General features: G+C 46.2%; 1 protein-coding gene and 1 long non-coding RNA gene across 2 annotated transcripts; one reads left to right on the top strand and one right to left on the bottom strand.

Moving 5' to 3' along the window:
* Positions 1–2294: 2294 nt before the first annotated feature.
* On the top strand, positions 2295–9108 carry LOC130838907 (ADP-ribosylation factor-like protein 13A). Its single transcript, XM_057712627.1, has 7 exons — positions 2295–2353; positions 2729–2799; positions 6257–6506; positions 7390–7495; positions 8017–8204; positions 8819–8909; positions 9004–9108. The coding sequence occupies exons 1-7, from the start codon at positions 2295–2297 to the stop codon at positions 9106–9108; spliced, it is 870 nt and encodes a 289-aa protein (XP_057568610.1).
* A 14647-nt stretch (positions 9109–23755) lies between these two features.
* Positions 23756–56761, bottom strand: LOC130838911 (uncharacterized). Its single transcript, XR_009049743.1, has 4 exons — positions 56230–56761; positions 54846–54963; positions 52112–52251; positions 23756–24817 (listed from the first exon to the last, which is right to left on the bottom strand). It is a non-coding gene; the product is annotated as an uncharacterized LOC130838911 (long non-coding RNA).
* Positions 56762–72089: the final 15328 nt, after the last annotated feature.

Genomic DNA, 72089 nt, shown 5'->3' on the forward strand with positions numbered 1-72089 from the left:
AAGTGCTTAAATGAGTGGTGGCACATAGTAAGTTCTATATAAATACTTTGTAAACTTAAAAAAAAATGATGACTAAAAGTTCATTTAGTGATTAACTGTAATCAGGCAAGGTAGGGAGATGTGGGTTTGCTGCTGGTTACCATGGATATGTCAGAACCTTGACAGCCATTGTGAGGACATCGCCTTACCCGTTAGAAGGGGGCAACTGAGCTCAGTTACTCTGGCAAGAAGGCTAGAGAGCTCAATACACTTTTCTGTTACTCTACCCGTCTTAGGTCTTTCACCCAAAAAGAACCAACTTCTACTCAGATACATAATTAACCACCTCAAGGTAAGCAAAATATATCATTATCTCCATTCTATAGATAAGAAATCTGAAAATGGTAGGTTTAATTTAGGTGATTTCATTCCAGAGTGCCCAGGAGAGGCGCTAGAAATGAAGGACCTGGTAATCCCTAGTCCAGTTATTTTCCTTCTCAGTTATCCCACTTATCCTTCTTTAAGATATGTTCTTAAGCAAGAATTTGTGTGATGCCAGTTTGATCTTTCTTAGTGGTACTAACAAATACAGACTGCCTGAGATCAAGTTAGCAAGCTCTGACAATTATCAGGAAACAGACATGAAGCTGCTACTTCTCATCTCAAAGGGAGGTGGCTATCATGGAACCCAGACAATCAGACTCCAGTGTTTCAGGCTCTAGGTCTTATCAGCTTCATGAGCAAAGCTGGAGCAAGGCTGGTTTGATCACAGGCCACATATAAGGTTTCCCTTTCATCTGGCATAAGCCAGAGCTATCCTCCAGAAGGTCCTTATGGGAATCTGAATGATTTTCTAGGGAATGAACTATGCTCTAAGAAATGCTATGAAATGTGAGTCCCTATTTGGAGATGGCACTTCTCTAAAACAGTGCGTGACTCTGTAGAACCCTGCTAAGTTATCCATTGATAAGTGGGCACATACACCATGCTCATCAGATAGCTAAGCAAAGCCCATCTGAGTATCAGCCTAAGTACTTTGTAAACCCAACCAGAGCTTCCCCCAGCTCTGGACCCCAACATAATTAGTCATTAGGAAAATATGAATCAAAACCACAATTAGATACCACTTCACATCCACTAGTATGGCTATAAAAAAATACAACAACGAGAGTTGGAGAGGATGTGGAGAAATTGGAACCATCCTGCAATTCTGGTAGGAATGTAAAATGTAGAAACAATCTGGCACTTCCTAAAGGTTAAACATAGAATTATCAAATGACCCAGCAGTTACACTCCTAGGTATATACCCAAGAGAACTGAAAACATATGTCCACACAAAACTTATGCACACATGCACATAGCAGGATTATTCATGAGTCAAAAAGTAGAAACAATCCAAATGTCCATCAACTGATGAGTGGATAAACAAAAGGTGGTATATCCATACAATGGAATATTATTCAGCCATAAAAAGGAATGAAATACTAATACAGGCTACAACATGGATTAATCATGAAGTGATTGTCTACATTACCCTTTCTACTTAGGCAGTCACTTCCAAATATGGCTGTACTTTGATATCACCTGGGGAGCTTATGCTACTCCCTGAGAATCCTTGAGAGTAGAGTACCTGGACTGTTGTTCGAAATCAATTAGAGTAGATGATCTCTAAAATCCCTTATAGCACTTGGAATTGTATGAAATCTATGATAGTGGGTCACCAACACCCACATTTTTGAAGCAGAGGCAGTAAGAGAACCAAGCCCAATGAATAGCTGTTACTTAGAACAGATCTTCCAATAGGTCCTTCTTTTTTTTTTATGGAATCTAAAAAAATGGTACTGATGAACCCACTGACAGGGCAAGAATAAAGATGCAGATGTAGAGAACGGACTTGAGGACATGGGGTGGGGGGCGAAGGGGAAGCTGGGACAAAGTGAGAGAGTACCAATAGGTCCTTCTTGAAACCTAAGCTGGTTCTTCTCTAAGACAGCTCTCCACCCCACCCTCACCTCCAAGGTTGCATGAAGATATTCAAAACAGGAATGAACTATGGCTGAAGGGGTGCCATTATGCCTGTGTGGGTTGCTTTAATAAGAAATCACCCCATTTTGCCACTAGAGTTGATGATAACCAGTCCCTCCCTCTATGACAAGGACAAGGTTGGGTAGAATGAAATAATGGACTTCTGACAGTCCCAGGCTTTCTGTTTCTCAGTACCTGTGTACTTAGAAGCTGATTTAAGTTCAGAGCTAATAACGGGGCTGATTTCTTGTTTCCTTGTTTCCCTTAATATTAAAGAACTAAGCTGAATCATGCTCCGGCTACTGACCGGCTGCTGTTCTCGTCTAAAGGCAACTGAAGAGCCGCGAAGGTAATACTATAATTATTTCTCTAGACCTGTTCCACCATTTCCTCCAGTGTACCTGCCCATGGTCCCTCAAAGGACAAATCTTTATGATATATATCATTAGGGGAGGTGACTAAGTAGTATCTACAAGATGAGGGGAAGGGTTGGGGAGAGGATGACCAATTCTACAAAGCAAGTGAACCAGGGAAGAAAAGCATCCTTGGAGGCTTTAGAGAGGGGTTCCCACCCCACCTTCTACCACCCGGCTGTCCCTTTTATGACTGCATTGGGACCACTGCAGGCGGAGCCCCAAACACCAAGGAAGAGTATAATCTTTCTTTAGCCTAAGAAGTAACAGTACTTTTAAAGCTTTGGCTCATTTTCCTTTTCCATTTCTAGGTATGCAACCGTCGCCATAGTGGGACTGGACAGCTCAGGCAAGACTCTTCTTGCGGAGGCATTCCAGAGATGTAAGGAACTGAGAGCATTAGATACTGGTTGAGGTCTCCCATGGGTCCCGGTGACCAATGAAATAATCATTCCTTCCTAGCCTTATTTCATGACCCTCAAGTTTCCTCTTTTGAAGGTAAACACTTCCCAACACAGAGACACACAGACACAGATACAGACACACACACTCCTCTCCTCGGGTATTATCAGCCTGTTTATGTCATGTCTGTCATCTGCTCCCTTTACAAGATATCCTAATTGAAGTTCTTCTCACAGTGTCAGGATGAATGAACTCAGACTATGTAAAGCACTGCAGTTGATTAGGAAGGCTGGCATGTTTGAAAGTGTCTGGTTCAGAGCTCAATTAAAGTGGAATTTGGTCTAGATAAGAGAGACAAGTGTGGGATGATGAAGTTCATTCAATAACTCTTTGTGACAGCTCATATAGAGGGTTGGAGCTTAAGAAACGGTGTCAGTTCAGAGACATGCTAGTTTAATACCAAGTCTCCAGATTACTACCGTGACATTTCAGGAAGCCATTACACAGAATTGCAGGGAGCTACTTTTCCAGTTGCGAAGCCCCAGCTAACGAAGCCAATCAGTCAAAGAGCCCGGCACAGTGGCTGGCATAGGATGCCCTCCACTGATTTTTATTAAATAAAACATGGATTATGATGAGGTGGTTGTTTATATAACCTGGCAGCAATCTACAAAGTAGAGGAAAGGGCCAACGTGACTCCTGTCTCTGGCCGCCTTGAAGCCAGCATCAATGTCTTTGAAATACAGCAAACAGCCTGCTGGCTGATCTTGCCGTCTGTGGTTGTCTCCCCAGTATTCAGTCCACACAGCTGCCCGAAGGACTTAATGCAAACATCGGATCGTGGCCCTTTCCTGCTTGAAACCACTCAGTGCCTCCCAGTTGCTGTCCAAATAAAAGTTAAATTGCTTATCCACACACTATGAAGGCCCTCCATGATGTGGTCCCTGATTTCTCCTCCAGCTTCGTTTTCCATGCTCTCCACATAGGCCCCCTGATGCAGCCAAAACAAATGACTTGCCATTCATCTGCACCACGCCATTCTAGTTCACATGCCCACGCGTTCTGTATATGCTCTCCTGCTACCTAGCATTTCATCCCCTCCATCATCTACCTGCTTCACAAAATGCCTGAAGACACAGCCTAAGCTTGACCTCAGGAAAGTCATCCCTAATGCCCAGTGTCTCCTTCCTCAGCTCCCACTCTATTCTGTGCCTCCCTTGATCATGCACTTATCACAACATCATTGCACAACTGCAAGTCCATCCCCTATACTGTGAGCCCTTGAGGAAAAAGGATGGATCCTTTCAGCTCTGTATCTTCAATCTCTGTACTTTTACTACCTTCAGGTAGGTACTCATTCATTTATGGAATGAATAGTCTCCCCCATTCGATCCTTCTCCTCAGGCTACATGTTGCCTCTTTCCAACTTTTCCCTCTCTCCCCCTCCCCCCACCCTTGGAGTGGCAGCCCCAAGCATATTTTAGCCCGTGGTTCAGCCTGGTATCTCACCTTATAGGCAGCATACTTGACTCTGCCTCTCCTAATTCTCTGAGTGGCAGACATGGTAAAAAGGTAAGCAGCAGCACGAAAATCAAGGAGCCAGGATCAATCACAAGATTACTGATAAAAGTGGGGATAATTTTTAGAACCCAACTCAGCTCCACCCCTAGATTCCCATCCAGTCTGGGTGGGGCCTGGGAATCTATATTTGAAGAACTCCCCAGGCCTTTCTAATGGCTAGGAAGCTTTGGGAAGCACTCATCTGTAATTAGCCCTACGGTATTTTGCCTATGAGAATCGTGTCTGCTTTCCATGCTAATTCCTAGAGGACAGAGCCTGGAGTCTATTTAATTTGTTACTGTATAACTTGCCTTGTGTTTGGTGAGTAACTTGGGGCTGATTCATAAACCAATAGGTTTATGGCTGTGACGTCACAGAGAAGTTTTTAATGGCTAAGAAGCAAAGTGCCACTGATGTCACATTCTGAAGACTATCTCAGGCCACCCCTGCCCATGCAGGACTGCCAGAGTCAATCTAGTAGGTTCCTCTGTACGCAAAATGCAATAGCTTGCCCCTCCCCCCCAACGCCTGCAAATGGTTATGACAGGTAACAGCCTAGGGAGGAAGTTCCAATCTACAAGTAGTAACTTGTGTGAACATTTGAAGACACCAGCTATAAAACATTTTGGGACATAGGCCATTATTATCAACATCATTCACTATAACTGTTTTGTCTGCCATGGTCATTCGGGGCAAGGAACCCAAGCATGAGCACAGGTAAGTGCTGTCAGTTCAAAGAACTGGAATGTGTCTACAGACTGTCATGCTGAACCACAGTTCTCGGGGGGCTACGTGAAGGGTGGAATGCCCTGTGGGATTGTATGGTCTGGTCATAGCCTTGAAAGGGCGAACGTATCTGAGTTTGGCATGGCTGCTCAGAGGAGACATAAGAGGATTTCATACTCTCATCCACAGTAACCGGTATGATCAACATTTACTGAATACCTACTGTGTCTAAGGAGATGCAGAGCCCCTCCCTCACAGAGTTTATATCTTAGCTGGGGAGACAGCACATGCACAGAATGAGGGGAAGGACCAGTTTAACAGATCATGTGCTCAACAAGAGAAAAGGGAGAGCTGGGCCAGTCAGAGAGGCTTCCTAAAGAAAGTGGTGTTTGAGCTGGGCCTTGAAGAAAGGATGTTCATTCATTCATCAGATTCATTCAACACATATTTATTGAGCACCTGTGTACCAGCTTCTGTGCTCAGCATGGTGAATATAACAGTAAATAAAACTGAAGGGGTTCCTATCCTGTCGCAGTTGATAACCCAGATAAATAAATCATAGAATCTATAACACTGTAATATGTGCTGTGATAGTGGTAAGCGCAGGAGAAAGGCACCTTATCTGTACTGGGGGATGGTGGTGTGAGAGAAAACTTTCTAGAAGAAACAAGATCTAAATTGATATTAGAAAAACAAAATAGGTGTTAATCAAGCAGAGGGTAGTGGAAGAGTGTTCTAACCAGCAGGAATAGCATCTTATGAAGGCTCAAGGCAAGAGAGAGCAAGACCTTCATGCGGAGTTGGGGGTGGAGAGGCAAACGAGTCAAGAAGCATAGGAAGAGATTGGGTACGAGGGACCCTGGACACCAGTCAGGGAAGCGATGGATCTGACAGGTTAGGAAGGAAAGGAGTCTGTATTCTATCTTCGGTGCAGTGGGTACTCACAGAAGGTTACTGAGCCAGGAGAGGGTGGCATGAACAAAGTGCCAGTTTAGGAGGATGGATCGGTGAGTGTGAGCAGGATGGCAGGATACCTCCGTAGGATTCCTCAGGGCAGGCTCTAGTCAAGGTTCAGATCATCGTTTAACAAATTCTTTCATCTAACTAGAGTCCCCTGTTTTCTTCTCGCTTCTTTCTTCCCCTATGCATAGTCCTCCCCAGTAGGACAGACAGTTCTGTGAAACCTGAAATGACCACACTCCTGCTGGATAATTATGACGTTTCCATCTACGACCTGAATGGAGACAGGAAGAGCCAAGGAATCTGGCCCAACTACTATGCTCGGGCACATGGGCTGGTTTTTGTTCTGGATTCCAGTAACTTAAGGCGCATTCAGGAAGCGAGGGTCATCTTAACCCGCCTGCTGTCTGATAGAAGAGTTTCCGGGAAACCCATTCTACTGTAAGAGTCTGCTTTTGTGTCCAATTTCCCCTTCCCATCTTATGCCTTTAGAAGAGAAGTAGACAGAGAAAGGGCTAGGTGGTCCCTTTGTCACATCCAGTTAGAGCTCCTCTCCTCTTTGAGTGGCGCAAAGGGGCCCCCCTCTCCTCTGGGGCCTGTTTTTAAGAGCTACTTTCTACCAGGCACTGCCATGGGGGAACCTGTTATCTAACTGTGCAAAGGTAATTTTGAAGGCAAGCATTAAAGGGAAATGGAGAGTAATATCTGGATCTTCCAACACTGCCCACCCCGCCCCCAACCCATCCCTCAACTCTTCCTGAAGACTGCCTTCCTACATTTGCTTCTTTATTCTGGCTTCAGTCTCTGACCCTGAGACGAGGGTAGAAAACCCCTCTTTTGTATATTCAGTGCCATTGGCCTCCTCCCTTGACAGTTGTGTAACTCTTATTCCAGGGTAATAATTCAGGTGGCCTGTCAAGTCTCACCTCTCTCCCACTCCCTTTTAGCCTTTTTTGTTGCTGGTTAGCACCCCCATCTCAAACATGAACAGAGTTCGGGGGAGGATGTAAAAGCTCCAAATCTGTTCCTATCCCAGTTGGCAATTCTAATTAAAGTTTGAATGTGTCGTGTGGAAGTGAGACGTGAGACCTGGGGATTATCTCAGGTTCAAATTACTTGTGCTATTCTCTCCTTCATTGAGAGCTGGCTAGAAAAATGTCTGGCTCACCTCACTGGGGATGGCTTAAAAGCTGGTCCCTGCATATACAGCAGCTGTACCAGAATTGGTTGCCCCCCTCTTTCCCTTCTTTTCTTGCCCTTGGCCTCTATCTTAGTTTCACTCTTCCTCTCTCCTTCCCTCCCTCTCTCCAATGCCTGGCTTTAGCCTGGCCAACAAGCAAGACAAGAAAGACGCCCTGCTACCTTGTGATATTGTTAAATATCTGCTGCTGGAAAAGCTAATGAGCAAGAGCAAGTCCATGTGCCGAGTGGTAAGTGTCCAGCCCTCCCCTCCCTTGTCCTCTCAAACAAGGCTGATGCCTCCCTTGGCCCAGTCCGTGATCAGCCTCCTATGCTGGGTATCAGGCAAGGCCTCTCCCTGCCAGGCAACAGCTACAGTGATGATTTCTGACTCAACAGCGATCATAAACATCACGCTTTTATAACACATTCCCATCTGTTTTCTCATTAGGCCTGCAAAATAGCTCTTTAAAGTTGGAAGTTTCAATAGCCTCATTTTATGGTTAAGAAAGCAAAGGCTCAGAGACTCTTGAGTGACCTGTCCGAGGTCGCACATTCAAGATGTTACCCTTGATTAAAGGATCTTAGCTTTTGTACCTCTCATTTACCTTCTCAGGAGTGAATGCTGAATGTCTCCTAGGAAGTATTAAGAGCTTTGTCAAGCACAGCAGAACTTATGTGTAGCTGAGCTCTTTGGCTGGGGGTGACTGGGACTGTGAACCCCAGGGGTCCCAGCCTCCTGAGCTGAAGCCTACTCTTCTTTTTGTCACAGGAACCCTGTTCAGCCATCAAAAACCTCCAAAGAGGGAACCAACAGCCTATAATTGAAGGCCTGCGCTGGCTGTTATCTGCCATTGGGGATACATATGAAGAGCTGTGTACTCCCCAAGAGCCACCCCCATCGAGAATCCCAGCCTCTAAGGGCACCAGAGGCTTTGGGGAAAGATGCTCATCAGACAGGTACTGGGCTGCCTCTATTAGGTGAACTGATAAGAACATGCAAAAGTCAATCTTCAAAAATAAGCAAGGAGTTCTGGGAGGGGATGGATTCTGTGCAGTGCTGAGTAAGTCTCTCAAGATGAGTTGGCCCAAATGGGGCAAGGGCAGTGACCACAAACATCCCAACATTGTTAGGTACACCCTCCCCTCGGCACAATTGGAGTGGTCACGTCAGTGGGATGAGTTAAGCCATCAGTATCAGAGCATCTCCAAAACAGGGCTTCAACTTCCTGGTTTGTCACATAGAGGAGAAAAGGAGAAAAAGCCCCTTAAGAAGCTTATTGGCAATATTCTATGGATGAATGTCCTGGAGGTACCCCACATTCTCTGCTTCCTGTTCCCCGATGATCCCAATGATAAGGAAAGATGGGAGGGAACAGGAATATGGAAAAGAAGAAGAAAAAGAACAACAGGAGGTGATCAAGATTTTGAGGAATGAAGGGATTAAATGTTCTGTTGTTCTGTTGTCCCTTTAATTTTCCAAAGACATATGGCAGGGATGGAGCGATAGCTGGATTTGATAAAGGAGCTTGCATCTGTTTTCACTATGGCTTTGTCCTTTCTATCTTCCCCAGCGTTGCTACCAGGATGCAAATGTCCAAAGAAAAAGGACAGCATCTAGAACAACAGTCAATGGCACCTAGGCCTCTAAAGTCAATCCTATACGTAAGTGGCTGATTAAATGTTATTGCCCCAGGGACTCATCCGTGAGCTCTCCGGCACCAACTGACTTTTTTTCCTTCATCTTCCTGCTCTACAGAAAGGAGATATAAGAACAAGACCTAAAAAGAACTTATCAGTAACATTTGCTTTAGACGAACCCATGGAGAAGGGTGAATGTTCTCGGGGGCGATGGTGCATGTAACACCACTAAGCTTCGCTACAATCAGAAAGATGACTTTCGGCCCCCAGCTCCATATGCCAAGGGCAATCTTTTTGAAGGTAATCCTGGATCAGTGGTTAGCAGAGAAGAAAAGATATAAAGGCCTTCCCTCACAATTTATGAAACAGTATTCCTATTTGAGTCCAAAACTCTTTTCTCTTACTATGGTTGGTGGTCAGGAGAAAGAAAAGTACATGAAGTGCTTGGGGATCACCATCTGGCAGCCCAGTATGATGCCCCAAGACCTTTATTTGGATGGCTATCAGGTTATCTTTAAGGTTATGATTTCCAGTGGTGGAAGTACACATTGGTACAACCTTTAGGGAGAGTCGTTTAGTTGTCTGTCTCCCTTCTACTCTCCCCTCCTCTCTCTCAATAGATAGATATCGAGAACTTTAAAATTGTGGAAACCCTATGAGCCAGTCATCTCATGTCTTGAACTGAAGCCAAAGATAATTACACAAGTACCCACAAAGGATGCTCATGGTTGTTCAATCATAGCATTATGTATAACAGCTAAAAGTTGGAAACAAGCTTAAATGCCTAACCATGGTGAATGGCTACATTGTGGTGCACCCACCCAATGGAATACTATGCAGACCTTCAAAGGGCTAATGTTGACTTGTATTTACTGACATGGAAAGTTTTCCACAACCTGATGTTCTGTTAGGGAAAACAGCAAGTGAGAGTACAACATGTAGAGCGTGATGTATATACACATCACGTACGGAATATCTGGAGGGGAATCACCAAACACAAGCAGTGGTTTTCTCTAGGGGTAAGATTCTAGGTGATTTTGAGAAGAGCCGAGGTACCTTTCCTTGGACATTTGTGTTATTGGAAAGTTTTTTAATAATAATATATGATTTCTCCCAGTATACTAATGGCACTAAAAAAAAGCTGTGAGGACTTAAAGGACCATTGTTGCTAATGGCTACTCCATCTCAGTATTCCTTAGCCCCAGTCTCCACAATAGTAAACTGTCAATATTATAATGTTACTTCTGCTCTCCAAAGGATCTGGTCCTTCAGGCTACCCCAGAGCCTTGGGTTGTTATCCCTACACAGAGGGCTCTAGACAGGAACACTGAGGAGGAGAGAGGTACTGCTCTGGGAATGGAGAGTTGAGTGGAAGGAATCTGGAAGAAGAGTGGAGGAAGTGTCTTTCTAGATGTCAGAATCTACCCCTACATCTCTGTGCAAAATTGAAATCCATGTTTCATTTCTATAAGCTCAGAACCAAGGGCAAAGAAGAGAATGGACACCTGGGACACAGAGGAGATGTGACTGGAAGATCCCAGGGAAGAAGCCTTTGGATCCTACAGTTAGTATTCCTTAAGTGGAGGGGAGCGAACAAAAGGGAGAGAAAGTATGAGGCCTGGGCAGAGGGTGGGCACCTAGTGGGGGGAGGGGAATCTACACCCCTTGGAAAGTAGCTAACACCCTCCTGACCTGGAAGGACAGGAAGCCCGGTGCTTAGCTTCACTTGCAGTGACTGCCTATTTTCTTTCTCTTTTTAGACTTTTAACAGAGCGCTAAAGAGAAAAAAGGAGGGAAGTCCAAAGAAACATCTCATATCCCTCCTTTAGCAAATGGTTGCATCTACAGAACCATTACAATTATTGTTTTTTAATTTCTGTTTGTGAATACCTCTACAGTCCACCTACAACTCCACCTACTCTAACATAATATCCCTGAGAACTCCCATTGTGCCTGTACATCGACATTCGAGCCATCAAATGAATCTTACCCCCACCAACAGGCTCAAGAACAGTCAGGGGGCATCCGTTTGAGAATGAAGACGACCTTAGCAAAGAAGATCAGAGCCCCGACTCTTTGTACCCAGATGCTCCTGATGAAGTTCGTTAGCAACATGTTGTGGGTGACCAATGGCAACGGAGCCTTAGAAGTACAGGGTCAGTTTAGAATTACATTCCCCGCCCCTCCCCCCCCCCCAAACCATGTTCTTGGGTGGAAGAGGACTGGCAAAAATAAATAGAATTGTTCTGCTGAGAAGTACGCTTTGCTGAATCATTTTCCGTCAGGCCTCCGAAAATAACTCCGTTTTAAATTCCCAGCCACTGTCTGAGAAGCCTGGCAACAATTCTTTTGCTGTCCCTTCAGGAGTAGCCAGTGCTGTCTCTCCTAACACTTAGGTTAGGTATGCAAAAAACTGTATGAGCTTCAACACATTCAACTCTCCATTCCAAGGAGGGCCGTGGTAGTGGTGGTGATCATGAGTCACGATTCCTGTAGCTGTTACTTTCAGTACCACAGCCCCCATTTACCGAGTGCCTTCTGGATGTCAGGCGCAGCACTAAGCTCTTCACATTCATTATCGTATTCTTAAAAACCCTTGGGAGTAGGCTGTAGACCTGCCAGCATTTTACAGAGACGTTACATAACGTATCCAAGGCCCCACAGCCTGTAAGATGCAGAGCAAGGAACCAAATCCACATCGGACTCCAGAGCAACTTTAGGCCAGAAAGATCTGCTTATGCTTTTTTCAAACTCTAACCAGAAGGAGAAAGCTATACCGAGGAAAAATGCTGCAGCTTCACCATGCCCATGTCAGGAGAACGACGTTGACAGCAATAAGCACATCCATGGTCGCGGCAGACACGGGTGCGTGAGCACTTCCATTCTGCCAGACTCGGCTAAGTGGTTTACAAACATTACTGCCTTTCATTTTCACAAGTCTATGAGGTCGGTTCTATGACGAGCATCTTACAGAGGCAGAAACGGATGTTTGGAGAGGTCAAATCATTTGTCCTAGGGCACCCATAAGGAAATGGTAGAACTGGGTTTCAAACAAAGTTCCAACTCCATAACTCATGCTCTTAACTCCTACCCTATATGGTCTCACCAGGCAATATAAACCAACTAGCCCATAATTGTTTCTGAGAGAGAGAAACCTGGCACATAAGGATCAGTCTCACAACCCCATCTGGAGGGCCTGACACGGTCAAAGGCTGCAGAATTTGCTATTATGCATTGCATATGGCCTTATGTCCAAGGGGACCACCTCCAGGCATTTTGTGGGTCTTTGACAGGATTCCGACTAAGGCTCAGCTTATTACTCATGGAGCTGGAAGGAACCCTACAGAACCTCTAGTCCAACCCCAGTTGTTATACAGATTAGGCATTTGATACAGAGAGGTTAAGTGACTTGCCCAAGACTGTACAGCTGACCACTGACAGACATGCTCCTAAAATCCACATCTCCTGCATGCCCAAGCTAGTATGCTGTCTTCCTTCCCTTCCCTGGGTCTTCTCTGGCCACTCTTGACCCACCTACTTTCCTCCAATTTTCCCAATAAATATCACTGGAGAATTCTGCTGACAATCATTCTCACCCAGGGACGCAGCAAATATCTTTACTGAAGAAGAGCTGTATCAGGCAGGAGACTATAATTCAAAAAACCAAGGTTCTTCAGAAAATTGGACCACCCGTATTTCTCTTTATGGCATGTATGTCTATGAGGCAGGCACACTTCCTCAGCCAAGAGGGAAGGGAAAGTATGGCTAAAAGGGGTTGGGAGTGCTATCCTATGGGCAAGGTGGAGAATTTAGGTTGAAACAACCTCTGACAAAACTGAATTTCAGTGTATTGGTATACTTCCCTTTGTACAATATATGTGTTCCTGGGTGTGAACCAAATTTTCCTACATAAAATCTCTCAGTCAAAAATATTTAAAGAATAGCCTCCAAATACAGCCAGCATACTCATTTTTTTCTTTTTTGCTTATTTATTTTTGAGGGAATAATATTGTTGCTGCAGGCTGTTACCATACTTTCCAAACCCTTTATCAAGCTGCGTGACCAGGCAATTTCCCCCAGTGAAGACAGGAATAAGAGTATGTACCTCACGGGCTCGTCGTGAAGACCAAAGGGGACAATCTAGAGCAAAATGCTTAGCAGAGTGCCTGGTACATAATAAGTAGCTCATGAAATGTTAGCTACTATTATTATGATTAGGGGAGGGTCTTAGATCCTTCGATAGCTATACCTCTTCTCTGGGAGAAGTATCCTCTTTTCTGCAGAGAACAACCCAAAGAGAGATGTCTTAGTGCAAAGAGTATAGAGAATCTAGGGTAACTATAACCACTGCCAACCACTGCCTCCCATATCCTTGTCTTTGAGAATCCGGAACCTGCCAAAAACATCTTACAAATCTGTCTCAGCGTGGCACCCCAGGGACCAAGATGAATGAGAGTTTCTTGAGCCTTGAGGGCAAATTTTCTTTCAGGCAAGTGGTTGCCTTGGCCTTCTCGCCTTTCATTGTCAAGGTCTTGGCCTCCCTCCTCCAGGACTTGTAAAGTCTCGTTTCTGTCAGATGCACTTCGCAAATATGACCCTGGCCCATCATTCAACAAGCTCCGGGTACTTGTCCATTTTGTCTTGCAAGACAGACCTGGGCTTTCAGACTAGAGAATTCCATATGTATAGGTAGAGGGGTCCCTCGGCTCTGAATGGTTCTTACTCCTGAAATCTTGTCACCACTCTTCATATACTGTTTCTACCCACGCTGTAGTGTCTCATCAGTAGGCTTAGTATCCAGTATGACCTGCAGAACACGGGTCAGAGAGTCAGTACACCACAAGGGTTAAGGAAGAACTGTGGTGATTTAGGGTTGGAGATGGAAACCAAGAATAGCTAACCTAGTCACGAATCCCCTGAAGGTTTGAGTGTTTGGTGTATGGGCCATCCCAGTTGTGTTTCACATATCACTCTTCCCTCCCAGAATCCTATTAAATATCCCTCATTTTCAAGGCAGTTGCAACCGGCAAGACTTAACCAAATACACTGAACACAACACCACTCAGGAGAATTTTGCCAACTAACATTCTTAACTATAAAACACCACTGGCTATGGGTGAGTAGGGGGCAAGCCTGGACTCACTGCTTTGTCATTCACCCCTGTAAACCCTTTATTGGATGGCCCAGACTTGGATTTCCGACAGGAAGGGGTGTAGAGAACAGAAGCTCTATCGCCCAGCTTTCCAGGACTTGAAACCATCCCCCCATCCCACTCCATGTTCACAGGTGCACCTAAAAACTGCAGCCATGGCACCCCTGACCTGTGCCTTTTTCCTTTCGCTAGAATCATCCATCCTCCCACTCCCCCTTGCCTTTTCTCTCATATTAAGCTCTGTGGGAAACACAGGTGGAGTTGGTACCCAGGTAAGAGAGAGAGCAGCAGGAACGTCCTGCTGTTGGCAGGGAGATAGTATCAGCTGTGGGTCGTAGGACGGGTACTTCCGCTCTGGTGCCCCTGAAGTGCCTGGCTCGGGACCAGAGAGCCCGGGGGGCTCTGCTGTCGGGTGGTGGGCAGAGGGATGTTAACAAAGCGCTCAAACTGTGCTGTGTGATGATGACTCAGGAATCCCACGCACTCCCACGCTCCTGCGAGTCGCCACTTCCAGGAACGAAAATAGACCTCTGGTGCTAAGAGACAGCAGGCCTTTTATGTCTGCTCAGAAAAACAAGTCCAGCCCTAAGAACTATCCTGCTATTCGATACAATGGAATGGTAGACAGCCATGAAAGATGCCAATGACTCACCCTGTGCAGGTGGGAACCAGAATGTGAAATAATGGTACATGAAAACAGCAAAATAGGAACTAGGTACACATGCGGATCAAAACTATGGAAAACACATCGAAGAGTTCATCCCTAACGAAGCAAAGAGACTGAAGAGCACCACAGTCCTTTGAGTTTCCACCCTACCCCCGCCCCCCGCCACAACACCTTTGATTATAATACACTTTTTAAAATTGTCATGCTGCTCATCCTAGGTTACTGAGGCACCTGCCTTTTTAGTGACACAGGAGTTAACTCTGCAGATCATTTGATTCAGGGAATCAAGAATTGAATGCTAAGGGGGCTGGTGCTTTAAAATGACTGCATCCTTCCTCTTCCCATGCCCCTTCTCAAGATCAGGGTACATGACCATTTCAGGTTTAGCACTCCCATGAGAAATTCCTTCAGAACATCTAGCCCACCAAACTCCAAGATGGGAGTTTAAGGAAACATGGATTTGGACCTCTCTTAAGTAGGGCTGCTGTGTTTTGAACGAAGCTAGCTTCTACGGAGAGAAAGGAACTATTTTTTGATAGGCTGCCAGAAATTCCTTCTTGAAAAAGAAATGCTAAATGCTCTCCCCCAGCCCCACCCCGTCACCTTGTGACTGGTGGTGCTTACCGTTAGCCAAACGTCTAGCACATATCTGGGTGTCTGGATGAGCACTATTCTCTTTCTGGGGCCCTGGCCTCAACACCTGCCCAGACTGGGTTTTTCTAGAATGAGCTTCCAATCAGTATTAGTTTTTAAAAGACTATGTGTAGGGTTTTAAAAAAAAAAACTGTATTTTGAAATAATTTTAGATTTAAGGAAGAGTTGTAAATATAGTCAAAGAGTTCCCATATACCCTTCACCCAGCTTCCCCTAACGTTAACACCTCATATAACTCCAGTACATTGATCAAAACTATGACATGAACATCAGCACAATTCTATTTACTAAGGCTTTATTCAGATTTCACCAGTTTTTCCACTAATGTCCTTCTTCTGTGCAGGATCCAACCCAGGATCCCATGCAGCGATTATAGTATATTTAGTTAAAAAAAAACAAACAAAAAAACAAAACACAACACCTCTAGAAACAAGTTTCCTTTTAGGAGGTGGAACAGGTAAGCTAGTAGGTGTCTGGGCAATTTGTGATCCTGAGCTATTCTACCCAGAAGGGAACTCTATCACTTCTGTACCAAAGCCCTTCATTCATAACACCTCATCATGGTTATTTTCAGAAAATATGTCTTACATCAGCACGTCTCACAGCAGTACACAGGGATTTGACAAGTGGGTTATTTTAGCAACCAATATTATGAGGATGACAAAATGAGCGGGAAGGCCTTACCTGTTTCCTATGCGTCATTTTTTTTTCAAACTGTATTTAAACTTTTTACTAGAAGCTGTAATATCTGACTGTAACACAAATGCTGAGAAACACCCACACCAACAGGGAAGGGACTCTTTCCAATATGTGTTTGCTTTTGTTTGCCTGAAATTAAGTATTGCAGTCTTACAGACACCAAATTGATTCTTTTGACTCGTTTATCTCAAGAGAGGAAAGGGAAAGCAGGCTATCACATCCATGTATTCCTTCAACAAATAACTGAATTGTTAGGAATAACTCCCCCCCTTAATCCATGCCAACTATGCGCCAGGCAATGTGCAAAGTGCTTTACAAATATTGTTTCGCTGACTACGTCTCATCAAGGAAGTACTATTATTACCCTTCTTTTACAGCTAGAGGGGCAGGGAACAGAGGATGGAAGAGGTTATGTAACTTGCCCTAGGTCACACAGCAGGGAGTGATGGAGCCAGAATTCAAGGCTAGGTCAGGCTGATTCCAAAGCTGGTTGTCTTGGCCAGTATGCTATATTGCCACTCTGAGCACCTGCTACATTTCAGACACACGGCTGATGCTAGATAGAGATACAATAACGGAACACCCCTTATTCCCTCAAATCTTACAGTCCAGTTGGAGGAGAGTGACCATTAAACAGCTAAGTACCTGCCCTCTCTTCTCCTCCTCAATATTCCTTGTATTGGTTACAAGTAAAGGTGATCCGTAAATGCAAGCAGAGAATCTCAACACCTTTATATATTGAAATTTCTTTTTTAGGTCCTCAGAGAAAACACCTCTCCCCTCTGTGGACCCTGAGGATCCCTAACAGTTAGGAATGGACTTGAGGAATTGACATGCGCCTCCATTTTGTGGCTCTGGGCTAGATGTCACCATTGCCCCCGCCACTCCAACACAGTCTCCTTGGACGAGAAACCACGGGAACTATAATGTGCAAATACACATAATGATGAAATCAAATCAGCTGATGGAAAATTTTAACGTCTGGGACATCGTAATCATATTCCATTTCAACTGTCCTTTCGAACTTGCATGAATTGGTGAGCTCTAAGGGAGCTTCCATTGGTTCATGACTACTTTATGGCATGCCATTTTGAAATATATTTCTTAGAAAAATGGCAATGACCCTGTAAATTATAAACTGGCAACATGATTTTAAAAGTGATGGGCTGGCAGATGTAAACCTCAGCAACTGACAATCATTCTCGTCTCTCTCCCAACCTCCAATCAAATACCGTAACCCTGTGGTTTTCAACACTGGCTGCACATGGGAATCCCTGGGGAAACTTCAAAATTACCAACACCTGTGACCCACCCCAGCGATTGTGATGATTTCATGGACCTGCGGTGTGGCCTGGGTTTTGGAAGGTTTAAAAGATCCCCAGGGGATTTTAATGTGCAGACAAGTTCAGGAACCACAACCTTAATTGGAGGATCATAACCCTGGCTGAATATTAGAATCACCTTTGGAGAATCTTTTAAAAATCCAGATGCTTGGGCCACATCCCAGACCAATTAAATGAGAAGATCTGGGGGTAGTGCCCAAGTCCCAGGAACCAGGATTTTTGGAAGGTCTCCCAGAGGAGTCCAATGTGCAGCCAAGACTGGGAAGCACAGCTGTAGGTGCAACTCCACACCCGCAATAAGGGCAAAGGCAAAATTTGCACTCAGAGGTTCAGCAACTCTAAGATGTGCCTAATGAGAAGCAGCCAGTTCTAGAAGCCAGGTAGAAAGCAGGCTGGGACCAACCCTTAGAACAACTGTCTTAGTTTAATATTAAAATAAGCTCACTTTTCTCTTGCCACGTATGAGGGTCAACTTTAAGGCTTGTCTAGGATCACTAGTACCTGATGGCATCGAAGCCCTACTCCCTACTACACCCACCAAAATCACTGCAGAAAGAATGGGAAAGAAAGTGCTTTAAAGGGATGAAAACCTTTGCAAAGGACTGCAAACCAGTGTTCAGAGACTCTGCATGTATGTAGACAAGGAGGAAGCAGAAAAGCAAGCTATTTGGCCTGTATATTTCCCAACTAGTTAGTTTTTATCTGCAACTTGATGTGCATTTTTACTCATCAAGCCAAACGCTGGGCTTGTAGGAAAAAAAAAACCCTATGCCATGATTCTCATCCTTACCTTACATTAGAGTCATCTGGGGAGCTTTTAAAATAATGATGCTAGGGCCACACCCAAGGAGAATTAAATCAGAATCTCTGAAGGGCTGACGCCCAGGAATCTGTTTTAAAAGGTTCCCAAGTGGAAAGGTGAGGGAGAGGGATAAACTAGGAGGTTGGGATTAACATATACACACTGCTATATATAATCAACAAGGACCTACTGTATAGCACAGGGAACTCTACTCAATATTCTGTAATAACCTAAATGGGAAAAGAATCTGAAAAAGAAGATATATGTAAAACTAACTCACTTTGCTGTACACCTGAAACTAATATAACACTGTGAATCAACTATACTCGAATATAAAATAAAAAGTTTAAAAAATACATACCTTAAATAAAAATACTTTAAAAATAAAAATCGCTTAAAAATGCTAAAAAAAAAAAAAAAGGTCTGCAGGTGATTCTAATGTTGCCAACTGTAAAACAAAGAATGTTGCCTGCCATTCAGTTCTACCTACAGTACACCCTGAAAGGAATTCAGGAAGAAGATCAGGAATGAGGTACTCTGCTCTGGGAAAACAGGCAGAACAGGCCCTCAGATAGTTACATATTTTCAGGAAAACTTTGTATGAACCCAGATTGTTGGATCTTCCCATACTTAGAAAAGCACCAGGGACGTCCCTGGTGGTGCAGTGGTTAAGAATCCACTTGCCAATGCAGGGGACACAGGTTCTATCCCTGGTCTGGGAAGGTCCCACATGCCGCAGAGCAACTAAGCCTGTGCCCCACAACTACTGGGCCTGCACTCTAGAGCCCATGAGCCACAACTACGGGGCCCATATGCCACACCTACTGAAGCCCATGTGCCTAAAGCCTGTGCTCCCAAACAAGAGAAGCCACTGCACTAAGAAGCCTGCGCACTGCAACGAAGAGTAGCCCCTGCTCCCCACAAGCAGAGGAAGCCCGCGTGCAGCCATGAAGACCCAACGCAGCCAAGGAAAGAAGGAAGGAAGGAAGGGAGGGAGGGAGGGAGGAAGGAAAGCACCGAAATCATTAGCTAAGATATTTGTTCCTCGTGACCAGCAGCAACCTTCTACCAAGATGTGTGCTTGGCTTGCATGTATCCCCTTCTCCAAAATAACATACATGCGGACCTCCTCACCTCATCTTTTTGGAGCAGTTCCTCAGAGCTCTCTGACAGGCTGTCTCCCGGGCTTTAGTCCTCACTAAGTCCCCAAAGAAAACTGAACTCACAGCTCTCACACTGCATGTTTTTATTTCAGTTGACACAACCAAGGCTGAGAATTGTCACTCTAAACCAGTGGTTCTCAAACTTGAGTGTGCATCAGAATCACCTGGAAAGCACATGAAATAAAACACAGATAGCTGGGCCTCACCCTCAGAGGGTCTCATCCAATTAGGGTGGAACCTGAAAGTCTGCATTTCTAACAAGCTCCTAAGTGATGACAATTCTGTTGGTCCAGGGACCACACCGTGAAACGTAGAGCCCCAAGTGGACCACTGGTTCTCAGCCTTGGCTGCACGTGAGAATCACTGGGAGGCATTTGAAACATACTGATGCCTGAGCCCCTCCCTAAACCAATTACATTGGAATGTCTGAGGCCCAGGGATCAGGATTTTAAAGGTGATACTAATGTGCACTGAAGTTTGTGATCCACTGCCCTAGACCTAGATATTTTACAGCTGGAAGAGATCATTTAGTATAAACCCTTAAATTGCCTGAGCATTTAGAGCTACTTTAGCTACTATTGGTCCACATGTCCCAATCCCAATTTCCACTATTCTTCCGTAATCATTACCACGTATTGACAATGTGAATTGTAAATCAACTGTACTTCAATGAAATTTAAAAAATGATAATAAAAGACAATATGGCCAATTTAAGGTGACCAACTTGTCCTGGTTTGTTTAGGACACTCCTGGTTTTAGCACTGAAAGTTACAGTTTCCGAGTAAATCAGGACAGTTGTCACCGTAGTAATGTTTTACAGCTCACAGACTGGAATACAGGACTACTAGATTTTGCTTCTAACATCCAGCATCCAGATCTTGGTCTCTAAATACCATTCCCCACTTGGAACCAGGGCTCCTTGAAAATGGCTGATTCCAGGACTAGCGCAGAAAAATGTATGGGTGAGCCTAGGACTCTTCTGTCAGAATCTAAGGAAGCGCTCAAAGACTCATGGAAGCATGTCAAAAGGACTCAAGGGACTCCCACTGCTCAAACCGGAGAAAATTTGAGCATTACAAAGAAAATGACGGAACTGAATGTAAAACACTGAATTTACATTAAGAAAAACATTGAATTAAGTGAATTTCAAAAAAAAAACAAAACTACTTCTCTACTATTGGAAGTAACTATTACATGAAAATTGGTATTTGAGGGGAAAGAATTAGGTCTTTACCTGGCCTTTTTGGTTCATATCCTCTCGATGAGAGAAAGCTCACCTTTGCAGAAGAATGCCAGAGCCAGGAAGCATAGACTGGATGGCAGAATTAGGAAATCACCATTTTGCAACCCCCAATTAAATCACAAAGTCAGGAAATACATTTTAAAAATTAGAACAACAAATTACCGAGTCAGGAAACAGTGACTGATGGATGCTGAAATTTTTAGATGAGAGGTTACTGGGGAACAGGACAGTCACATGGTATCAAAGTAACACCGTAGTTTTCTTGTTAATTAGGAAGAGAAATTTAAAAGTACATGGAGACTTCTGAGGGCCACCACCTTAACCATCACCTTTACTAAGAGTGGACAACTGGAACTTCCTAGGTGGCGCAGTGGTAAAGAATCTGCCTGCCAATGCAGGGGACACGGGTTCGAGCCCTGCCCTAGGAAGATTCCACATGCCACGGAGCAACTAAGCCCATGCGCCACAACTATTGAGCCTGTGCTCTAGAGCCCGTGAGCCACAACTACTGAGCCCATGTGCTGCAACTACTGAAGCCCACGCGCCTAGGGCCTGTGCTCCACAACAAGAGAAGCCACTACAATGAGGAGCCTGCGCACTACAATGAAGAGTAGCCCCCGCTCGCAGCAACTAGAGAAAGCCTGTGTGCAGCAACGAAGACCCAATGCAGCCAATAAATAAATCAAATAAATAAATTTATAAAAAAAAAAGTGGACAACTGCCATTATGTACCACCGGATGGGATATTACATGAAGTATGCAGCATTATTTATGAAGCATTCTTATCAAAACTGAATCTATTCACGCCTCTAGATCCAACAACTTCCAGTTTACAGGAAATCCGGGGGCTGGAAGGGAAAGCTAAACACCATCATAAGAAAACAAACCATCCTGGTTTGCCCAGGACTGAGGACTGTCCCGGATGCAGGATCAGCATTAAACAGGAGACTCCCAGGAAAACCAGGATGGTTGGGCACACACACAACAATCAGATTCGTAAGTGAGGCAGACCTGGTCTCTAAAAGTCAGTGCCATTCACAAAAAGTGGGGGGTTTCCTAGGTGGCGCAGTGGTTAAGAATCCACCTGCCAATGCAGGGGACATGGGTTCGATCCCTGCTCCAGGAAGATCCCACATGCCGCACAGCAACTAAGCCCATGCGCCACAACTATGGAGCCTGCGCTTTAGAGCCCGTGAGCCACAACTATTGAGACCATGTGCTGCAACTACTGAAGCCCATGCGCCTAGAGCCCATGCTCCACAACAAGAGAAGCCACGGCAATGAGGAGCCCACGCACCACAATGAAGAGGAGCTCCCATTTCACCGCAACTAAAAGAAAGCCCGCGCACAGCTAAAAAAAAAAAAAAAAAAGACCCAACACAGCCAATTAAATAAATACATAAATAAATTTATAGAAAAAAAAAGTGGGGAGACTGTTCTAGATGAAAAGAGACCTCACTCAAATACAACATGTGAACTGGCCATAAAAGACATTGAGGGGACAGGTGGGGGAACCTGAATATAGAGCAGTCCTACTCAGCCAGCCCACACATGTAAATGAACCAGGTCACTAAGCACACAATTTAGTCCAGCTGATATATTTTTGGTAGTGAAACTTCCTAAATGAAGGATGTGGCACACTGATACACACTCTGGCACAAGCTCCTTATCTCCCTATGAACCATCAAAGCAGTTTGCAGACCACACTTTGGGAAGCACTGGACTAGATACTGGATAACATACGTAAAGATCAGTGAGGTACTGGAATTTCTTTTTTAGCTGGGCTTACAGTATTATGGTTATGGAGAAAAATGTCCTTATACTTAGAAGATGTATGCTGAGATGTTTAAAGGTGAAGTGTCATGGTGTCTACCACTTACTTTCAAATGGTTTATCAAAGAACAGACACACACACAGATGAAGCAAATATGGCAAAATGTTAACTTTTGTTGAGTCTTGGCAGTGGATATACTCGTGTTCATTGTACTATTCTTTCAACTTTCTTGTATGTTTAAAGTTTTCATTATAAAAAGGACGAAAACATGATTCTAAAATCATCTTACTTACAACATGTAACACTAACAGAATCACCAGGAAGCTGATTATCTACAGCTAATCTTATATTTATTCATTAGATATTCCTTAGGGGATAGCTAAGTTAAAAACAGAAAAATGAGCTGTTAGCCAAAACAAAAAAAAGCACATTCCAAGCTGAGGAAACAGAATGTAGAAAGGACCAGAATGGAAGAAATTTGTCTTTTTCAAGGAAAGAAACTCAATGTGTATAGAAAAATGACGCTACCCAGATTATGAAGGGTCTTTGAGGCTACATGAAGAATCGGGGACTTAATTTTAAAAGAAGTCCATGACAGATTTCAAGCACTGGAGAAACACAATGAGATTGGCATTTCAGAAAACTCACTCTGGCTCTAGAGACTGGAATGGATGGGGGCAACAGCGAATACAGCAGCACAAGTTGGGAAGATGGCCCTTTCAGGAAGAATTTGGTGAGAGAGGATGGTAACCTGCAGGGATGGAAACTTGGTGATACACTGCATGTGGGCAGAGGGTATAGGAGAAGAAGGACTCATTCCCAGGCTTCTGGCTTGAGTGACCAAGGAGATTGGTATATTCATCAAAATTGGAAATATGGTTTGGGGGAAAGATGAGGAGCATGCAACATTAGATATGAGTTCAGAGTACCTAGGAGATTCCCAGGTGGAATCCACCTTGCAGGCAGTTGGCTATGAGAATGAGAAAGATAACTCTGGCTTCCAGTTTACATAAATAATAGATGGGATTGCCATTTACAAATATGGGGAACAAAGGAGGAGAAAATAAAAGTCACTTTACACTTCTGCTTTACATTAAGATTTTTCAGTTATAAAAATAATATTTATATAAAATAAAAAATAGGGAAATGGAAATATACAATGTATATGATATATAAATATATAATAATATTTACATAAAATGGAATAGGGAAATTGAAATAAAATTTATCTGACTACCATTAATCAACACTTTTTATCATTTTAGATTATTTCCTTCTAATATTTTTTATATAGATATTTATATAGTAGCTTTAAGAGCCTTATTTTTCTGAGAAAGAGGCTTCTCTAGAGATATTTAGGATTGAGAATTAAAAACACTAGCTGACCTGATATCAGTTTGTAAATCAGACAGTGCTGAGTTACAAGTCCTTAGGCTATTACGATTCAAAACATAATTTAATTGTTGGGCACGTATCCCATAACAACTCCAGAGTTGAAGAAATCATGACGAGAGAATGTCAGTTTCAATATCCAGTTTATTATAGTATATATATACTGGATCATTAGGGGATTCTGGAGCTTTCTGCCTCCATACTACAAAGCACAATTACAGGTATTCAGTGTCTTCTTTGATGGTCTCCCTTCCCATAGGGTCTCTACTACAACCACTTCTCCCTCCATAGGTGAGAGCTAATTGGCGGTATTGCTCTTCAGTGTAACCACATTTTTAAAGGCTGTTCTGGAAGCCTCAAAGCCCAGAAAACCCAAAGGAATGAATCTCTACTGAGATCACGCAGTCACTCTGTAATCGCTTCAAAGCTTACTCTGCTTTTTAAAAAAGCTAGACTTGTTTCTAGTTCTAATCTTTGTCTCCTTCATGAATGCAGAACACATCTAGTAAAATTTCTGGGCAGATATAGTAACCCAGGTCAATGTGACATTATGACCAGATACAGAGAAAAGCTCAGCTGTCACCCCACCTCAGGCAGAGCCAGACAGAGGAGACAGACTATATAGACTAGGATCAAGGGAGCCATAACAGGCTGACAGCAAAAGGAAGGAACAGTCCAGATCCAGGGCCAAGGAGTGGTCACAACCAGGCAAACATGCAAGAGAGCCAGCAAACCTGAAAACTAAGGTTAGAAATGAGCCTCAGGTAGGAGACCCACTGTATTCTTCCTGCTCAGGATCCAAACATTGGTTTCCCTGGTAATGCTCTCAGGGTCTGCGAGGTAGCAATATGCCGAACCTGGAAGTTACCTGACACTTCAGCCTTAACAAAGAACCTGCAGGCTTGTAGGAGGCTGCTTATCGAGTGAAGAGAAGCACGAGTTCGAAGTGCGGGGTGTGAGGGAACAGATCCACGGGCACAGCTTGTCTTAGGACGAAAGGCTCGCCGAGGAGCTTCTTAGCAGAGTTTGGAGGACAGCACAACCTGTAGAAACAGATCATAATATCAGTTTAAGAAACCAAGGAGAAACTACAGGGACACAATTCCTTAAAATTTAAGTCCTTCCTCTGGGTTCCCACAGCCCTCTGTGTTTCCACAGCCCTCTGTGTTTCTCCCTGTAACAGCATTTCTCATATTTAATGTAACTACCTGGGTTTTTTTAACCATCTTCCTCATGGGAGTATATAATCTTTTGGAGGGTAGAAACGAGGCAAAAACTGCTTATTTTTCATCTCTGTGTTCTCAGTGTGTGACACAGAGTAAGGGTTCAATGGTGAATGGAGCAAGGGGCCTGAGTCATACACTTTTCTGTATGATTTGTACATGTGTAATATACATTACTGAATTATTCGATTGAAATTTTTCAAAGCAAATTATTTTTTCCCTGATTTCACGGAAGTCAGGTAAAAATGAGAACAAAAATTCACCTATAAACTCACCATTCAGAGAAGAACACCGCTGCTAAGTTTTCAGGATATATCTTTCCAAATATGTACATTTAAATTGGTTTCTTAAAGTGGAGTCACACTGTAGGTATTACACATACTGCTTTACAACAGTTTCTTCACATAATAATGCATCATGAGCATCTCTCCACTATATTATATGTAGTTACCTCACTTTTATTAGCTATATGGTATTTCAGTAAATAAATGTAATGTTGTTTATTTATCTATTCTTTGCTATTGGAAATGTAAGCTGTTTCTAACCTTTTGCTATTTCAAAAAGTCCCTTCATGAATATTCTTATGGTTATATCTTCACACACATTTTTAGTTATTTAGTGGAACTGCTGAGTTGAAGGGCCTATATGTTTTTAAGACCCGAAGATATGTACGACTAAATAGCTGTTTAAAAAGGTTGTACTAATTTACACTCTAACCAACAAAGCAGAAGAGTTCTTGTTTCCCTCGCTAACACTCAGTAGTTTCAATAGCACTGTCCTATTAAAACAAGGAACAAGACAAGATATTCACTAGCATTCCTACACTGGAACATCTTCTTATCCAATGTAACAACAACAAAAAAAAGTATTGTAAGGAGAGAGACAAAACTGTTTTTATATGGTGATCATATGGCCAGCTACCAATAAAATGCAAGAGAATCAACTGGAAAACATATTAAACAGATAAAAGAATAGGTAGCTTGACACAAAATCAGCAATAACCAGTTAGAAATATCATGAAAAAGGTCCCTTTCATAGTAGCGATAGAAACTTTACAGTATCTCGTATTAATCTGAAGAAAAAAGACCTATATTGGGAAAAGATATGACTGTATTTTTAGAGAATGACATAAGCCTAGAGTAAATGAAGAGACAGGTCACATACCTGGACAGAAAAAAATACTGTAAAGCTTTCAATTCTCTGTAAATTAATTAATAAACTGGAATCAATAAATTCCAATCACAAGCCCAAAAGAGTATTTTTGATAGGTTGATTCTAGAGTTCTGTTAGAAAATACATGAAAGAGCACATATCCTTTACCCCAGCAATTCCACATCAGGGATTTATCTAATATATATAGTATCACATACACTTATCACATATACATAGTTACTACACAAATATGCAAAGATACATGCACAAGGACATTCACTGTAATATTGTGGTAACAACAGAGTAGAAACAACCTTAAAGTTCATTAGCAAGGGACAAGTTAAATGATATAAGTTAAAACTATATAGCCTATTTTAAAAATTAAGTAGGCCTAGAAGTACTGATGTAGATTCTACATCATTGTAGAACAATCTCTAAAATCTATTAAGGGATAAGCATTGTGAAGAACAGTGGGGTTTTTTAAAAAATTTTTTAATTGAAGTATCGTTCATTTACAATGTTGTGTTAGTTTCAGGTGTACAGCAAAGTGATTTAGTTTTATAAATATATATATATACACATATATATACTTTTTTTGGGGGGGGAGGTACATCAGGTTCAATCATCTGTTTTTATACACATATCCCCGTATTCCCTCCCTTCCTTGACTCCCCCTCCCTCGAGTCCCCGCCACCCTCCCTGCCCCAGTCCTCTAAGGCATCTTCCATCCTCGAGTTGGACTCCCTTTGTTATACAACTTCCCACTGACTATTTTACAGTTGGTAGTATATATATGTCTGTGCTACTCTCTCGCTTCGTCTCAGCTTCCCCTTCACCCCCCGCCCCCTCCCATACCTCGAGTTCTCCAGTCCATTCTCTGTATCTGCATCCTTATTCTTGTCACTGAGTTCATCAGTACCATTTTTAGATTCCGTATATGAGTTAGCATACAATATTTGTCCTTCTCTTTCTGACTTACTTTACTCTGTATGACAGATTGTAGTTCTATCCACCTCATGACATATAGCTCCATCTCATCCCTTTTTATAGCTGAGTAATATTCCATTGTATATATATGCCACATCTTCTGTATCCATTCATTTGTTGATGGGCATTTCGGTTGCTTCCATGTCCTGGCTATTGTAAATAGTGCTGCAATAAACATGATGGTACATGTTTCTTTCGGGATTATGGTTTTCTTTGGGTATATGCCCAGGAGTGGGATGACTGGATCATATGGTAGTTCTATTTGTAGTTTTTTAAGGAACCTCCAAATTGTTTTCCATAGTGGCTGTACCAACTTACAGTCCCACCAACAGTGCAGGAGAGTTCCCTTTTCTCCACACCCTCTCCAACATTTGTGGTTTCCAGACTTTGTGATGATGGCCATTCTGATTGGTGTGAGGTGATACCTCATTGTGGCTTTGACTTGCATTTCTCTGATGATGAGTGATGTTGAGCATCTTTTCATGTGTGTGTTGGCCATCTGTATGTCTTCTTTGGAGAAATGTCTATTTAGGTCTTCTGCCCGGAATGGGCCCATTTAGAAGCAAATGGGACTGGGATGAATTCCAGCCCTCAGCTTCTCAGTGGTTAGGCCTGGAGTCACTGGAATCTCTTCTGTCTCACTCACTGCCTAGCTTTATTTTGGGCAGATCACTAAGAGGATTGCTTATCTGCAAAATGCGAGTGGTAGCCTTCCTCTGCCCACCTCAGAAAGCTTTGAGGTACAACAGAGACAACAGATAGAAACACGCTTTTTAAATGGGAGATTTCTCTACCCACTTGGATGAGACAAAGATAACAGGTGACTGGGGCCCTAAACTTCTTCTGCCTACTTAAGACAACCCTGGAGTTTCTTTTTCTCTTGTCTCCTGTTTAAGGAAGGGTTCATACCTGCTAGCAGGGAGGCTCCACTGATGTTTGCAAGAAAGGGATGGGAAAGGGATGAGGGAGAGAAAGCCCGGGCTCTTTGGCTGGTTGACAGAAAGGAGCTCCCCAGCAGCACGAATGTAGGTGGATTCTTTAAGAGGATTTCATTTCCTTTCAATTACTTTTGGTTGCTGATTTGTGCTTCTTTAAATGTGATTCTATGCTGAGAACGGAGCCATGTGAACCCTCAGACTTATTAGGGTTAAAAATACCAACAATTCGGCTTTCCTGGTAGCACAGTGTTTAGAATCCACCTGCCCATGCAGGGGACACGGGTTCAATCCCTGGTCCAGGAAGATCCCACAGGCCTCGGAGCAACTAAGCCCATGCGCCACAGCTACTGAGCCTGCACTTTAGAGCCCACGAGCCACAACGAATGAGCCCGTGCTCCACAACTACTGAAGCCCACGCACCTAGAGCCCATACTCTGCAACAAGAGAAGCCACTGCAATGAGAAGCCTGCACACCGCAACAAAGAGTAACCCCGCTCTCCACAACTAGAGAAAGCCCATGAGCAGCAACGAAGACCCAATGCAGCCAATAAATTAAACAATAAAATAAAATAAAAAATTATTAAAAATATATATATATATAAACAATTACTATGCTCATTCCTGAGCCTTGTCAATAACTGCTTCAGTTACATAAGCTATGGAATAAAGCAACTGTTGAGTGGAAGCACTGCTCAGTCAGCAGTAGGGGGCGTTTGGAAATACACATGGGGATGTTGGGTGGTCTCAGCAACCGGGGGATCCTACAGCATTTAGTGCCCAGGAGCCAGGGGTGAGGAAGGCTGTGTGGGGACAGCTGTACAGTGAAGCATCGCTCCCCATCCCAAAACACCCACACGTGTCCCACCAAGAAATGCAAGAGCTGAAGGTAAAGGAAGGCCCGACATCAACAGGGTAAAGTTAGCCTATGCAGATGAACTAGACCTTGTGGGACAGGGTGCAACCAAGCTACAAAAGAAGCAAGACTGTGGAATGGCTTTTCTTTTTTCAACCGTAGGAGTGAGGGAGCCTCTGGCAGGTCATGGTCAAGGTCTTGGTCCAAGATGCGCTGTGGATGGTACACACCTCAAAGTCCTGGTTCTAAGGTCTCGTTATTATGTGAAAAGCCACAAGCAAAGGGAACAAGAAGCAGAGCCAACCTGGCCTGGCCAGCTCCGCCCTGGGGGAGGGGTCTGTGCCACAGATTAAGAGGGACACCACTAAGGCCAGGCACATGACTCACGTTCAAGCCTGGGCACCTGATGCCCTTCCACCCACACCACGCCAGCACTGTGGTTGGAAAAGAAGCCCCAGGATTCAGAGACCCCCAAAATCAGGAACTCAACTTCCAGCTGCACTGTGTAGAGGGTTTAGAGCCATCCGGGCAGCTGGCCCCTTGTATCACTCTCCCTGCCCTGATCCTGACCTCAGAGGGCTGGGACAGCACTGGGGGTAGGGTTGGATGGGGACTAGACCTTCCCTCAGCATCCCCATCTCACAGGTGAGACAAAAACAGGCGCACGTCCCCAGGACTTGCCAATCCAGGAAGGGACCCTAGAGTCCGTGCTCTTAAACCCTACTCTATACAGATTCTGTCTCCCCGAGTACACGGCCCAACAGGAGGAGGCAGGGAACATGATCTTCTGTTCTGGCCCAGCCTCCACTTCCTCTCTCTAGTTACAGCCCCTTGATTTAGGCCCACCCTGAACTAGACCACTTCTCCTGCTTCTTCCTTGATTTGGGTCTAGGAGTTCCGATCCGCCCCCAACCACCGCCATCCTGCCAACACACACACACACACTCACACACACTCCCATGTGCTCAAGGCAGCCCTATCTGGATTCTGACACTCATAGCTAAAGACCCCAGCTGACTCAGTAGGCCCTTTCTACCCACAGGAGGCACGTGCCTTTGTTCATACTGTTCCTTCTGCCTGAAATGCTTTTCCCCATCATATCACTACAACAACAATACTAACAAAATCAATTGTTCATATTTTCTGACACTTGATATGTTTTTGTTGAATGAGATGGAATGAATGAACAAGTGAATGAATGGTTCTTCACCCAGAGTGCAATGTATTAGATGATTGATAACATTCAGCATCGGTGAGGTTCTGGGGAAACAGCTTATACACTCATACACCGTTGGTTGCACTGCGGTGGGCAGTTTATTTGGAGGGCAAGTTGGTCGTTTGTAAAAATGCAAATACCTGTCAACTCTGCAATTCTGTTTCTAGACATTTATCCTAAACAAAAACACTAAGAGGCTGTGCACAGGGATGCTTGCTGCAGCACTCTTTGGAACAGGAAAAAAGTAAACACCACCCAAAGAAGCATCAGGTGAGTGGTTAAATAAACCATGGCACATCTACACCCCAGAGCACCAGGCAGCTATGTAAAAAATAAGGCAGCTCCACTTAAACAGATAGAGAAAGCATCCTAAAATATGCAGTTAAGAGAAAAATGCATGTCACAGAATAAGAAGTTTAAATAAATAAGCCCATTTATGTGAAAAATATAGGCACCATATAGGTACATACATTTGCAAATTTTTTACAAAATAGGTCCTCAGATGAATCACGGTAACTGTAATGCTCACCTCTGGGGAACGATATGGGTTCGGAAGGGTCTAAAAGGAGACTTTATTCTACACAGCAGATTTTATCAAATCTAGGATACCACCGATTATAGCTGACACTAACATTTTATGTTCCAAAAGAGAAAAAACACTGCCAATTAAGACAGAATAATGTCCCCTATCTTTTAACTTTTTATTTTGGAATAATTACAAATGTATAGAAAAATCAAAGAAAAAAACAAAGCACAGAAACTTCGCACATACTTTTACTCAGCTTTGCCTAATGTCACCATGGACAGAACCTTACTACAATTAGAGAAACCAGGAATGAAAATACTGATACAATATGGTGAAGTAATCTGCAGATCTTAGATGAATTTCACTAGTTTTCCCAAGTCTCCCAATCCAGGATGCCACACTGCACAGAGTTGTCACATAGTCTCCTCCAATTGGGGACAGTTCCTCAGTCTGCCTTTCATGGTGCTGATGTTTGAAAAATACTGATTAGTTAAATCTGCAGAATATACCTCAGTTTGGGTTTGTCTGTTGTTTTCTTATGATTAGACCGAGGTTATGCATTTTTATCAAGAATACAGCAGAAGAGATGTGACCTGGTCAGTGTACCATTTCATGGGGCACATGATGTCAGTCTGCCTTATTATTGGGGACGTTAAGCTTGATCACCCGATTCAGGTGGTGTCTGCCAGCTTTCTCCAGTATAACGTTACTATTTTTCCCTTTGTAATTAATACGTATCTTGTGGGAAGATACTTTGAGACTATGCAGACATCCTGCTTCTCATCAGACTTTCGCCCACTAATTTTAGCAACCACGGATGATGCCTGCCCACAGTTATGACTGTGGTATTTGCTTAACGATAATCTTCTATTTCCATCATCCCTTCTACATTTATTAATTGAAATTCTCCTGGAAGAAAAAGAGCTGTCTTTTCTTCTCCATGTACTTATGTATTCAATTACTTACTTTATTCTACAGATTATAATCAATTCCTATTACTATCTCATTGTTCTGATTGTGCCAGATTTGGCCATTGGGAGTTCCAAAAAGCTGGCTCTTGGGTCCTTTCACCATGTGCCCACCATTTTTTTGAGTCGTTTCTAATTTTCTAGCCCTATATGATGTTCCAACCTCATCTTGTATTTTTTCTGTCTCAATCACACGCGCAGGCGCGCGCACACACACACACATTCCATATCTACGTATCTGTATATCTATTAAAAATCTGGAATTTATACTGATACCTCTAATTCCAGTTCAACACCACGCAGTATATTCTAACTTCCCCCCTTTATTTGTAAATTTGTAATTGTTTTTCTTCCACAATGAGAAACCTAGCTCTAATTATCCCCAACTTATTTATTTATTTATTTATTTATTTATAGCTGTGTTGGGTCTTCGTTGCTGTGCCGGCTTTCTCTAGTTGTGGCGAGCAGAGGCTACTCTTTGTTGCAGAGCATGGGCTCCATGCACACAGGCTTCAGTAGTTGTGGTGCACAGGTTTCAGCAGTTGTGGCGCATGGGCTTAGTTGCTCCGCGGCATGTGGGATCTTCCTGGACCAGGGCTCGAACCTGTGTCCCCTGCATTGGCAGGCGGATTTTTAACCACTGCACCACCAGGGAAGTCGCTCCCCAATATTTTTGTTTGTTCATTCCTAGTAGACACACAAAGTAATTTCAGAACTGCTACTTATATAATGAGTTCTTATCATTCAGAACTTTTGGTACTTACTTTATTTTTTAGATATTTTATTCTTTTAGACTTAGACCCAAATTTTTAAAAAATATTTATTTGGCTGTGCTGGTTTTAGTTGCAGCACATGGGATCTTCATCTCTGTGTGTGGAATCTTTAGTTGTGGCATGAGGACTCTTAGCTGCAGCATGCATGTGGGATCTAGTTCCCTGACCAGGGATTGAACCCAGGCCCTGTGCATTGGGAGCTCCGAGTCTTAGCCACTGACCGCCAGGGAAGTCCCACACCCAAGTTTTTAAAACCATCTATCACTCTGATAAATTTGTTTTTTAAGCATTGAAGTATAGTTGCTTATAACACTTGTAAATCCTTAAAAAAGAAAACATAGTGAAATAAATTGTGTCAGGTCTTCCTAAAACGTCTTCACATTCAGGGTCTGATGCCTCCGAATCACTCCGGCTTGAAGTTGCTGCTGGCTGTGCTTTTCCGTGAAGTCCCTGCTCCTCTGACGTTAAGATCATCCGTGGTGAAGCATTTTGCAAGAGTGCTCCACTACTGAATCCAGGATTTCCCTCCAAGCTGCAAATTCTGGTGTACATGTGATGGCAAGGAGAGCAGTCCTGGTGCCCACCTCACCAACACAGACTGTATTTTAGAGAGGTTATGAAAAAAAAGGTGCATCTTAGAGTTGCCATAACGTAGCTCTTTTTGTAAAACTTTCTTCTATTGAGGCACAGCACCAATGTGTGAATGCTGTTTATGTACACAGCGTGGTTCCAGGTATTAAACAAAGACATAATAAACCTCCAATCCCCAGACCAAGGGCAAGGGCAGACAGAACTGGAATCCCAACAACACGTTCATGTGAGCAGCTTCGGTACGGAGCCAGTAAAAAGTCCTACTGGGGCAGAGACTATTAACTGTCCTCCCAAATCTATTCTTCTCTTCTTCCTTAATAATAGATTCCCAAATTTTAGAAGAGCAGGTAGACAATGGGAATAAAGCCAATTTATGACCATGTGACCACAATCAGCCAGTTAGATGTAAATGGAAGGATGTGACTTTGGGATAGTGGTCTTAAAGGGAGGAGATATGCCATTCTTCAACCCTTCCTTCCTCTTGCTAGCTGGGATACAGATGTGATGGTGGGATCCTGAACAGCCATTTTGGACCCTGCGACTGGATACTAAAGGTGACAGACTGACAATACAGAAAAAAGTCTATGTTCCTAAGAATCATGAAGTCACAATTCTAGATAGCCTATCTCCAGACTCTGCTTACGAAAGAGGGAAATACACTTTTATCTTGCTTAATCTATTTTTTAATTGAGGTATAACTCATTTACAATATTGTGTTAGTTTCAGGTGCTGGGCAAAGTGATTCAGTTTATATATATATATATATATATATATTTTTTTTTTTTTTTTTAAATTCTTTTCCCATATAGGTCATTACAGAGTACTGAGTAGAGTTCCCTGTGCTATACCGTAGGTCCCTGTTTATTTTATATATAGTAGTGTGTATATGTTAATCCCAAACTCCTAACTTATCCCTCCCCCCACTTTCCCCTTTGGTAACAATAAGTTTGTTTTCGATATCTGTGAGTCTGTTTCTGTTTTGTTGTTTTCTCTATTATTCTCTTGGGTTTTCTGCCACATGTCATTGAAGCTAATCTAAACTCGGGACAATTTTCTTAGAGACCCAGCCTAACATGCTAAAGGAACCCAAAGAAAAGGAACAGGAGGTGGCTTGCCCAAGGGGACACAGGGACGTTCCAGGGCTGGCCCAGAGCCTGCAGCCTCCTGTCTGCAGCGGGCAGCAGTTTCGCTTCAAGGAGTGAGCCAGCACCTTCCAGCCCACCCCTCACAAGCTCACAGTAACTGCATCAACACACGTAACCATGACCCACATTCAAAGCTTAAAAAGCTCAGGTTGGCACTTTTGGCCACAAATTCTCATTTCTTTCACACAGGTGCCTCAATTCAGTCCTGTATCTTTGCCTAACTTGGCAAATGTCCCAGAAATAAAGATACACCTGTCCTGGATATCTTTGTGCATGATTCAAAGGGTAAGCCAAGGCAACAAGCCTCCTCCAGCTCAGAGGTCTGCAATGTGGTCTGCAGGAAAGAGAGAGCCCGAAGGAACAGCCTTCTTACTGGGTATTCCTCTCCTGGAAAGCCCCCTTGCCCTCTGAACTGGCTCATGTATTTGTGTTTTGAAGAACACACTCACCTGGCAGAGAAGCACCCACTTCGAGCAATGCCCAGGGTCTTCCTGCCTCACATACGATGTCTGCAGAAGAGGGGCGCGGCTCAGCCCCAGGCCATTTCTTCTCATAACAGCACCTGGTTGTGGAAGGGGCACCCTGGCCCCATCCTCAGTCCATGTGCTACACAGATGACCACACCCCCGGGGGCGGCCAAGGGGCCCAGGCCTAAGTCCTTCATTCATTCACTCACCAGATACTGACTGAGCAGCTACTATGTGCCGGGCACTATTCTAGGCACTGGAGATAAAAGACTGATCATTACAGACAAAAAGTCCTGCCTTTGTGGAACTTTCAGGGGAGGGGTAGGCAAGCAATCAACAAATCTAAGTATATAAATATACAGACACGGCACGTGCACGGGGAAGCAATGTCACAGACGGGGAGAGAGCACGGGGCTGGGGGCTGCGATCTGAAAAGGGGACAAGAGCAAAGACACGTGGAGGAGGTGAGGGAGGCGGCCTTGTGGATACCTGGAAGAGCGCTCGGGGCAGAGGAGACAGCAAGCGCTCAGGCTGTGAGGCGGGTGTTTGCCTGGCGTGTTCAGGCGGATGTGAGGAAGCCAGCTGCAGCAGAAGGAGTCGGGGGAGATGGGGGCGGGGGCCCGGGGACCACGAGGGAAGGGCAGGGGCATCAGACCACGTTGAGTCTAAATGTTGTTAGAAAAACTCTGGCTTTTCCTGAGTGAGGTGCCTTGGAGGGTTTTGAGCAGTGGGATGATGTGATAGGATTTCCAGGTTCTGTGTGTAGAAAAGATGTAGGGGGTGAGGGTGGAAACAGGGAGACCAGTCACTGCACTAATCCAGGAGAGAGACGGCATGGGGGAGGTGGCGGGACGTCCTCAGGTTCTGGGTATGTTCCGAGGGTAGAGCCAGCGGGAGCTGCGGATGGATGAGATGTGGGGTATGAGAGAGAGAAGAGTCAAGGGTGATTTGGGTTTCGTCCTGAGCCACCGGAGGGAGAGAGTTGCCATTCACGCGTCCAGAAGACCTAGGTAAAAGGAAGTTGGGGGAAAGCCCAGGTGGTTTTAACTTAGACCTGAGCCATGTGTGGCTGCAAACGGCAGGTGGTTATAAGAGTCTGCGCTTCAGGGGAGAGGCTGGGGCTGCAGACACCACCACAGAGGGTGTCTGAGCTCACGAGATAGAGGAGGTCAGCGAGGGGGTGAGTGAGGACAGAGAAGCGGTCCCAGGATGAGGCCTAGAGAAAGGAGATGAGGAGAAAGCACTGGAGGAGAGAGTGTGCAGGAGCAGCAGGGGAGACAGGCGGGGCTGGGGAAACCAAGTGGACACAGCACATGACTCGGCCTTAGGGACAGTTCAGGGAGGGGTGCGGGCTCCAATCAGGGCAGGGCCTTTGCTGGAATCCTTGAGAAGCTCTTTGCTGGGGTTATCAGGAGGATGGTCTGTGAGCCAGCAGCCATTTTGCCACCATAAGGAAGGGACTAACCTGGGACCAAACCAACCCAAAGAAGGGAACTGACAGGAGTTGGGGAGAGACAGACAGAGCCTGAGGGCCTTGAGTGGCCCTAGGTCCACTGTGCTGCATAGACACCCGAGTTTCCCTTCTTTGCGTCACTCTAAGTTCAGTTTCTGTCACTTGCAACCAAGAGACTTAATATAACATCTAAGATCTTTTCTCCTGCATGGTCCAGAGAGGCCAAGCAAAGGCCAGCATCCAACCCATCTGTCTGGCAATCACACATGGGCATCCAGGTCCAGGTGTGGGGTCAGAGGGCTCATGGGCTTGGAGGCAGGGCTTCCCCACCACACTTGAATGGCAACGCCATGGTCAACTCTGGCAGTTCAGGCCTTCTCCAACCCAGGTACTTCCATCAGATGAATCGAAAGAAGCAATGGTAAAAAAAAGGACTCCCAGAATGTTCTAGGGCCTGTGGTCTTCCTGGATGCCCACTTCAGATTGCAGGGGACCTCCAGGCCACCCCTGACCACTGCGCCTCCTTGCCCTGCCCCAATATGCTGGGTTCACAGCAAACACTTTGGAGCTGCAAGGGCTTTGGGAGCAGTGGGCTTAGACCACTCACCTGATGGACAAGGAACAGGTGGTGCTCAAGTGGGACAGGCCAGGATTCTCACTTGCCCAGGACTGGAGCATCACCAGGCACACAGCGCCTGCCCTGCCCCCTTCCCCTCCATCATGCAAACTGAAAAACCATCTCGGTCCTCAAAGGTATTGGCTATGGGCTTCAGACATATGGTCACTCTGGTTGCAGTGTACCTTTCACCTGTGGTTCAGAGTTTAAAGCACCTGAGGATTAAGGAAAGTTGGAAGGGCATGCCATGAGAGCTTTTCTGTTACAACACAGAGACCAGCTTTGTGTTAGGCGAGCAGAAACTCACGTCCTATCAACGCCTGCGCTTCTGCTTACAAAACAGTGTCACGATGCCCTCCCAGCTGATTCTCAGGACCACTCTGTGGGCTCAGCCAGGCTCAGCCCACGTTCAAACAGCAGGCCCTGATCAGAAGCAGGTTTCCAGACCCCAACCCTATGGCCATGAGGCCAGCCTCTGCTGAGGCCGAGGCACCAGGTCTGATCTGCACACACCCCTGCATTGGTTTCCTGCCGCTGCTATAACAAATCACCGCAACCTTGGTGGCTTCAAACAAGACCTGCCTATTGTCTTATATTTCTGGAGGTCTGAAGTCCAAAATCAGCGGCCCTGAGCTGAAATCAAGGTGTTGGCAGGACCACTCTCCCTCTGGAGGTTCTGGGGGAGGATCTGTTCTCCCTCCTTTTCCAGCTTCTAGAGCTGTGTCCCTTGCATTCCTTGACTGTGGCCCCTTCCTCCATGTGCAAGGCCGACAGTGGGAGCAAGGGAAGCACCTTGCTGCAGACGTCACATCACGTCTCCCTCCAGCTCCCTCTATGGGGATGTGTGTGGCTGCGTTTAGGGCTCCCTGGGATGATGCCCACCTCCAGATCCTTAACTTAACGACAACGGCAAAGTCCCTTGTGTCACAAAAAATAACATTCACAGATTCTAGGAATTAGGTTCTGAATATGTTTGGGGGCCATAATTCAGCCTAGCACACATGTACACACACACACACCCCACCCCCATGACTCCATCTGTGTTAACCCTGTACTTATGGAAAGCCAATGTCAATATCTACGGTGAATGACGCTTCCTCTCTCGAGTTTTCAAAAACGTCACCTCCCACAACACTGGACTTCAGCTCTCCTTCAGAATTCCCGCAGGAATTCTGGTTTCATCAGAATCCTAGTGCTTAGCACGTTACCCTGTACATGTGTTAATTTTTCATTTTTAAAAATAGAACTTGAATTTCACACAATACATATTCACTGAGAAAAGTAAGGAAAACAGAAGAGCAAAAAGAAGTTAAAAATCACATACACGGGCTTCCTAGGTGGCACAGTGGTTAAGAATCTGCCTGCCAATGCAGGGGACACAGGTTCGATCCCTGCTCCAGGAAGATCCCACACGCCACGGAGCAACTAAGCCCGTGTGCCAAAAAAACAAAACAAAACAAAACAAAAAAATCACATACAATACTAGTAACCAGAGGAAACCGCTCTTAACATTTTTGCTTATCTCCTTTCACTTTCAGTGCTAATCTCTATACTGAAAAAGAGGTGGGTTTTGTTTGTTTGTTTGTTTGTTTTTAACAAAAAAGCACTGTTCTGAAACTTCTTTTGGACTCTGGAGCCAGATATCCTGGTTCAAATTTCAGCCATTTACTTTCCACCTGTGTGACCTTAAGCAAGTTACTTAACCTCTCTGTGCTTCAGTTTCCTCATCTGTTAAAAGGAGGAAATAACAGCATATACCTCAGAAGGCTGTTATGATGATGAATTAACATATAGAACGTGCTTAGGACTGTGCCTGGCACAAGACAAATGCCATGTAAGGGTGAGCTGTCACCATGTTATTACATGTATATAAGGGGACATCTGTTCAGGTGGGTAAATAACTTTTGGTGACATAATTCACAACAGCCTGGGGTTTCCTGTTTGTTTAATCTCCCCTACTATTAGGCATTTAGGTTGTCTCCAGTTTTGTTTTGTTTTTCTCTCCTATAAACAACTACGGGATAACATCCTTGAACAAACACCTCTGAACACATCTTTATTTGTTCTGAAAAATTCAACTGCTGGGTCACAGATCATACATATTTTTAAGCTTTCGATACATCATTGCCAACTTGCCCTTCTTGAAAGTTGACCAGTGGGACAACTTGCCCACCTCCCACACTCCCGCTCAATGATCTGCTCCGCTCTCCCCTCCTCTAGCTGACCACGACCACATGTCCCTTCACACCATCAGTGCCCCAGTGAAGCAGTGAAGTTGACTAAAATGGATGAACTGGAAATTAGGATTCAGGGTCCTATTTTCAGCCTCCTGGGGGTGGGGGGGTAAATCTATGCCTCAGTTTCCCCCACATATAAATATATGGGTCAACACACCTGCCAACAATCAAACACTATTTTTAAAAAATGTTTGCCTTTATTCTATGGAAGATGTTTTTATTCAACATAGAATTTTAGGGTTTCTTTTTTGGTTGTTTTTGTCTCACCATGCAGCATGTGGGATCTTAGTTCCTGGACCAGGGATCGAACCTGTGCCCCCTGCATTGAGAGCTCGGAGTCTTAACCACTGGACCACGGGGGAAGTCCCTCAAACACTATTTAAATACACATTCCATGCATTAAAATGACACCAAAATTCCAGATTGAGCTGGCAAAAGTTTTGCTTTCTAATCACACATAAAGCATGTTTTTAAAAATTTCCACCATCTAATACTGAGACTCCTAAGGGACTATTTCAGAGCCCCAAATCTGCCATTTTAGAGCTGACTCCGAACCATCTTGGAGACAGACTGTTGGAGTATAAATGCACTAAAACCATTACCTTTCCACTTGCAAATAGACGAATGTCCCATTTTTCACCATTTCACTAAGAAATGAAAAAAAGGCACAGAGAGTCTCCCCTCTGAGGACTGCAGGGAGTTTGTGTGTGGGCAGGACAGAGTCCTGGGCTCCTTCTTACCATGCTGAGGAAGGGTCTTTATTCCCATTTTATTGATAAGGAGACTGAGGCTTGGAGAAATTAAGAATTTGCTCGGGAGCTGAGAAGCAGAGAGGAAACCATGACATTCACGTCCTCTGACTCGCACATCCCTGCCCTCCCCACCCTGGCAGGACTCTGTGAGAGCATCTGGAAACTATGTGCCGGCTGCCTAAGCCCTGCTCACCCATGAAGGAACGGCCCCTTCTCTCCGGAACAAGAAGACACGCTTGGGCTGCGCAGGACAACTCATGGGCATCCTGCCCGCCCCGTAAGCGCGGGGTGCCCGGCTCTGCCCACCTGCTGTCAGAGCTGTGGATGTCTGGCCAGCAGGGCCCAACCCCAGATGTTGTCTCCCCCATCCCATGTGACGGGAGCCTGAGGCCAAAGCAGGGTGCCCCAGAGGCACATCTCAGGGAGGCCTGGATTGTGTGGAGAACCCTGTGGAGGAACTTCCCTGAGGAAGGGAATCCAGGGACTGGAGCACAGCGGGAAGGGGAGGAGACCCCAGGACACAGAGGAGGCAGCTCAGGGACAACTGCCGTTTGCTGCCTGCCTGCCAGATGCTGCTGTCAATGTTTTACATACAGTCTCACAACGGTATGGAAGGTACCGCAATGAACCTATTTCAGATGAGGAAGTGACGTGTAGAACAGCTATGAGTCTGGCCCAGAGCCAGGCAGATAGAAACCCATAGACTCAGGACTCAGATTTGAAACCCAGCTCCACCTCTTCTCAGCCATATGGCATGAGGCCGAGACTGACCTCATTGGTAAAATGATCATATAATAAAACGGGAGAATGTGAAAATTATAAACAGCTAAATAAACGTGAGTTTCACAAAAAGGGTCAGTGAAATAACTTCCTAATGCTGATGTGGGGGCAGGACCTGGAGACTTCTGAGAAATTATCCTGGAGTCGCTGCTCAGCCTGGACTCAGTCTACAATTATTGAGCACTTGCTGTATGCCACCACAACAAACTGGCCACACCTTGTGAGCTGCTCATCATCCAACAGAGGAGACGGGTCAGGATCTCACAGGTGCATATGACAGGGATAAAGTGAGTGGAGACAGATCCCAACTTCCTGGTGGCCAACCAGCCAGGGCAGGCGGAGTCCTCCATCACTGGGACAGCCGAGACCAACGAACCCGAGGGGAGAGGAAGCCCTCGAGACGCCCACCAGGGCCAGGTCCCATCGGGGTGTGTCACCTGTGCTATCTCAGCGAGCCTCACGCCAGCTCTCAGAGGGAGGGGTCAATAGTTCCATCTCTAAGATGAGAAAACTGAAGTCAGAGAGGTTAAGTAACCTAGCTGAAATCACACAGCTGGCTAGTACTGGGGCTGGGATTTGAACCCAGATCAATGGGATGGGGAAGAGGATGGGAGGGAGTTGGAGAAAAAGCGAAGGCTGGAAAAACCACTGAGGGTGATGCCCTGTCTCCCAGGGCCTGGTGAGAGGTGCAATGGGAGCCCGAGACTGATGACAGTGTCCAAGGGAGTCCTGTTCCAGCCTGGCCAGGGGCATAGAGAGTCTGCGAGAAGCAGGTGAGCGTGTCTGATGAGGGAGGAGGGACCCTGACCCACGTACCCAGAAGATGAGGGTACTCTGTACGGCGACCCCGCTGGAGCCCCCATGCATGTCTCCCACAGATATTCCTTCTCCAGTTCCTTCTGGGGCTGGAAGAGGAGAAAGGGAAGGATCTAGGAGTTCTGTCCTGTATGCTGGGCTCTAAAAACCCATGGGGTGGTGAAAATTTCCCTGTGGGGCATTAACACGTTCGGCCGCCCATGCAGTGCCCTCTGAGGTCAGGAGGACTGGCCCGCCTCAGGTGAGCGCTACAAGGAAAGTTGGCAAGGGATTGGCGGGGGTACCAGCCCCATGGCTAACTGGACTCAGACCTGGTACTTCTGAGCGCCTGGCCAGCGTTTCCAGTGCCCTAGGAGCAGCGCCCACCTTCTCCACTCTCTGAGCCTGGCATGAGGCAAGGAGTGGCCACTGCTACTTAAACACGTACCCACAGCCCAAAACGTCACCCACCGCCTACCCTACCCCGTCCCACACACTCCAGACCCTCCAGCCTCCGCTTCACATCACATCACTCCCAGTTCAAGCCTCCTCTCACATCCTAGGGCCTCTGCATATCCTGGTCTCTCCATCCTTCAGCCTGTAATGCCACCTCCCACTCTATTAATAGAAATTCTGTCTTTTAGGGTCCAGTTCAAAAGCTGCCAGGTGCTCAAATCGATCTGCTCCCCTCCTGCCCCCACCTCAGACTCCAACCTGTTTCTTGAGTGTGTCCCCACACTGCTGCCCCCTTCCGTGTCTTGTAACAGGGCTCCTGGGCTCTGTTCCCTTGCACCAGATGGTAAGGTCCTCCAGATCAGAGATCAAACCTCCCAGGTACCAGAGGCTGAATGGATCCATGTGTCCACCCAGTACACACTGAGTGAGCACCTCCACAGCCCAGGACCTGGTGGGATCTGGGCTTCCTGACTGTGTCCCTTTCCTAGCCCCCATCCTCCTGTTCAGGTCTCTTCACCCCTTTACCCTGGGAAGACCTGTACAGTTTGCCCTTCCTGCCTGGGAGAGTGCTCCACCGTTCAGCCCCCGGTCCCCTCTCCTGCCTCCCCTTCTGGGCAGACCCAGCATCCTCTGTTATCTCCAGCCACAGCACCCAGGATATGGTGTCCAGTGGGGTGTCTGGCCACTTCTTCAGAGGGGCCCCAAGGCTGAAGTTCTCCAGTCATCAGGGCCCAATCTGGCTTCCCACTTTCCTGGCCACTTGGCCTCTACTCCCAGCAAGTAACTTCTCCTCCTAGGGAGAGGTGCTCAGATTGTCAGCAAGCAGGAAATCAGAGGCCCACGGCAGAGGTCCTGTTGGCAGCCCAGGGAGCTCCTTTCTTGGGGGGACCAAGCAACACTGATTGAAGGGCAGGGGCTCTAAGCTCTCTTTTCCCTTTTGGGAAACTGACTGCAGCTTGACTAGTCGGAGACTCCAAGGGACCAGTCCCCAAACCCGCGTCCCGGCGGCAAGCGCTCTACCCACCCCGGACACCGGGCCCAGGGGACTCAGAGAGCAAAGCCGGGCAGGGCACCGCCCCAAGTCCTCTCTCGGGGCCGGGCTCCGCAGAGGAACCCGCAGCGCACGAGCTAGGAATTAGCTGGTAGCTGCACCCCCTCCTGCTCGAATCCGAGCCACCCCAAACCCCCGGCCGCTGCCACCGCGCCCCGCTCCCGCTCCAACTCGGAAAGTAGCGGGCGGCGAGGGCCGAGAGGAGGGGCGGCGGCGGGGATGCGCCGGCGGTACCTGTCAGCAGCTCGATCTTGTGTCCCAGCACCTTCATCTCTGCGCCCGGCGCTGCCCGGCTCGGGGCTGCGGCGTCGGGGGAGTGCGCTCAGCCGAGCCGGGGAGAGGAGCGCGGGAGGCGAGGAGGCAAGCAGCCGGAGAGCGAGAAGCCAAGCAGGAGCAGCAGCCGGGAGCGCTCTCGCCGCCCCCCACGCCGCGCTCCCCCCTCCAAACCGGTTGAAAAAAATCCACCAATTGCACGACCGCGCACCCCTAAAAGGCGCCCGCCGCCACCTGGTCGGGGTGAACTCCGGGGGGCGGAGAGACGGCGCGGGGTGGGTGCGGGCGACACTCCGGGAGGCGGCGGGAGGGGGCCCCTGTGCCCGCCGCCCGAACAAAGAGGCCCTACCGCCCCCGATGTCGCCATCAGGGAGGCGCGGGCGGCGGCCGGGCCGTGGCCCTGGGGGTCCCCGCGTCTGGCCGGGAGGGCGAGGAGGAAGAGCCCGGGCGGGGCGGAATGGGGTGCGGAGGGGGCTCCGCCCTCGTAGGCGAAGTGTGGCCCGGCGACAAGGGGGCCGACTCGAGGGTCTGGGTAAAGAGCGGGGGCTGCACCGGGGGGCCGGCCGCGGCCGCAGCGGCCGGGGGATGGGGGGCGGAGATGGGCCTCGGGGCGCCGCCGACTCACCTAGGGTGATGCGAGCAAGACAGACGCGCAGGCGGGGAGCCGGGCCTCGGCGCCGCTGCCGCCAACGCGCGGGCGCAGGTGCCGGCAGCCCGGGGCCCCTCCGCAGAGCCACCGCTGCCGGGGGCGGGGGCCGGGCCTGGGGGAGGCGCGCCGCGGGGGGCGTGCCCACATGGGCGCGGGGAGCGTGGGCGCTCGGCCCCCCGGCCGGGCCCGGCCCGGGGGCTGGACCCGGGAGGCGGTGCTGGGCGCTCGGCTCCCTCCTCCCGCGGCAGCAGGAGCGCCCAGTGGGCGGGCAGGCGAGCCAGACGCCCGGACCCCGGAACCTAGCAGAGACACCCAGGTCGATCGGCCTGCTCCTCACCTCCCGCAGGCGCCCGGAGGAAGAGTCTCGGCTGCTGGGAGTGCGCGGGTGCGGTGGGAGGCCCCGCCAGTACTCGGGGAGCCGCGCGCCGGGCTCCCGCGGGAGCGAGCGGTCTCGGCCCCAGTCTTTGTTTAGATTCCCCAGGAACCCGGAGGAGACAGCAACCCCCCCCCCCCGCCACTTTCCCCGCCCCTGTCGCCGCCTGGGAACCGCTGGGGAGAAGCCCTGGGAGTTCAGGAAGAGCCAGGTGCTTAGGGGGCCTAGGGTCGTCGTCCCCCGTGTTCAGAGCCCGAGGGTTTCCTTGGGAACCTCATGCGGGAGTGACTCCAGGCAAAGGTGTTCTGGGCCCTCGAGGTACCCCCCGCCACACACACACACAGAATGTGGCGAGCTCCCTGCTCTCCTCCATTCACCCTCCACTATCTGAGAGCAGGAAAGGGAACTGGGGGCCCTTTCGGTCCTCAGGCGCACTCTGGTCAGGCCCAGTGATGTTGCTTTCACCTGTTACCCCAAAAGAGGGAACGCCAAAGTCCCTGGATGGAGTCTTACTGTAGAGGGAATGAAAATATGATGACCTGAAAAAATTTACTGGGGCAGGACAGCTTAAGCGGAGGGCTCCTGGAGACCTGGGTTCTATTCAAGCTCTGCCACTGACCTTGGGTGGGGCTCTGCCCATCCCAATTCCAGCTTTTTCGGTGCAGAGTGACCACGTTGGACCAGGTCATCTGGGAGGTCCGGGATGGTGCGGGCTGAGAGGTCAAGAGGATCCTTCAAGGCCTCTCCCCCTTCACTGGACCTTTATCTGGGCCGGTTTGTCATGAGGTCCAGCTTTCCCTCAGCTCCAGGCCCACTAATGTTTAGGAAGTAAGATTTGGTGGCCCCAGAGGGGTGCACATTCCTTCTTGGGGTGCAGTATAAATATATATTCTCCTTACAACCCTGGGGCTCACCTTGGGGAAATCCTTGCCTCTCAGTTTCCTCCTTTGTAAAGGGGATGATGAGGGGAGGTGGTGACAGAGTAAACCTCTATGTCCAAAACATCCAGGAAACTGTGGTTCTATATATAACAAGCCTGGAACCGATCCTTAAGAGCACAGGCTGGATCTATAATTTCCTGACTGTGTGACTTATTCTCTCTGAGGCTTTATGTCATACTCTGTAAAACTGGGATGATGCTGACCTCAGAGGGTTCCTAAGAGTTAAATGATGGCATAAAATGCTTAGTATTTGGTCTTAGAGCACGTGGTTGAAGTGCTCAATAGTCCCTGTGATTACTGATGATAAAACTGTTATTACTGCATTAGAGATTCTTTCAGGCTTTTCTGAATTCTACCCTTTCCAATGATTTCAGACCTGGTCACTGAATACAACTAATTGTTGATGTTCTAGTAGCATAATTCATGAGGCCTAGCCTCTCCTGAATTCCTTGGAGGAATACAGGCCCCAGGAGAATGTATTATAAAAGACTGCCTAAAAAGAGCTTTGATACTATGACACGTCTGTCTGTGTGCAGAATGGTGTCTGCCATAGACTTGAATTAATGTGGACCAACCCACCTGGCTCAGATAATTCATGAACCCCAAGTGGGTATTCGGGGGGGAGGTCCGGTTGAGGATTTGAACGCCTAAAAAGTAGAGCCTCAATAGATGATGCAGCAATGTGATTGTAAGAACACTGCCCTCCCGGGGGCTACTGCATCAAGAAAAGGTGCTTAGGGGATAGGCAGGGAGGGGGGCCTGACCCCTTCTGGAGGAGTCACGCGTGCTGGGCAGAGGAGTCCCAGCTGAGTCAGCAAAAGGACAAGCTCCCCGTTCCTTCTACTCTGGGGCTTTTCTTCATCCCTGAGGGGCAGGCACAGTGTCTGGGGGCAGGCTGGGTGGCAGGGTTTTTAACAGAGGAAAGCAGAGCGTGGCAGATAGCCAAGCTGTTGGCTGGGACAGGGAGCATCTAAGACATGTCCCTCAAGCCTTGCTCCTCAATATCTGAAAGATGCTGCAGAAGTCGCTGTCCTCTCTGGACTGCCCTTTTCCCACTTGCAGACTGCGGAGGAGAGTGGCCTGGAGCTCAGCTAGAGACGGAGACCCAGCCTATCTGAAGATCTCTCTGAGCCTTCATTTCCCCCTCTGGAAACTCAGGCTAACCCAACAGTCTGGGTGACTGCAGGAAAAAGAAGCCTCCTCTGTCTGAATCAAGAAAAACAGGGCTTTGTTAAAAGGACCATGGGCAGCCCTGGGGATCTCAGGAGCCAGGCCCAACCCTGCAGCATCGGTCTGGTGTCAGAACCACTCCTTGCCATCCCCCGGCACAGATGCTGCAGCCAGCACCAGCCCTGGGCAGGGACACGGGATGTTGGCATCAGGACCATGGTTGCCTCTGAAGCCAGAGGCGCTGCTCTGCTGCTGCACTGTCACCAGAATGGATTCGGTGTGGCCTTGGCTTGCTCATGTCACCAGTTTCTAATTCACAGTCAAGAATGGGATATCTGATTGGAGGTATCTGTATCAGGTACTCTGTCACAGCGACAAGGGAGGCTGGGAAAATGTGCTTTCAGGTCCTCTAGTGGGAGGTGGACTTTGCCTTGTAGGAAGGGCATGCCAGATGCTGGTGGCCAAAAGAGTGACCAGTGCCCACGTCAGATCATAATGGACTTGCTGTGAAACTGCTGCGAGATGACACACATGGGCACTTAACTCAGAGCCTGACATGAAGGGAACACACCATTCAGGGTCTCTGAGAGTCATATCACACTGCACATCTACAGTGTCAAGCCATGATGCTCCTACATCCTTTCATCTTTGATTTTTCAGCAGGTGAAAGACAAAAGGACCTTGAGAACAGTATGGCTTGCTGCCCTTCCAAATGCAGAGGCAGCTCTGGTCCCGCTGCCAGGAGGACAGGTGACTGGGTTTTTCCATTGTGGTGATGAATTGGGCTGAGTCACCATCCCTCTCCAGTCCCCTCGTGACCATGACTGGGAGCAAGTGAAAAGAACCAGCAGGTGGGGTCAGGGGTGCAAAGGAGCCTGGGGCCATGGAAGCTGCTTCTCTTAGCAGGGGGAGGGGGAGCAGGAAACGTCCCCTCTTCCCCATGGACACTCCCCACGCACTAATGATGAGTCAGATGGCCTCGGAGAGAGAAGAGAGGATCTTTTCTCTTCTTTTATATGCTTGGTTGAGTGCCTCTTTGGTGCCAAGCCCTGTGCTGAGTGCACTGGAGAACCAGAGCAGACCAGACACTGACCTTGCCTTTCAGGTCTGTGCACCAGTGGAGGAAACCATCTCAGAGTCCCATCATCTGGGTACTGGGCAGACTCTGCTTACATGTGCAGTTGAGGTTACTATACGGTACAGTGGGGGCCTGGAGGGGCCAGCAAGGGTTTCATGGAGGAAGAGGCATCTGAGCCTGCATAGAGGTGGAAGGTCAGCAGATGGAGATAGAAGAGCGGGTGATTGGGGGAGAACATCTGTCCGTCCGTCCGTCCATCCATCCATCCTACATTGGGTCCCTGCTAACTAAGCTCAGGGAGGCACATAGCGGAGTGTGCTGCAGCCCTGCCCTCTGACAGGAGCTCCCAGATGGAGGTGGAGAAGGCTGGGTGTGTGTGAGCAGATGGTAAGGAAGCTGGAATGGGCAAATGGACAGCGGGGAGTGCCTGGTCTCAGGCTGACTCTGAAATTTCACCAGCCACCATTATCTGCTCCCTGCTCCTGGCCCACCCAGGACCAGTCACTGGCTATGTTGCCACCCCCTTTCTCCCATAACACGTAAAGACCCTCCCCCTGCAGTGCCTGCCCTTTAAGCTCTCCAGGAAAGTCCAGACACCTGACTCTGTTCTCTCCCATCCCAGAGGACAGCAGAGCTCCCTCCAGTTCCCTTGGAGAATGCGTGGGAAGCTTTACCAGACACAGGGAGCCCCAATGTGTGCTGAGTCCAGGCAAGGAGTGGATCAAATAATATATTTTTAAAATTCCAGGAGTCAGGGACTTCCTGGTGGCACAGTGGTTAAGACTCTGCACTCCCAATGCAAGGGGCCTGGGTTTGATCCCTGGTCAGGGAACTAGATCTCACACACTCTCAACTACGAGTTCGCATGTCACAACTAAGGAGCTGGTGAGCTGCAACTAAGGAGCCAGTGAGATGCAACTAAGGAGCCCTCCTGCCACAACTAAGACCTGGTGCAACCAACTAAATAAATAAAATGTAACCAAGTAAATAAATAAAATACATATTTAAAAAATTCCCCATAGTCATATATGCTCAATGAAGAAAACTCAATGCAGAGGAAAAAACTAAAATCCCTCACGATTCCATTGCCTAAAGATAACCAGTGTTAACATGTTAACATTGTGGTGGGTGGGGTGCAGGGAGGAGTATGTCTTTCAGCACTGCGTGTGCGCACACGCATGTGTGTGTGGGTGTGTGTGTGTGTGTGAGAGACAGTTTCCCCCCAAGGAATCATACTGCACCTATTTTTGCCACTCTATCTTTTTTCACTTGCCCGTATATCATGAACATTTACCCTGATAAAAAGTATTCTTCTGCAACGTCTTTATAATAGCTGCACTGTCTTTATTGTGTGGGTGTTTCAGTATTTTCTTAGCCAGTCCCATAGTGCTGGGCATTTAGCTGTTGGGCATTTAAATTGGATGTTTCCAATCTTTGATGGTTGGAAACAGCGCTGCTAGCAATCTACCTAGATGCTGCTTTGCCCACATAGCTTGGATGACCTCCTAAGGCCACTTCGCAGCCTCCCTCTGCTTGGCTAGTTGGTCTCTGACCTGCACCAAGGCCAGCCCATCCATCCTTGAAAGGAGACCTGTACTTGGTCCCCTGACTGGACTAACACCTATGCAGGGTCTTGGGGGCATCCTGGGGAAAGTGTGGAGTGGTTCCAGCCCCACCTTCCCAACTGTGCTAATTTCATTTTAAAGACTGACTTTTTTTTTTTTGATCTGGTACTTGTATTACCATTGGGGGAAACTTACTTACGTGTACACAGGATCTCTCTGCACTTTTTTTTGCAACTTCTTGTAAATCTATCATTATTTCAAATAAAAAGTTAAACAAACACACCTAAGGCAGGCCTGGAGGGAACGATTTGGCCCCCGTTTCAGGAACGAATGTTTTTAAGTCTACACTTTGTCACAAGGACCAGAGCTCAGCGTTCCCTGCCTCGGTTTCCCCTGAAGGGTAGGAAATGTTCCAGGGAAAGACAGCGCTCCTGATGGGTGGTGGGCGGCCCTCCAGGCTTTCCTTGATCCTAACTCTGCTGCTGGCCCCAGTCGTGAGCTTGAGGGGCCTGATCACCCCCAATCTCCGTGGGAAGGGAGAACCAAGAGGGCAGGGAGGAGGCACAGCTTCCCCTGTGGGCCCCAGGGAGCTCCTGGGTAGACAAGAATTTGCAGAAAGCAAACGAAAAGCTAAGATCTGCTCTTTGGAGGAGAGCTACGTCATTCTCCGTCCACAGAGAACACACGTGTCTGGAGAAGCCTCTGTCATAAAGTTCTGGAGAGAATGGCCTCCTGAGCTAAAGCCATGCCTAGAGCTGGGGTGCCATGACCCACACCTGGGGTGGACCCTATGCTGGGCTGCCCTGAGCACTGTCCGCTCTTGGGGGCCCGTGTCGTCAGCACCATGATGACAGGACTGGGTGGAATCAGAGGTTCCAACCAAGTTTCCAGATAATAGAAACTGAAGAACTGACATAGGATGCTGTGTCAAGGGTCCCCAAGACCACCCTCAAGCTTGATGATTTACTACAAAGACTCACAGAACTCAGAAAAGCCGTTTCCCTCATGATTACCATGTATTGCAATGAAAGGACACAGATCAAATCAGTAAAGAGAAAGGGTGCACGAGGGGAGTCCAGGAGACTCCAGGCACACGCTTCCAGGGGCTCCTCCCAGTGGAGTCGCACGGGGGCACCGTCAATGCTTCCAGCACTGATATACATCACAAGCAGAGTACCGACGGTACGCTCACCGGAGCCTTGGGGAGCAGGGTTTTCACTGGGAGTCGGTCGCATCGGCACATAGCACCTGAGCGACTAATCTAAGCTACTCAGTCTCCAGGTCCCCAGAAGTCAAACCCATACAGTGTGGCCCCGGGCCTCGGGCATCCAAACACAGGCTTTCCTCAGGGGTCACACTGTGAGGGGAAGCTATCTGGTCCGACCTCTACAAGGTGGCCCAAGGCCTCAAACATGGACAAACACTCCTGTCAGGCAGCAGGAGCGTCAAGGGCAGTCCTTTCCTTGCAAAGCACAGGATTCAAGCGGCCCAAGCCTGCTGAGCTAACCCTGTACTGCGCAGATGCCAAGCACTTATTCTGCCACATGCACACACACACAGTCACCTGCTTTCACTGTGATTTCATACAAGAAAAGAGGTTTAACTCCAAGAAGGTGGTCCAGACATCATGATGTGATGGGGTTAGCACTCCCCAAGAGCAAACGGGTGGCCCCACATTGTTAGCTCCAAAGATGAGGGAAGGGGCCAGGAGCCACCAGCGTACACTGTGAATCTGATATATATGCTTTTCTTGTTTGTCCGCACAGCTTTGTCCCCAGTCAAGGAACAGATGGGCTGAGACGCTCCCTCTGGCTCTTGCATTAGCTCTGGGTCACGTGTCCCGGCTCTTGGGAAGGACCAGGCCCTGTCGAGGGTAGGAAGGCTCAGTCTGGAACCCTCCCTTAAGCGTCCAAGCCAGTTTGTCCTTTCTCTTCTTGGGCCTTGCTGCTGTTGCAGCTTATCCTGGGAGAGAGAGGAGCCTGTTCTTTTCAACAAATGCCCTGGCCCCTGGTGCAGCCCTTACCCCAGGTTCCAGGCACCTCTAGTACAAACTCTAGAGTAGACCAGATGTTCTTTTTTTTTAATCGGGGACAATTGCTTTACAATGCTGTGTTAGTTTCTGCTGTACACTGAAGTGAATCAGCTATATGTATACATATATCCCCGCTTTTTTGGATTTCCTTCCCATTTAAGTCACCACAGAACACTGAGTAGAGTTCCCTGTGCTATACAGCCAGATGTCCTTCTAAGGTCCCACTTCATCCCATTTCCTCATGGTCCAGCCCCCGTGCATGGAGCTGAGCCATCAAAGGCCTGGACTGTTGACCCCAGCGGGCCTCAAGATGGGGAGTCAGACAGCCTTGGGTCTCACCGTTTACAACCAAGGTGACCTTGGGTAAGTTTCACAGACTTGCAGAGCTTCCTCCTCTCTCAAACGGGTCTAATGATATAGCTGTGAGGAGTTAGTGAGTTGCTAACTGTAGAGCCTTCAGCCCAGCGCCTAGTTGGGGCCCATTCATAAGTGGCTGTTAGGACAGTGAATTTTGTGGTTTCAGGCACATGGTGTGGGGGCAGGTGGGATCTTTGTGATGAGTACAGTACTGCCTTGGACCTGGGTGTTTAGAAGCCAGGAGGTCCTTATGGCTTTTGGACTTTGGGAGTGGGAACACACTCAGGTACATAGCAGGAAGGGAGTGGGTTATTGGGGTATCATGAGGATCCAGAGACCTGTTCACCACAGGGCCTTTGCACGTGCACTCTCTCTGCCCAGGGATCCCTTCCTTTCACTTCCTACACTTCCCTGGGCTAATCCTGCTCATCCTTGCAGGTGTCAATTTAGATTTCACCTGACTCCCTGATTCCCTGACTCCCTTCCTCTGTGCTTCCATCATACCACATTCTCAATAATAATTAATAATAATAATACAAATAATAATAGTCTACCACTTAGGAGGCCCTTTCTATATGCCAGGAACAGTGCTAAGGGCATTACCTACATACATTAGCTCATTTGATTCTCCCACCATTTGCAGAGATAGCTGTAGCTTTATTTTTCTGATGATACAGATGAAAAAACAGGTTCAGAGAAGTGAAGTGAAGTAAATGGCTCAACTGTACAGTGGTGGTCTGTGTGCTGGGCCATCTCCACCCTGGACCATGAGCTTCCTGAGGGCGGGGATCGTGTCTTGTTGGCTGTTAAGCCTCAGCATCCAGCACTGGGCCTGGTACTTAGGATGGGCTCAGTAGGGGGAAGCCCTCCACCAATGTCTGTTGAATAAATAAGTGAATGCAATGCAGTACTCGGCTTACCGTGGATGATCTGTGGTCGGCAGAATAATGCCTCCCCTCAAACATGTTGTTGTCATAGTCTCTGGAACCCAGGAATACGTTGCATTACTTGTCAGAGGGGAATGAAGTTTACAGGTGAAGTGAAGTTGCCAATCAGCAAACTGAAAAACAGGGAGATTATCCTGGGTCATCTGGGGGGGCCCAATGTAATGACAAGGGTTCTTAAAAGTGGGAGAGGGAGGCAGGAGAGGACCAGAGAGACAGCAGCATGGGGACGTGGCTTGACAGCATTGCTGGCTTTAAAGATGGAGGGAAGGGCCATGTGCAAGGAAAGCAGATGGACTCTAGAAGGTGGGAAAAGCAAGGAAATGGATTTTCCTCTAGAACCTCCAAAAGGAGTGCAGTCCCGCCAACATCTTGCTTTTAACCCAGGGAGACCCATTCTAGACTTTGGGCCTTCAGACCTATAAGCAAATTAATTTGCGTGGTGTTAAGCCACTAATGTAGTAGCTTTTCACATCAACAATAAAAACTAGTATTGTGCCCAGTGCCCGATGTTGAAGATCACATTTCGTGGTCACTTATTAAATGACTGTTGAGCTGAACTGGATTATTACTGTAGGTACCCCCACTTCATATCAGGAGAGCCATATAAGAAAAAAGTGTTTTTGTATATTTTGGATTTATTGCATCCGCGGCCTTATTGGGAGGTCTCAAGATGTGTTAGAGTTTGGTTCTGAGACCAAGCCATTGGCTTGGCAGGCTGGGCTGAGTGGGGTCACAGAGAAGGACATGAGGGGCCTTGTAGGGAAAGGGAGAGTGAGCCGTGCTGCTGGGCAGGTAGAGTCAGCATCCTGGACTGTCCATGGCCTCAGGCCTGAGGGTGCCATCTCTGGGTGCACACCGCTGCTTCCATAAGCAGAGGGGACGCCATGCACTGAGTCTCCATGCCTGCTGGAAGGTCCTAACAGCTCTAAGTCAGCTCAGGCTGCTATAACAAAATACCCTAACTGGGTGGCTTCTACAGTTCTAGAGGCTGGAAGTCTGAGATCAGGGTGCCAGCACAGTCAGGTCCTGGCGAGGACCCTCTTCCGGGTTGCAGACAGCTATTTTCTCAGTGTCCTCACATTGGGGACAGCAGAGAGAATCCTGTGGGATCCTTGTATAAGGGCACTCATCCCATTTATGAACACCCCATCCTCATAACCTAATCACCTCTCAAAGGTCCCCAACTCCAAACACCATCACCTTGGCGCAGGGCGCTAGGACTTCCGTATATGAATTTGGGGGACACGAACATTCCATCCATAACAAGCCCCACTGTGCACGTGCCACGATGATGCCAACCCACCAGAGGAGGGAAGAGCCAGCTCCTGTGTCCTTCTCCACTGTGCTGGGCACTGCACCAAGCATCCTTAACCCGCTCCGCTCTCATAGCAACACCACGTGATGGGTGCTATCGTTGCCCCCACTTTACAGCTTAGGAAACTGAGGGCTAGAAGGTAAAGTCACAGCCAGTAATTGGGACTGAACAAAGGCAGGGGGGCTCCAGGGTCTCTCGTCTTACCCACTGGGCTCTACTGCCTCTAGATGGAATAATGACTACAATAGCAATACCACCACCTCATGTTTGGAAACACCTTTCTGTTCACACTCATTCTCATCCTGTTTTCTCTTGTCCTCCTCACAGTGGCTGGTCATTAGCATTAGGGCCCGTGGCTTACATTTTGGGAAACAGACCTCATGAGAGGGAGGTCCCAGCCTCCCTTAATTCATAGCACGGGTGGGATCCCCTCCTGGGTCTCCTGGCTCCAAATCCACAGTCTCTCTCTTCCACCAGCTGCCCCCGCCTCACCCTGATGCATTATTTACGACCCATTACTTACCTCCTGCACGCGCCCAGATGCTGCCTGCCAGGGCTGTGACCTCGCTGCATCCCCTGGAGAGGACCAAGGGCAGCTCTTTCCCCCTCATCCTCACTCTCTCCTCTCCCCTCCCCCTTGCGGCCTCTGTGGGTCTCGGCAGGCTCCTGGGGTGTGGCACGGCCTGTCCCCTCATCCCACCCCCCACCCATGGGAGCCGTGTTATGAGCAGATTCCCCTTTGCTGAGCCAGTTGACACAGTTGCTTCCTGAGCAAGGCAGTGACAGCCACACAGTTCAAACTCACCATCTCCTCCACATGGCCCTGGCTCGAGGTGCCAGTGTGTGTGCACGGGTGGATGGTGTATGTATGTGTGTGTGCATACGTGTGCATGTGTGTCATGAGAGAAGGGCGTGTGTGTGTGTGTGTGTGTGTGTGTGTATGATGTTATACATGGGGCAGGGGAGGGGCATGGATTTAAGTGCTCACAGTTGAACGTGTGTGAGTGGCCTCTTCTGGGTCTTGTAGACAAAAGCTAAGCCACCGTGGGGACTGGGAAGCGGTGCTTAGGTCAAGTGCTAAGGTTGGGAGCAGGACCCCCCCAGGGTCCCTGGATCCCACAGCCTTAGAGCTTTGTGACACTGAGCAAGTTGCTTCATCTCTCTGTGCCTTATGTGCCTCCTTCTTTACTTCCCTGAGTCGAAAGATTAGATAAGACAATGCCTGTGAAGCAACCAGCGCTGGGCCTGAGGGACAGTGGACACTGATAAACATCTTTTGACCAGGCACCCGATCCTGCCTCCCTCTAGGCAAGGACAGACCAGCTTGGATCACAAACTCTCAGGAGGAAGGGCACCTGGGGAGGGGGAAGGAGAAGCTAAATGCTTGCTGACCTGACTGGTAAGTGTCTAGGCAGCAGTTGGGTCCCCGTCACCTCCGTTTCCACGTCCGTAAAATGGGCAATAGCTGAAGTTAGTAGTTGCTTCACACCATGGCTGGCACCGTGGAATTCTGGAAAACGAGAATGAAAACTCCAGGAAATTACAGAAATCGCTCCTTGGACTGAACTTTCTCTCTTTTCCTCAGAATTTAAGGCTTTTGGCACATGTTCGCACATAAAACCAGAGGGCAGGCATTTGTTCCTCCTCCTCTCTTTTAAACTCAAAACTCCCAGGTCCTGAGTGACTTAGCTGAGGGTTCTCAGAATCATGTGGAGACCCTGTGACCCTCACAGCCCCTAAGCCTTGACTCCAGGACCCTGGTTAGGAGGGACTAGAGGCACCAAAGAATCTGTGCCTTTAATAAGCTTCCTCAACGATTCCAAAGCAGGTGGCCCACTGTGAGAAATTAGAGACCAAGGACCCACTGGGGATTTGTCCAGATGCCCCTGGAATGAGTCCTCCCAGAGTCCTGTCTCTCTGGCTCCTTGTCCTCCATCCTAGGACCCTGAAAATGGAACGAGTGGGCTTCCCCAAAGCTCACCACCTCCCACTTCCTCCAGTTTAGCATTGTTGGTTTCTGTAGCTTGATCAGTTTCCAATCACCATAACGGTTCTTGAACCTGGGACAACTGATGTTTGCTCTGTGGATGTCTCTCCCTAGAAGCACAGGGGAGTGAGCAAAGCTGGATCACAGCAAAGTCTTCCCCAGACCTGGGAGCTCAACTTAAAGAGCCTGCCCTTGTACGCCTGCCTGTTGAACTGAAAAGGACACACACTGGGTAGCTGCTACCTACAGACCTTGGGCCACAGAATGAGGTTCAGGGAGCAGGCGTGACAATGCCCTGTGGACTGCAGCAGAACTGCCTTAGCCAGCATGCAGACCCGAGCAAGAAAAGCAAACACTCGTGGTGGTAAGCCCCTGAATTTGTGAATGGTTTGTTACACAGCATTATTACAGCCATAGCTGACTAGTTCACCAGGATGGATCTATGTTTTCATAGGCTCTCGAGGCCAACGTTGCCTGCTTTAATCCTGCTGTGTGATTCCTTGCCTATAGTGAATCAGCAAGTCTGGGTCTAAGGTTCCAAGTCATTTTCATGACCCTGGCGGTGCTAAGTCTCATCCCTCCCCAGAACTGGCTGTGACCCTCTTCCATCTCATTCATCCTAGGAGCAACCACAGTAATCCCCTGCAAGTGCTGAGTGCTGACCACCAACTGCTAATCCATCTGAAACATTCTATATATGTGTCACCATAATCCTATGAACTAGTAACAGATTATCCACATTTTATAGATGAGAAGATCAAAGCTTGGGGAAATTTACTACAATCTTACCCCCAGTAAGTGGTGGATAAAGACTCTAGCCTGGATCTCTAAGCCTGTGCTCTTCACTCCTCTTCCCAAGAGATTCCTCATGTTAGTGGAAATGCCTGTTTTCCTGGCACAGCCGCCTCCTCCAGCCATCTTCCACACACCCTTCTCCAGGTCCACCTTCCAGCTTCGGGTCCTGCAGCCACTTTCTACTTGCAGTGAATATACTTGATCCCTGATGCCTGGAGTTAATTATTTCAAAAAGACATTTGGAAACTCAGCTCTGTTGGGTCTAATGTATGCCTTTTTGCTAATTTAATAGTTCTGTCTTTCAAAAACGAGTGTGCTTTTGAAACATGTTCACTGGACTGTCATTTCATTACCCTCCAGATATCTTCCCATTGTTGTTTTTCTCTCTGAACGCAGCCCTGTGGATCTCAGAGCCGAGACCTGTGTCTTGTGACTGGGGTGTCTGCTTCCCAAAGGTAAAGCCTTGACTGTCTGTGTGCCCAGACTCAGCAATTGGGCAGAAGGACAGTCTGAAATTATGAAAAGTCTAAAGTACTGGATCATTTTTAAAAGAGGCAGCTTGAGTTCTTACTGGTGCATTCTGTTCACCAAATGCTAAGAATGGTTATTTCTGGGTAGCGGATTTTAAGGAAGTTTCTAGTTTCTTCTTTACCCATCTCTTACCTGTTTTATTTTCCATTGTTTTTAATTTACAAAAGCATGTCTAATTTTAATAATAAAATAAGAATAAAGTTATTATCATTAACAAGAATGAGCATTCAATAAGAGGAGATCCTTCTGGCAAAGTGTCAAGGAAAGCCTAGCTTTTATGAATTTGTTAAATGAAACTATAAACTTGTCAAATGATCTTTTATGAATGTGTTAAAGCTGCTCCGAGAAGCAGACCTCTCTCTGAAAATGGGGAGACCTCTGTGCAAAAAGGGAAAACAAGACCCAGGATAACACGTATGTTCTTAAAATAATTTTTGTGTTTCTAAAAAGATGGGATGGAACTTGAGTGTTTGAAATGTTAACCTTATCATTTGTTAAACATTTGATACCACTTTTCTTTACCCTTGGGCACGATTTGACTTAAATTTGCAAATGGATCTGTTTCTATATGTTTTCACTTAAAAAATATGATCGCGTTTTGCCCAGTGCCAGCAGTGTTCTAAGCTCACAGGATTCGGGAAGGAGTGAGGGTGGATTCCCAGCCCTGAGCAGCCCCTACTCTTGGGGGGACGGTGGTGTCAGCACTCACACAGTTGGGTAAGTGCTCTGGGAGGACCCTGGGGAAGCCCAGAAGAGGCAGTTCTTTTCTTTCCCTGAGAAAAATCAAGAAGGACTTCTCAGAGGCAATAACGGACAAGTAGACGTTTACCAGGAGGAGCAGGTGACATTCCAGGAGAAGAAGAAAGACATTCCAGGCAAAGAAAGAGGAGGTACAAAGTCTCCTAAGGGTGATGGTTGTGGAAAAGCTAGACCTGTGTTGGTGAAACAGCAAGTTGCTGGCTGTGACTACAATTTAGAGTATATAGTGTGTATGTGTTTGCTGGGTGTTGAAGAGCCTTGGATGATGGGCTAAGCAGTTTATCTGGTTAGAGATGGGGAGCTATTAAAAGGTCTTAAACAGGGTAATGGCATGATCATATTTGCCTTTTACAATGGCTGCTCACTGGATATATCTGTGAAGGTCCATGTAGGTGACAGAAACCACATCAAATATTTGAAGGAAGAGAATTTAATGTAAATAATTACCCAGGTCAGAATGGCCATCACCTAAAAGTCTACACATAATAAATGCTAGAGAGGGTTTGGAAAACAGGGAACCCTCCTACACTGCTGGCAGGAATTGGTGCAGCCACTCTGGAGAACAGTATGGAGGTTCCTTAAAAAACTAAAACTAGAGTTACCATATGAGCCAGCAATCGCATTTCTGGGCATGTATCCGGAAAAGATGAAAACTCTAATTCAGAAAGATTCATACACACCAATGTTCAAAGCAGCACTATTCACAATGGCCAAGACGTGAGAACAACCTAAATGTCCATCAACAAATGAATGGGTAAAGAAGATGTGGTACATAGATGTATACAATGGAATATTGCTCAGCCATTAAAAAGAATGAAATAATGCCATTTGCAGCAACATGGATGGACCTAGAGATTATCATACCACGTGAAGTAAGTCAGACAAGACAAATACCACATATCACTTATATGTGAATCTAAAAAAAAATACAAATCAACTGATTTATAAAACAGAAACAGAGTCACAGACCTAGAAAACAAATTTATGGTTACCAAAGGGGAAAGGGGAGGGGGAGGGATAAATTAGGAGTATGGGATTAATAGATACACACCACTATACATAAAAGAAACAAACAAGGATTTACTGTATAGCACATGGACCTATAATCAATATCTTATAATAATCAATAATGGGAAAGAATCTGAAGCCATACACCTGAAACTAATACTGTACTGTAAATCAACTACAATTTAATAAAGTTCTAAAAAAGAAAAAATAATTATTCAATATCTACATATATTTATTCATCTATCCATCCCTCTATCCATTCATCAGTACATCTTCTTTTTTAAGGTATTTCAAACAATTACAGACATCAGTGTCTACTCCCCTACATACTTCGGCATACATGGCATTCATTAAGGTTCAAGTTTTTTCAGTTTTTAATCAAACTTAATATACAATGAAATGCAAAAATCCTAAGTATATCTGGGATTTACTGAATTTTGACAGATGTATACACTTGTCTAACCCAAACTGCATTCAAAATATGAGACATTACCAACACCCTAGAAAATTCCTTCATGGCCATCCTCAGGTAATCCCCGTCTCCATCCTCCAAGAGACAACCGCTGTTCTGATTTTTTCCCATCATTTTCTTAACTTCAGCATTATTGACATTTTGGTCCAAATAATCCTCTGCTGTTGGCGGCTGTCCTTGTGCATTACGTAGCCTGTCCTAGAATTTCATACAAATAAAATATACTCTTTTTTGTTTGGCTTTTCCCACTGAACGTGTTTATGAGATTCATCCATGTTATCTCATGTATCGTCGTTTATTCCTTTTTATTGCCAAGTAGGATTCCATTTTAAACCACAGTTTACCCATTCTCCTGTTGATGGACACAGGGGCCATTTCTAGTTTTTGGTTATCATGAAAAAAGCTGCTGCGAACGTTCTTTTACAATTTTTTTGTGAGCATATGTTTTAATTTCTCCTAGCTAAGAAGCTAAGAGGACTTTCAGGGTCACAGGGTAGATGTATAATTAGATTTATACGATAACACCCTTCCCTCTTCCTAAGTGGGTTTGAACCATTTTACATTAGTCTCCCCAGGGCAGGTACCAACCAGAATAGCCCCTACACCCCAGAGCGCACTGAAATGATTCAAACTAGCCAATCCTAAGCCTGCTTATCTTGCATCACTGGTTCCTTCCCACCAGAAACCGCAGCAAAGGCTCTCAGCCATCTCTCCTCCTGCTCCTCCCCCCTCCCTAGTGCTTGCCCCCCAGCCTGGCCCTGTGTGGCACAGCACACCCCTCCGCTGGAATCTGTGAGTCACGAGCTATCTTCTCAATGGCAACCATCCCTTGATCTGTTGGCCTTACCATACCTGAATAATAAAATCTATGCTTCAAAACAATGAGCAAAACAGATTGTGTCTTTCTTTTCACAAAGCTCTAACTGCAACTCAGCACTGCCCTTAATTATGGTTGTAGGTGACAAACCAGTCATCTTGGCAGTACTAGTGTCTTCACTGCACGAGAAATCAGATATTTTCATATCACAAGAGTTGTTACAGACAACTTGAAACACTGTTTTTCCTCAACACCACTTTGAAATTATGGTAAATAAGCCTGTAGAAGAATGGGGATCTCACCAGGAGGGCTCTGGGCAACCTAGTCTAGCTCCAAGCACCAGCTGGCCTCCTGTGAATCAAGGAGAGAAACCCAGGACCTCAACCTAAAGAAAGTGAGCAGCCCCAGACGGTAGCCCAGAGAGATGGCAGGATGGCTCACTGGACCAGCCAAGGGCACAGCCTTGAGACCGCAGGCCAGTGATTAGCAGTGTCCTGCATTTCTGTACTGAGTGTCCCAGCAGCTCAGGACATACAGGCACACCTGGTTTTATTGTGCTTTGCTTTACCGTACTTCATAGGCATTCCGTTTCATACAGATTGAAGGTTTGTGGCATCCCTGCATTGAGCAAGTCTATAGGTGCCATTTTTCCAAAAACATTTGCTCACCTCATGCTTCTGTCATGTTTTGGTAATTCTTGCAATATTATAACATTAAATAATTAAACATTTAAATGAACCATTACAATAAATAATAGACCACAGTATAGTGTAAACATAACTTTTACATGAACTAGGAAACCAAAGAATCTGTTGGCTTTATTGCAACATTCACTTCACTGCAGTAGTTTGGAATGGAATTCATAACATCCCTGAGCTATGCCGCTATCTCCGAGGATACAGAAGATATACATGATGATCTTGAGTGAAATCACAATTAAATGCAGTACATTTCACAGTAAGTCTTTCCTTCCTGGGCTGAGTATACAAAGAGGAAGTCTCTGTTAGGTGCTGGGTGGCTTTAACGCCTCCCTAGCTCTTGCTAACTCTTTTTAACAAAGAGACCAGCCACAGGCTTAGAATCATTGCATCTGCATTGTACATGTATTTTGCCATAGTGGTATATTTATTTAAGTTAAAAAAGGAGGGGATACTTTAAATAAAAATATTAAGTAAATAACAGCCAGGTGGCCTGCAAATGTGGCAAAAATCTGACACATTTGAGGCACATTCTGCCAAGTGATGTCCCAAGGTCTTCTGAGGTCTTGGGAATTTCTCTGTATGATAACCGTCTCTGTACTCTGCCCCTCTGTGAGGCCTGCTCATTCATATCTATGGAAGAACCAGTTTAGTGAGCACCTATGCGAGCCAGACCCTGTGCATTGAGGGAGATCTAACAGTCCCCTTCCCCTCCCCACACGGATGTAGAATTCCATCTCCTGCTCAGGTGGCCTCCTCTCCAGAAATGTGCCTTTCCTTGCCCTTCTCTTGATCTAAGAATCCCTTTCCTGGAAGAGTTGAAAGTGCTCACTCAGGGGTCAGAGAGTCTACCTGGAGCTATGGCCATTTCAGGCTATCAGGGTGGGGAGTTGAAAACCTCTAACCTCACCCCTTGGGGTATCCAAGGAGTAACCAGTCTGCCTGTGAGGCATTCTCAGAATAGAAGGGAAGAAGGTCAGGCTTTATCTGGTATCCACAAAGCCACTTAGATGAAAAGCCCTTCTGCCTACATCAGACACTCGCCAACACTAGCTATGAATCAGCCCCTTGTCAATAACCCCTCATCAACCGTGTGTGACCAGGTACAACCTGGAGACACTGTTGTCTTTGGTTCATTCCCCATTTTCATAAATCTGCAATTGCTTTGGGTACGTATTTGTATTAAAACAGCTGTACACGACAGAAACCTAATTTAAATTGGCTTATAAGAACTAAGTTAAAAGAGGTAATTAACTTACTCATCGAACTGAGAGGTGTGGGGATGCAGCTCTTTCAGGCCTGGCTAACCCAAGGACTCACATGCTATCAGGCCTTGTTTCTCCTCATTTCTAGCTCTTGCTTCTGCTCTGTTTGCTTCAGTTTCAGGCTCTGTCTAGTGGCCGGATGGAGATAGGACTTCTGATCCCATCTCTCCCCTGGATTCATGGGTGTCTAGGGTCGTGACCAAGGCTGTGCCTTGGTCACATGCCTGCTCCTGCCATGGCTGGGAGGACGGGAGGCAGTGATTGGCTTGGTGTGAGGGGGATCCCACACTCTTCCCCAGGAACTGGGCTGAGGTCAACTTATCTAAGACAGTATGAACCACAGGAGTGGTTTCCCAGAGAACAATAGGGGTAAAGTTACCAGAGGGGCTGAGAATGGATGTTGGCAGAAAAAAAACAGGTCTTCTTGGCTTCACATAGATGCTAAATGGAGGAGCCAGGGTTGGACCAGGGGTGGTTGATTCTAGAGCTTGACTTCTAAGCCTGCATGGTCCGTGTCCTGTCTGTATCCCAGAGCACCCTCCCCGGCCCCCCCCCCCCACCCCGCAGTGCCTGGCAAACAGCAGGCACTTAATTCCTGTGTGTTGCGTGAACTTCCTATTGCTGTGCTCTGTACACCTGCCTGTTGAGACACCTCGTTTCTCTGGACAGGCACCCATTGCCTGGCCTCTCATCCTCCAGAAATTGAATCCTATTCTCACACGTGAGCCCCTCCCAGTCTCTTCTTTTGCACCAGACCTCAGTCTGACGAGGGAAAGAATCCAGCCTATTGTGTTATGAACACCCACATGCCCTGTGTGTTCCTGACGCAGCCCTTCGACCTGGGTTGGGGGAGGGGCTGGAGGCTTTGATATGTCAGATCCTGGGGGCCTGGGAGTCAAGCAGAGATTTCCCTTGGAGTGGGGTCTGTGGGAATAGTGACCGGGCACAGACCCCTGCCAGCTCGGGGCCGCACACGGGGAGTCTGGTACCAAGTGGCGGTTAAGCTGGGGGCTCAGTTCTGAGGAAGCAGACAGGCAATGCAGTGTCAGTCATCCGTCCTGGAGAACCTGACGACAGTGGCTGCAGCTCCCTGGCTGATGGGTGCCTGGCCCTGAACCCAATGATGGACGTGAACCAGAGGCTTCAGAAGCACACTCTGTGCCTGGAGCTGCAGCATCTTAGCTCAGGCTGATGTAAAAAGGGTCGTAGACTGGGTGGCTCCCTATGAGCACGTGAGGGATGAGCGGATGTTTAGCAGATGTGGCAGTGTGTGACCCAGAGGTCACTGGAACGGCAGAGGGGGAGCCTTGTGGGTTGGTGCAGCCCCTTCTCCAGCCACCCGGGTAAAGTGCCCAGGCTCTGGGCTCCCTTGATCTAGATAATTTCTTCCTCCCTGTGGGCTGCCTGAACCCCAAACTCTGGGTATGTCTTCATGGGAGATGCTAGGAAGTCTAGTTCATACCACTTATGAGTCTCGGCACCACCCATGTGCTGGCTTTGTTTTCTTTTTCCTGCTCTGTGGCGTTTATTTCTCCCATTCTATCTTCCAACTCACTTATTCGTTCTTCTGCCTCAGTCATTCTGCTGGTTAGAGCATCTAGAGTATTTTTAATTTCAGTTATTTTGTTATCCATTGCTGTTTGTTTTTCTGAGTTCTTATGAACTGTTTCTTGTACTTTCTCTATTTTGTTATCGAGATTTTGTATCATTTTTACTATCATTACTCTGAATTCTTTTTCAGGCATTTTTCCTATTTCCTCCTCATTTATTTGGTCTTGTGGGTTTTTTCCTGCTCCTTTGCCTGCATGGGGTTTCTTTGTTTCCTCATGGTTGTCCAAGCTTTTGGGGTTGCTTGTCCTGGTGATAGAGGTGTTTATAGAAGACTGTCCAAGCCTCAGACTAATGTCCAAGTATTGGATTAAACGAATATTCAGTCTAGGAAACACATACATGTATAAGACACACAATTATTGAATCTGTTAGGACATAAGGCTCTAGAAAGACCTGACAGAACCCCAGTGTGCTATCAGATATTCAAAGAGAAACCCAGCAGAAATTGACAACGGAAACAGAACAAATCAGAGACAAAAGCAAAAGCAAACAAACAACAAATAACACCCTACACATACAAACATCAATCCAGAGAGATTTTGTAAGCTAGGATCAAATATAGAAATGAGCTGGAGTACCACCAGAGAGAATGGAGATTCTCAGAATGTAATTAGACAACTGTACTAAGAACTAAGATAAAGACAACAGCCTAATATTAATACCAAGGCAGTGCATCATCTGGAGAATAGAGCAAGGAGTCTGAGCAGACCGATAGTGTTGCTTATAAGTATGTTAAGATAAAATAAACTTAAAATGGCTGGAAGAAAGGGGAACAGAAGAGCATAATGTGGTTGGAAATATGCAAAGAAAAAGAAAGGAATAGAAGTGTATAAAAGATAGGGATGAAAGGAAAGTATGAGAGATATTTTGTCCGTACTACCAAAAACTTAGAAGTATATATAGAAGTATATAAAAAGGCAAAAAAGAAAAAAAAAAAAAAAAGAATAAAAAATATCCTTAAAAAATTATGTTATAAAACTTGTAGATCCCTTAGGGCTAAGATCGTATTTAATAAATCAAAAAAAAAAAAAAAAAGAGAGAGAGAGAAAGAAAAGAAAAAAAAAAAAATCCAGAACTGATCCCAGAATGGACCAGTTCAATAGGTATTGATACTACTATTTCTGTTTCCTTAGCGTCTCAGCTGTAAGTGTCCTTCTGCTTGTCTTGGGTTTTTGTGCGTTATTCTGTGACCAGCAGAGGTTCCTTTATTGTTCGTCTGTAAGCCTCGGTGTGTGGGGAGGGAGAGGGTACAATAGTGGCTCCTTCTCCTGGGAGTGAGTGAGCAGTGGCGCACTGCTGTTTCAGTCGGGCTTGGAGGTGCCTGTTGCAGAGGGCGCTGGTGGCTCAGGCATACACAGAAAGTCTTAGAGTTGGGCCTCTCTCGGGGTTTTTTCTTTTTGATGCTTGTTTTTTTTTTCTCTCGGCAGCCTCCCTGCTGCTGGCGTTGCAAGGAGTTTTAATCTAGCCCCGCCCGAGTGCCTGAGGGTGCTTGTTATCCCTGAGCGCCTTAGGTGGCCCGCAGGGCGTCTCTCCACTGCCTGTTGCAGAGGCACCGAAAGAGAGGGAGAGGCTATGCGCGCGGCTCCTCCCCCCGCCCGGGAGCCTGCAGCCTCCAGCCGCCATCATGGCCGGGCAGCTCTCAGGGACCGGCACTCCTCGCCGCGGACCTCCTCCCTCCTGTCCTCTCAGTCCGTCACCCTACCGGCAACAATGTTTCTCCCCCTGAACCAGCTCTCCGGTTCCCACGCTCCCGCTCCTGGACCCTCCGTTCAGCCGCGGATCGATGTCTCCGTCCGGGAACGCTGAGCTGCGCTGCGGACCCTCCGTATGTTTCTCAATCCCTCCCATCTGCCACAGCTCCGCCGCTTCCCCCTCTTTGAGCCGTCGTAGATGCCTCCCTACCGGCTATGTCGGGCTCCCCGCAGCCCTTTCTGGTGTCCGAGGCCGTCTGCTGGTGTTCAGCTGGTTCTCTGTGGGAATGACGGCGTCCTTCCGTGCATTCCCAATGCATCTGTGGAGAGGGATGCACTCCACGTCTCTCTACTTCACCGCCATCATGGAGGAGGTTTTCTCTCCTTATTTTTTAAAGCCTTAACAGAATTGGTAAATAAGATGAGGTGGCCATGATAGACAAGAAGTTAAGAGAAATATCCAAAAATAAATAAATAAACAAAAGGAAAGCATAACTGGGTTAAGGAGGCAACAAAGGCACAAAACTCTCACAGAGGAGAATTGCTGTAAAAGGTGGGAGCGGCTTTGAGGGGTGTGTGAGCAGAGCGTTTGATAAACCTCACAGGACTGGGGAGAAAAATACTGAGTTCAGAGCTGCCCAAACAGCCCGGAGATAAGGGGTCAAGAGCCAAGAAAGAAGAGAGAAAAGTAAAGTCCAATATTTGGCACCAAATATCAAGAGCAATTAGGCACTGACTTTAAAATAAATAAAAAATCAAATGGAAATTCCAGAACTAAAAAATGCAATAATTGACCTTGAGAACTCACTAGATTAACTCAAATTTAACAGGTTTACCAGCTTTAACATAGACGAAGTGAGGATCTTGAAGTGGAAAAAAGATCAGTAGAAAATAACCAGACTAAAGCATGGAGAGAAAATACAGAAAAGAGCCTAAGAGGCATATAGAATATGGTTAAAAAAAAAAAAAAAAGTCTAACATACATGTAATTTGAATCCCAGAAGGGGAGGAGAGAAAGATTGAGGCAAAAGAACTATCTGGAGATAATGGCCACGAATTTTCCAAAATTCAAAGGAACATAACATCACAGATTCAAGGAACATTCTGAATACCAAGAAGGATAAACATTAATAAGACCACAGCAAGGCACATCTTACTCAAATTGCTGAAAAACAAAGACACAGACAAAAGCAGCTGTTGGTGGAGGTGAGGAACATATTGCCTTTAAAGAAGAAACAATAAGAGTTAAAGCCAACTACAAAGCACTGACAGAAAATAACTGCTTACTAAAATTCTATACCCATTGAAAATATCCTTTAAAAGCGAAGGTGAAATAAAGGCATTTCCAGACAGGAAGTGTGCACCAAAGAGTTAACACAGCAGCCTGAGACTGCTCTCCTTAGGCCTGCTTAGCATGCATGTTTGGGTTACTCTTTACCTTTTCTATAAGTTGTACCAAAACATTTACAAGTTCTTTCCTTAGTACCATTCCTTCAAATAAAGTAATTTGGTACCCACCCCCCCCCCCCAAAAAAAAGTCTGCTTAAAGGATAGTCCTTGGTTCGTATCTGGAAATTTGGATTTTAAGAGAGCTCCCACCATTCCTGGGACTGATAAGAGTGCCTCAATGCACCTATACTGTTTGTATAAACAATGTGGTTTATACTGAACCCTTGTTTTCCTTCTTGGAGTCTGGAATCCTGGTACATGCTAGGTAGAGAGTACCTATGTAAATTGCCCCTAATAAAACCTTGGGTACTGAGTCTCTAATGAGCTTCTCTGGTAGACAATACTGCACATATGTTCTCACAGTTCATTACTGCAATTAACTGTGTGCTGCAGGACTCCACTGGAGCAAGACTCTTGGAAACTTGTGTCTGGTCTCCTGCAAACTTCATCTCATGCACCCTTTCCCTTTGCTGATTTTGCTCTGTATTCTTTTACTGTATTAATATTTAAACATAAGCATGACTCTCTGAAGAGTCCTGTGAGTCCTCTTAGGGAATCATCAAACCTGGGGTTGGTTTTTGGGACCTCTTGTACAGATAGAAATGGAGAATCTATTACTAGAAGACCCAGAGTAAAGAAATCAAGAAGGGAGAATGCAAATGACCCCAGCAAGAACTACAAAAATGCAGGAGAAAAAAAAAAAAAGAGTAATGGAAAGAGTAAATATGTGGGTAAATATAATGATAACAATAAATAATAATAACAATAATGTTTTGTTGGATTTAAAATGAGTCAAATTAGAATACATGACAATAATAACATAAAAGAAAGGAGGGAGAAAATGGAGTTAAAATGTTCTTAAGTTCTAGCACTGACTGTGAAGTGGTGAAAGTAGTAATTCACATAACATTCTTGTTAGTCAAAAATGATTGTGTAATATTTAAGGTAGCCACAAAAATAACAGAAGCATAAATAATAAAAAGGAAAATTGGTAACTAAAATTTGATTAATACACTAGAAGTCAAAAAAAGAGAAAGGAACCTAAAACAGATGCAACACAAAGAAAATTGTAGGAAGGTAAAAATAAACACAAATAAATCAATAATTAAGTAAATGTAAACACACTAAATATACCAATTGAAAAACTGTCAAACCGAATAAAAACAAAACCCAACTATATGCTGCTTAAGAGTCATACCATAAATACAAAGATATAAAAAGGCTGAAAATAGAAGGATGGACAAACTGTTAGGCAAACAGTAATCAAAAGAAAGAAGCATTATTACAGATAAAGAGGGACATGTGACAATAATAAAAAGGTCCTTAAATCCACAAGAAAAATATAAATATCTAACAGAAGCAAAAAGAGAAATCGACCAATCTATAATCATCATAGGAAACATTAACGTCTCTATTTTTTAAATTTTGTTTTACATATCTCTTTAGATAAATGAGAAGTAGCAAACAACAAAAAATCAGTAAGAATACAGACAGTCTCAACAAAACAAATAACTTGACCAGATTGACAGATATAAATTATGTATTGCAGACCATGACTTCACAATATGGAGCTTTTCAAGCACATATAGAATGGTTAAATGGATCCTATGCTGGGGCTTAAAGTAAGTGTTAACTTTCAAAAAACTGAAATCATTCAGACTATGTTCTTTGGTGACTGGGGAATTAAGCCAGAAATCAAAACCCAGAACTGAACATAGCAAAATTTCCAAATGTTTGGACCTAAGCACCAGTCTTCTAAATAATCGATGAGTCAAAGAAGAATTCACAATAGAAATTAGAAAATCAAGTTAAAACTTGTGAAATGTAGTTAAAGCTAGAGGAAATGCACAGCTAAAAATGCAAAAACGAAAGCTGAAAAATCAATGTCCTAGGTACCCATCTCAAAATATGAGTGGGTGGAAGAAAACAAAGAAACTTTAGTCCAAAGTAGAAGGAAAGAACTAATTAAGATAAGAATTTAATGACCTAAAAATAAAGTACAAATGAGAAAGTCGACAGAGCCATTACTTAGTTCTCTTAAAAGACTAATTCAGGGCTTCCCTGGTAGCACAGTGGTTAAGAATTCGCCTGCCAATGCAGGGGACACTGGTTTGGTTTCTGGTCCAGGAAGATCCCACACGCTGTGGAGCAATTAACCCTGTGTGCCACAAACTACTGAGCCTGTGCTCTAGAGCCCACGAGCCACAACTAATGAGCCCACGTGCCGCAAGAGAACCCCGGGCGCCTAGAGCCCATGCTCTGCAACAAGAGAAGCCACTGCAACAAGTAGCCCCCAAGCAGCCCCCGCTCTCCACAACTAGGGAAAGCCCACACACTGCAATGAAGACCCAATTCAGCCAATTAAAAAAAAAAAGACTAATACAAATGATAAACTCCTAGTAAGACTAATTAAGAAAGAGATAGTTTCTCAATATCAAGAATAAAAATCAGGACACAGCTATAATTGTACAGATTTTTTTTTAATTAAAAAAATTTTTTTTATTAGTTGACTGTGTCAGGTCTTAGTTGTGGCACATGGTATCTTCATTGTGGCATGTGGGATCTTTTGTTGCAGCACATGGGCTCTTCATTGTGGTGCACGGGCTTCTCTAGTTGTGGCACAGGGGCTCTCTAGTTGTGGCGTAAACCTGAGGCATGTGGGATCTTAGTTCCCTGAACAGAGATCAAACCCATGTTTCCTGCATTGGAAGGTGGATTCTTAACCACTGGACCCCCAGGGAAGTCCCCGCATAGATGTTTAAAAGGTTGTAAAAGGATATTTTGAACAACATTATACCACTATATTTGAAAATTTAGATGAAATAGTCAAATTCCTAAGGGAAAAAAACAATGTATCAAGAGTAAAACAAGAATAGAAAATCTGATAGTCCTGTGTCTATGAATGAAATTAAATATGTCATTAAAAACCTTCCTACACTGGGCTTCCCTGGTGGTGCAATGGTTAAGAATCTGCCTGCCAATGCAGGGGACACGGGTTTGATCCCTGGTCCAGGAAGATCCCACATGCCACGCAGCAACTAAGCCTGTGTGCCACAACTACTGAAGCCCGAGTGCCTAGAGCCTATGCTCTGCAACAACAGAAGGCATCGCAGTGAGAAGCCCACACACCACACCAAAGAGTAGCCCCCGCTCGCAGCAACTAGAGAAAGCCCAAGTGCAGCCATGAAGACCCAATGCAGCCAAAAATAAAAATAAATAAATAAGAACATAAATCTTGAATCATTGTGGATAATCTGCTGAGGAAAATAAACAACCTTTCAATTTGAAAATAAACAATGTGTTTAAAAACAAACAGACAAAACCTTCCTACACAAATCTCCCATGCAGAAGAATCCCAAATAATTTATGTGGACTCAATACCCTCAAAGAAGTAGAGCACAACTCCCCACTCCTTAAGTACGGCTGCACATAATGACTTCCTTCCAGAGAGAGCAGTTTGGAAAGGTGGAAAAAAAAGAGTAACTTATAATGAAGAATCCTGACGAACCCCACTTTGGCCAAGTGATCAAGGTTCCTATCAACATGATAAGTCCTACCGATGGCATGTACCCTTGATACAATGTGGTAAAATTGGAACTTTACCTCTATGGTCTTCCTCCTCAAAACATAGTCGAATTATGAGAAAACCATCAGACAAATCTCAAATGAAAAATATTCTCAACAAAATACCTGCCCAGCGCTCCACAAAATCCATGGTCATTAAAAACAAGGAAAGTCTGATAAACTGTCAAAGCCAAGAGAAGCCTAAGGACACACGATTACTAAATGCAATTTGGTGTCCTGGGTGGGATCCCGGAACAGAAAAAGGACATTAAGTAAAAATGAAGGAAATAGGAACAAAATTTGGATGGCACATCTCTATTTGTCAGTGTGTAACAGAACTAAATCCTTAACTACTATAATGAAAAGTCAATAAATAATGTCGAAATTTTTAAAAAATCAATATAAATTTAAGAACATCATTTAGAAATATGGAGGTGAATTCTGAAGAAGCTATGAAAAAAGTAGACACTATGGAAATGGAAAGGGACGTAAGGGAAAGCAAGGCAGGGCCTGCTATTTTTTGTTATAAATCTTTTGGTACTATTTGACTTTTTTTTTGTTTTTTTGGGCACACGGGCTTAGTTGCCCCGTGGCATGTGGAATCTTCCTGGAGCTGGGACCGAACCTGTGACCTCTGCATTGGCAGGCGGATTCTTAACCACTGCGCCACCTAGGAAGCCCGTTTGACTTTTTAAACTTTGTATATGCCTTACTTTGATAAAAATCAACTCAAAACAAACCAAACAAAAACACCGTTCTTGGGACTTCCCTGGTGGCACAGTGGTTAAGAATCCACCTGCCAATGCAGGGGACATGGGTTCAATCCCGCGCCCGGCTTCCCACATGCCACGGAGCAACTAAGCCAGGGCACCACAACCACTGAGCCTGTGCTCTAGGGCCTGTGAGCCACAACTACTGAAGCCCACCTGCCTGGAGCCAGTGCTCCACAACAAGAGAAGCCACTGCAATGAGAAGCCAGCACACCACAAGGAAGAGTAGCCCCTGGATGGACGCAACTAGAGAAAGCCTGCGTGCAGCAACTAAGACCCAATGCAAACAAAAATTTAAAAACATAAAAATAAAACAACAACAGCAACAAAAAGCACCCTTCTGAACAAAACTTAGGTTAAATACGAAATCAAAAATAACAACCCATGTTCCTGGGACAAACTCGAATTTCAAGTCATGCAGTCCTAGGTTCGCATCCCAGCTCACCACTCACAAAGAGACCCTGCCCAAGATACCCAACTTTTCCAGACTTCAATTTCCTTGTATAGAACACCACCCAGGGCTGTTTAAGGACTAAAAGGGTATTAGATAGAAAGGTATAGTCCCCGCCCCCCCCCCCCCCCCCCCCAAACGCCATCCCAGGCCAAAGCCCTCAGGAAATAGCTGATGATACCATCATCATTACGCAGGAATGAATCTACCAATTTGCGGTTCCCAGACATCAGCTGCTCCTACAGAACCCAAAACTATTGTTTTAAGGCAAAAGTGATCAGAACCCTGGTCCTCAAGAATTCCGTAGGCGCCAATCTTTAACCATCAACACACGCAGGGGTGTAAAGACACCGCCGGATTTGGATAGTTTCAAAAATGAAATCCGTGTTGGAGAGAGGGAGCCTGACGACTCAGCATAAATTTAGTTTCCGTAGGAGTGGCGAAAGCTAGGTCGGGAGCGGGACCAGAGGACAGGACTTCTCAGCGCACGGCCCAGCCTCCCCGTAAAACTACAGATCCCAGAGGGCAGCGCGCCCGGAGACGCAGCGCCTCAAGCCCGCAAGTCCTATCGGGAGTTGTAGTCTTTACGGGCGGGACCGCTTACCTCAGGGATCGCGTTGTCAGTCTCGGCCCCTCCGCTCCGGTCCTGGAAGAAAGCGCCGAGGCGCGGCATGGGGATCTCCGTGCGCACCGGGAGCTTCTCCTGGGACATCAGAATGTCGTCCAGGGAAAGAAAGTTCTCCTCAGGCCCCAGCGCACCCGACTCCA

This window comes from Hippopotamus amphibius, chromosome 16, assembly GCF_030028045.1.
Source record: "Hippopotamus amphibius kiboko isolate mHipAmp2 chromosome 16, mHipAmp2.hap2, whole genome shotgun sequence".
Classification (NCBI taxonomy): domain Eukaryota; kingdom Metazoa; phylum Chordata; class Mammalia; order Artiodactyla; family Hippopotamidae; genus Hippopotamus; species Hippopotamus amphibius.

Excerpts from the sequence above, each read along its gene's own strand:
- LOC130838907 (XM_057712627.1), top strand. The coding sequence starts at position 2,295 with ATGCTCCGGCTACTGACCGGCTGCTGTTCTCGTCTAAAGGCAACTGAA. Across the intron at positions 2,354-2,728 it reads GCAACTGAAGAGCCGCGAAG|GTATGCAACCGTCGCCATAG; the intron begins GTAATACTATAA and ends TTCCATTTCTAG. Across the intron at positions 8,910-9,003 it reads CTCTAAAGTCAATCCTATAC|AAAGGAGATATAAGAACAAG; the intron begins GTAAGTGGCTGA and ends CCTGCTCTACAG.